Genomic DNA, 72,089 nt, shown 5'->3' on the forward strand with positions numbered 1-72,089 from the left:
TTTGCATATAAAAATATACAGAAAAAAATTGGGTATCAACAACCCCGATAAAATCAAGGCTATCAAAGACATCACCATTGCAGACAGAATTAAAGTCGTGTAAAGGCTGACGGGCGGATAGCTGCCTTAGGCCGATTCATATCGAGATCATCGGATCGGAGTAATAGATTCTTCTCTCTACTCAAAAAGAAGAACGAATTCGCCTGGACCCCGAAATAACAACAAGTGTTAGAAGAATTGAAGTGATACCTCTTGAGCCCACAATTGCTTCATACTCCAAAGACAAATGAAAAACTCTACTTATACTTGGCAGTCTCAGAGATCGCGGTAAGTGGTGTCCTGGTTCGAGAAGTATAAGGTACGCAATTTCCTGTTTATTATGTAAGTCTAACTCTAGGAGAAGTAGAAACTAGATATCCACACTTAGAGAAATTGGCACTTGCGTTGGTAAGCGCCTCTAGGAAGCAAAAACCGTATTTTCAATATCACCCCATATGCATACTAACCACTTACCCACTTCGTAATGTTTTGCATAAGCCCGAGTTATAGGGCCGATTGGCCAAATGGGCCAGCAAAATCAGTGGGTACGATATCGAATATCATCTCTGAATGGCCATCACGTCTCAAATTTTAGCAGACTTCGTGGCCGATTTTTTGCCAACCCTCGTACCCGAAGTCGAGAAGGAACTCTTGTTAAAATTAGGTACATCATCGGGGGTATGGACCCTTTTGACAAATGGCGCCTCGAATGTGAAGGGGTCCGGGCTAGGCATCATTTTGAAGCCACCCACAAGCAACACCATAAGACAATCTATCAAAACTTCTAAGCTGACTAACAATAAAGCCGAGTACGAGGCCATGATTGCATGTCTCAAACTAGCTAAAAGCTTGGGGCGGAAGTCATTGAAGCCAAATGTGACTCTATGCTGGTAGTAAACCAAGTAAACAAAACCTTCGAGGTTCGAGAGGATAGAATGCAAAGGTATTTGGACAAGCTATAGGTGACTTTGCACCGTTCTAAAGAGTGGACCTTGCAGCACGTACCTTGCGAGCAGAACAGTGAAGCCGATGCTCTTGCAAATTTGGGGTCATCAGTCGAGGAGGATGAAATCAGCTCGGGGACTGTCATTCAACTCTTAAGATCAGTGATCGAGGAAGGTCACACTGAGATAAACTCCACAAGCTTAACTTGGGATTGAAGGAATAAATACATCGAGTACTTGAAAAACGGAAAGCTCCCATCGGACCCTAAAGTAGAGGGCCCTACGAACAAAAGCTACTCGATTCACATTGACTAAAGATGGAACATTGTACATGAGGACATTCGATGGACCATTAGCAGTATGTTTGGGACCAGGGGACACCGATTATGTTCTACGAGAAGTCCATGAAGGTACTTATAGGAACCACTCAAGTGGCGAATCACTAGTTCACAAGGTCATCAGAGCAGGATACTATTGGAATAGTATGGGAAAATATGCTGAGGAGTTTGTTCGAAAATGTGAATGCTAAAGGTATGTACCAATGATCCATCAGCCCGGAGAACAACTTCATTCGGTCATATCCCCATGGCCATTCATGAAATGTGGGATGGATATCATTGGTCCTCTACCATTGGCTCTAGGAAAAGCAAAATTCATTTTTGTTTATGACTGACTACTTCTCTAAATGGGCGGAATCACAGGCCTTCGAGAAAGTCAGAGAAAAAGAAGTTATAGACTTCTTCTAGGATCACATCATATGTCGATTCAGGATACTTGCCAAAAATCGTATGCGACAACGGAAAGCAGTTCATCGGAAGCAAGGTAACGAAGTTTCTCGAAGAACATAAAATAAAAAGGATCTTATCAACACCATATCATCCAAGTGGAAATGGACAGGCCGAGTCAACGAACAATACCATCATTCTGAATCTAAAAAAAAGATTGAACGACGCTAAGGGAAATGGAGAGAAATTCTACCCGAGGTCCTTTAGGCATATTGAACAACATCGAAGTCCAGTACCGGGGCAACACCGTTCTCCTTAGTATATGGCCCCGAAGCTTTGATTCCGATCAAAGTCAGAGAACCTAGCACCAAATTTTGACATACAATGGAAGAATCAAATCACGAAGCTATGAATACTAACCTCGAACTATTGGATGAGAAATGAAAAGCCACACTCGTTTGGATGGCTGCGCAAAAACAACGAATCGAGAGATATTATAATCAAAGAGCCAATCTTCGGCACCTCAAAATAGGAGACTTAGTCCTGAGGAAAATCACCCTCAATACTCGAGACCCAAACGAAGGGAAGCTTGGCCCAAATTGGGAAGGACCATACCAGGTCCTCGGTGTCTTCGGAAAGGGATCTTATAAACTTGGCACAATGGACGGTGAACAATTGCTAAACAATTGGAACGTATCACTCCTCAAACGATATTATTTCTAAGGTATGACTTTCTCCCTTTTCATTTGTATCTGATGCTAACTCATTGCAGGTGTTCAATCGAAGAAGTCAAGAAACTCTTCAATAGAAGGACCTTAAGTTTTAAAGCACGTGTTGCACTCTTTTTCCCTTAGATTGGTTTTTATCCCAAATGGGTTTTTCCGGCGAGGCTTTTAATGAGACAACAATTATATGTGCTACCTGGGGACAATTCAACAATATTCGAGGCTTCTCTACACTCAACCTCGAATACCGGGGGCATCACCCATGGATGATTTATTTTAAGGGAAAATACTTCGTGTCAAAAGGGCCTCGATAGGGAAACTTTGTAATGGGCCAAACGGCCGAGCCCTAATTGAAAGAAATGTACGCATGTATAAATTATTCAAAGAAGTATTTTTCCTTATCAAATATCTTGTGCCTTAAAGAAAATTTTCTACTATACAAGCTCCATGCTTATGATTTTTGTGAAAATGGCTCAAGGGACAAGTGCAACTATACCTTGAACGGTAGATGGATCAAGGGCCAAGTATAAATACATTTCAAATGATCGACCCCACGACTCGGGGACTGCCATCGAAAAGCAACATGTCGAATAACCTAAAGACCTCAAAGAGGCACCCCTCGATTTATAGGCCAAGGATATCATTCTCGGGAACTAGTACTTCGAACAAATTCGAAGTATTATTGGAAAAGTAAGACCAAGAGTCACACCTAAAGGCTACGGCCAAACTAACACGGCTCGAAGACGTCTGAACCCCGCAATAAAAATAGGCCTTCAAATTCTCTAAAAACCGGTTAAAAAAGGCTACCCTCAGGAAAATAATCAAAGGGCTTCGATAAAATCAGTCCTCGAAAAACATTAAGAGGTATCGAATTATCCAAATACAAACTTGTGCTAAGGCACAAAAAATAAAGGGGATTGGGTACAACAAATACATGCTAAGGCATATGAAAATTTTACTAAGTCTTTGAGCCAAAAATGGGAAAAACAATAGCCATCCTTTAGAGGCCGTATTGGCCCAATTCAAAGAGCCTAAGGGCCAACAGACTTTGAGTTCGAGAACACATTCTCACTCAATTCAAACCTAAGGGTCTCACTCTCTCGAATTTGAATAAGGACCTACTCGACTACAGATCGATATTCGTTATCATTCAAAACAAACCTAAGGGTACTACTTTTATTCCAAATTCAGGTTTTACCCAACCCGACTGTAAAAGCAGTATTATTATGGCTTCGATCAAGTCATTTATAACCAAAGTCGCGAACGTATTATTTAAAGCATAAAAATGTGCTGAAATTTTACAAGGCACAAAACATGATCGAAGACAAAATTTGAGAAGGCATTCAAAAGAGAAATTTCTTTATATATATGGACAAAAATATGTACAAGAGAACAACGAGGCCTTACACAAAATTTCAAAAAAAAAAGAGAAGGAAAAAATTCTAAGTGCCTAATTTTCCCCGAGAGATTCATCTCCATCTTCTCCGCTCTTGGATCCTCTCACACTCCTGGAGTCATCACCATCAGAGAGCAAAGCTTCGGCCTCATCCTCCAGTGCTTTTGCATTCTCAATATTGGCGGTGAGGTCAACGCCACGAGCATGAACCTCCTCGAGAGTCTCCCTCCGAGACTGACATTTGGCATGCTCTAATCGAACCTGATCGGCATCAAAAATTACATTCGCGAGCGTTAGCAGCTTCAGCATCGGCTTGATAGACAGCCACGACTGCTGCCATATTGGCCTTTATTTTTTCCGCTACAGATGCGGACTTTGCAAGCTCAGCAGCCAACCGAGTCTCGAGCTCTTCAATTTACTTGGCTCGAGCCAAGCTCTCTTACCTTATGCTTTGGAGTTGACGCTTAACCAAAGATAGTTGGGCTCGAGCGGTATCTTTTTCCGAGGCAAGACGGTCCATGTTCTGCTTCCACCCCAAAGTCTCTACCTCTTTTGTCTCTACCTCCTCGCGAAGCTGCTCAATTTTCTCGGCCTTCTGCTGAACCTGCAGGATTTAGGTGTTAGTCAACAATATCAAATTGATATGTCAAGCTCCTGAAAATTTACATTACCTGCCCGATGAGGTCGGTCTGCCCCTTATGGGTTGTTGCCAATTCAGCTCGGAGGTCCCTGATCTCCTTTTCTTTCTGCACATAAAGGCATTTGAGGGAATCTCTCTCCTCCATAAGCATTTTGAGATTGGCCTCACATCGGTTCAGCTCAGTTTGGGATTTGGTTAACGCTTCCCGATAAAGCGTCACAGCCTATGGAGAAAGGAAAGAAATCAGACAAAAAGAAATAAAAGCAAACGTAATAATGGAGGATGAACTTTACCTAGTTCAGGAGTCGCTGAGCCTCGTCAAAAATGATCGTTGCATCTAGGTCAGAAACATCATCGACCCCTGCAAGGCAACCACGGAATATGTCTTCCCCAACGTAGGTTGTTCCTACATCGGGGGACTCCACAGACCGAGCCTCCCGAAATTGCCCTTCAGAAAAATGTGGGGTCGGGCAGCGAATCATCAATTTGATTGCCCCAAGAAAGTCACTTGGGGCACTCTCTCCCTTTTGAAGGGCCTCGGGACCGGACCCTTCGGGCAGACTCGCCAATTGTTCATCATGGCAGGAGATATCTTCAGCCCCTTATGATTCAGGGACTTTGTTTGAACTACCTTCCGAGATATCCTCGGTCCGAGGATGAACTTCCTCAACCATCACCGGCATAGCTGCTTTTGAAGCTTCGACGCTTCCCCTATTTCGAGCCACCAGCTTGCAACCATCATCTTCTCCCTCATCTTCTTCATCTCGTAGGTTTTCGGCTACGGCAGCAGATAGAGCATCGGAGTCATCCTTCGACTTGTGAGCCTTATTCTTCTTAGGCTTCGGGGTATTATAAGGCGAGGCCCTTCTCCTTTTATTATCCTTAGCCGGTTTGGGAGCCACCTCTTCCCCAAGCGGGGCCGGTCTCATTTCAGCAACATCCCTGAGGCCTGCATAAAAGGGAGTCTAGTATAAATAAAAAGAAACATTTTAGAAAAAGGCATCGAAAGCGTACAGGATGAGCTTACCATGATTCTTGGCCTCCCATCTGCCCCTTGCCAAGTCATGCCAGTAGCGCTCGGCATGAGAAGAAGTCGAGGCCAACTTCTAAACCCAGTCTTCGAGGTCGGGGACCGCATGAGGCATCCATGCAACTCCTGCATAACGGATGAAAGCATTACATAAAGCAAAAATGGAGTACGAAGTCTAATGGGTAATACGTTACCTACGATCGGGGTTCCACTTCTCGGGGAACGGCATTTTCTCCTCTGGTATGAGATCACAGGTCCTTACCTGCACGAACCGGCTCATCCAACCCCAATCCTTGTCCTCATCAATGCTCGTGAACCAGGCCTTCGCTGCTCGTCATTAAAGTCAAGTTCGATATAACCCCATGAGGTGGCTGAGAGTGAACTCCAACCCATCGGCCTTGCTAGAAAAGAAGCGGAGCATGATCACTATACACCAGAATGAGGGATGAACCTGGCTGAGGGTGACCTGGTACCTCTTGCAAAAATCGACGACAACCGGGTCAAGAGGACCCAATGTGAAGAGGTAAGTGTAGACACTTAGAAACCCCTCCACATGAGTGGTAATATTCTCTTCGGGAGCGAGGATTTGTACCACGACCTTGGCCCCCAATTATAGTCTCTCTTCACAGCCTCGAGATGGCCCGCCGTTATCGAGAAGATATATCTCGACACCTGTTCACCTCGGCCAGGGACCAATGGAGGGTTCTCGACTTCGAAGTCGGATTTTAAGACACAAGGGTCGGGAACATACTAGTGAGGCAGCGGTTCCACCAGCATTTTGTCACCGGCCGGACGGGAAGAAGAGGAAGAAGTTTTCTCCTTTTGTGGGACGGTCTTGGAGGTTTTTGCCATTAATTCAGGTAGAAGGAAGCGGAAAGAGGTGAAATTTGATATTTTTGGTACTAACAAAGTTTGACTCAACGGGTGGTGAAAGAGAAGAGATGGAGAGAGTAAGAGGTTTAGAAAACTTGGTGGAGGCGAAAGTAAAATTTAATTCAACCAAAGAGATTGTATTTATAGATTTACGGCGACGGTTCAGTGGTGCTAGTGGTCGACCGTCCACTGGAAAGCATTAATGGTTTGGGGAACTGTACCAACAGGATGCTTCGGTCACCTCAATCGTTTACATCACGGGGATGGCATCATTATCGGGGTCTCCAGAAAATCGAGGCTCAAGTCGTTTCTTATCGTTTTACTCTACGAAATTAGGGGACTACCTGTATAAGGTAGAAATTAGGGCTACTCGATTTCATTCTTTGGTCAAGGTAGGAATGTCACGTCAAAGAGCTGGGACGTCGAGTCCGGACCGAGGTCGACATCAGTTATGGCCAGAAAGAAACAGACTTCGAGTGACATCGGTATAGCTTGATAACGGAAAAAGCAAGATATTCGCGATTGGTCGAGGATCGTGGAGTGAATCTCGGAGCGGATCAATCTACAACGGTTAATCAGATGTTAATATGGTTTCCTACTATATTAGAAGTGTACTTTATTTAGGACTCCTCTATTATATAAAGACGGATCTCATTCATTTGTAAGGATGATTATTGTTCATTAACAAGAATATATACACTCATTACTTTCCTGCTATTTCACTTACTATTCATCAGAGTTGCTTTATTATTTACTATCCTTACTATCCCACCTCGAGACTACCGCAAGTCGAGGTCGAGACCTGGCTAGCATACTGGTTTGATTTATTTTATTCTCTAATTTATTCATTTATTTTCTTGCTTATCAATTGGTATTGGATGAAATCACATACCCTTAAAATCACAATATATGTTTAATTATTATCCGAATATGAGGGTAAACAGTTTGGCGCCCACCGTGGGAAAATGTGAGGAACCAAAAGTGCAACTATATATCCCAAAAAGCTACAAGAAGTACTAAAGAGAATAGCATCATTAACAAGAATAGCATTAACTATATATATTTAGGATAAAAGAGTCATGAATATAGATCAAATCACATACCGTGAGAAATTCTAACAGGCCTCATATCAAAAAGGAGGGCAGGGACCATTGTCATCTTATATGACCACCACAATGTTTAAAGATAAGGTAGAAATGATGGAAGTATTCATCCTGACATTGACAACAACATCGTAGTTTAGTGAAGAAGGGTAGAGGTAGGCCCATTATCCACCAAGTTATCAAACTATGTGCACCTGGCAATTTTAGGTATTTCTCGTTTGTCAACAAAATATGAAAATATTCATGAAAGTACTACAAGAAGATGAATACAGATACTATCTGACTTTAAGCTTACTTCAAAAGATAACACGCAGTAGTCAGAAGCTGGAGGGAAAAAAATTAATGCCAATAAATTACAATATGCACAGTTGCAGCAACTACAGAAAGTAACCTATAGTAGAAATCTTTCATTTCTTCCATATTCTAAGAGAAGAAAGCAGCTATTAAAGACCAAACTGTAATAAACTTTAACCAGAAAAATCGATAAATAATTTCTCATAGCTCTACAGATAAATAAAGTGAAGATATTTGATATATAATAAGGTGAAGATTAGATCTAGGGGTTAGGACATCATATATTATACATAGTTGATTTCTGGATCAAATGACCCACAAACGGTGTTGGCATTTTGAAGGAGACCCCAAGTTGTAGAGAATGAAGATTCTATTTAATTACATCCTAGCATTGTCTACAACGAACAATGTTTTCTTATAGTGTATGTATGCTAAAACAATTCACAATATTGCAGCATGATGATGAACATTAATTCAGCGAACTATTTGTTCGCGATGAGAAATTCTGGCTTAAAGACAACTTGAATAATAAGATAACAAATTTAAATCTCAGTAACTTCTTGATCATCATTGCTCATCAATTGAATGGACAAGCAATCATAGAATATGTGAATGGATCTTGTACTTTCGTTAATTGAATTATAATATATGGTCTTGTCCGTGCCCTTGTAATATTTTCCAACAGTAATGGCTGTCAAGTGATTCGGCTTTCCAGATAAGGATGTCCCTTTTTATTTATGGCAAGTATTTCATATGCTGTTTGGTCGGTCAATAAATGTTCAATTCTTCTAATTGGAAAGAACATGATCGAATGGAATATTAATCTACATAATAGTTACCTTTTACATTGCAACTTGTACATTTGCCAAACACTCACAATTCGGCCTATGTTTTAATTATTTTTTCTTAATTAAGTGGGATATGTTCAGAAATTGCCAGCTTTATAATTTGTAATTGAACAATAGACACAATTTCAAAAGTAATTGAAATTTAGTCAATTATTGATGTAAAGATAAAATCTGAATAAAAATACTTTTAAAAATCCGGAAAAATCCCAACATGATATATTAGATTACATATGAGATTCCAACATAATGTGGTGGAATTTCATAATGTGCTTGAGTTCCAACATAATATGATGAAAGTTTATAGAACTCCATAATCCTTTCCGTATTTTAGTAAAATAATGGTTATTTTTTAATGACTTTGCAAATGTGTTTCAATTATCAATCCGAAAACTAGCTAACCCTTGCTATTTTCATGATAACTTTTAATTAGTAAAAGTGAAGATCACTGAAATTGAAACGTAAAAATTACACGGGGCGCCTATTTGGTTGCCCCTATTTAACCTATACTCATATTTTTAAAAGTATTTAACTTATATCCTAATTTTAACAACTTCAGACGCCTCCTCTTCTTCCTCATGACATATGCGCTCCTTTCTTCCTCCTCTTGTTTTCCTCTTTTTCTTCTTTTCTCTCTCAAATGCATAAGACTTTTTCTTCCATGGTGAATGACGGAGGTAGTGATAAAGTAATTAGAGAAAATTAGAGAGCACCAACACTAGCAAAATAATTTGCAACGAATTGGTTCTTTGACTGCTTGGTAGTCTAATGAGGATTTCATAAAGGCTGCTTGGTAGAATCCTGAACTTTAATTAAATTTATTTTACAGTTTTACTTGTAACACAATAATTTATTCTTCCAATTTGTTCTCAATATCACTGATGAGGAAATTTGCACTACAAATTGACTGAAATTTGAACTATCTGAACTTCAAATATAACAAGTTGATTTTGTTCTGAAGTTTGCACTACAAATTGAAGAACTTCAGACAAATCTATGAAGTGATGTTTTTCCATTACCTTTGCAAGTTAGGCTAAGCTTCAGGTGAAATTATTTTGAAGTTTTGCTTTAATAACGCCACACTTCAGGCAAAAAAAATCTCAAGTTAAAACTTTAGACATACATAATTAAATTGAAGTTTGCCCTTGCTATGAACTGAAGTTTGCCTGATTGCCTTTGCAAGTCAGGCCAAACATCAGGCAAAAATATCTGAAGTTTTGCTTTGATAAGGCTACACTTCAGACAAAAAATTCTGAAGTTCAAACCTCACACAAACGCAATTGAACAGAAGTTTGCCCTAGCACTATGAACTGAAGTTTGTGTGATTTCCTTTGCAAGTCAGGCTAAACTTCAGGCAAAAATATCTGAAGTTTTGCTTTGATAAGGCTACACTTCAGGCAAAAAATTCTGAAGTTCAAACTTCAGACATAAATTTTTGCTACATTAGGCCCGTATGTCCGAAGTTATCCCAAAAAATGAGTACGCTTGCAATTGTTTGTGTAAAACGGGTATAAATTAAATGATGACCCAAAAACTTGGTATAGATGTAAATTCCCAATTGAACGCATGCAATGCTAGTATTCTTTTGAGCAAAGTTCATTTATAGTCATTCGGCCCAAACTTTTAACACTCAGTAGCCCAAAATTATAATATTTATTTTATAGCCCAAAAGTAATTCAAGTGGCTAGCCCAAAAACTTAACTAAGAGGTTCAGATCTGCAAAAGACAGATCGCGGAAAGAGAGGCGACCACGCCATAGCTGCAAAGACAGCCCTCACCGCTGATCCTCGTAGATGCTCCGCCGCTTCAATCACCGCCACCATCGACTGTTTCAAACCATCAATTATAGTTTCCAATTCCGAAGCTTCCCCAATTTGTGTCACCAATTTGATGTTGCTGCTTCTAATTTCTTCTGCTTCTTCACTGAAAACATCATATGAGGCAGAGACATCGGCATAAACATGAGTAAGAAGATGGAGACGCGTCATCGGATGGATGTTCTCCGACCGAACTCCGGCAAAGTTTTTTACTGTTTTTGGGACTGATGAGAAGGGTCGTTTTATGGAGGAGAGAGGCTATGGAGTAGAGAATAGAAAGAAACAAATTGTAGGATATGATGATATATATTCATACATCTTATATGATGATATATATTCAAGTCTTGGTTGAGATCCAAAAAAATGGAAGTCAAACCAATCTGGAATTTTCTAAAATGGACAGCAAGCTTATACCAAGAATGCAAGTTTCATATGTGGTCACACACTCAACTCTCTAGCTGGAAATCAGACATTTCATTTCAGCTGCAATAATTTTCATGTTTATGGTTTATATATTTGTAACTTTTACTACTTTAAGTCTTACCTCGGCAGCATGTATAGTTGTTTGTCGGTCTGAGACCTTAATGGCCTTTTAATTTCTACATGTTATGGTCACTGGTCATGGAAATCTTTTATATTGCGCGAGTTCAATTCTGCGCAATATAAAAGAGAACAATTGGTAGAGAGTTCAATACTTCAATATATTTCAGCATTTTGGGAAGTGAACAATTCTACGCGAGCTTGTTGTATGAGTTATTTTCATATCTGCATCTGTTTTAATGTAGAAATAACAGCAAATCTGTTAGCCATATTCACTTTGTATATACAAAATTTATACATCGTAGAACAGTCTATACACTTTGGATACACAAAGGCATTCGGGATACATTAATGATATATTATGGATACATTGCAAGATGCACGATGCACTCTATATACAAATTTTATGCAATGTATATACTAAATAGACTGTTACTATACAAAAAAATACTAAAATAGACTGTCACTATACAATTTATATACAATAGACTGTCACTATACAAAATATATACAAAATAGACTGTCACTATATAAAAATATATACTAAATAGACTGCCACTATACAATTAATAAATACTAGACTGTCATTATACAAAATATATACAAAATAGACTGTCAATATACAAAATATATACTAAATAGATTGTCATTATACAAAATATGTACAAAATAGACTATCACTATATAAAAGTATACTAAATAGACTGTCACTACACAAATAGATTGTTACTATACAAAAAATATACAAATAGACTATCACTATGCAAAACATATACAAAAATAGTCTGTTATTATACAAAAATACTTATAAGATCCAGAAGTACATTTAAAAGGGCAAAAAAGAGTTGCCCTATCGCACCATGTGAGGGTCGAACCTGCAACCTTCAACTTAGAAAATAAGCACTCTAACCACTGAGCTACAAGCACTTATGTTGTCATATTTATTCCTTTCGGCTACTATATGCAATAAGTTTGGGCTGAAGGGCCATTTTTTGTAAGTAGGACAAAACATGGGCTATTAAAATTTTGAGGGGTTATAGAGGTAGTTTTCTCTATTCTTTTTCATTCCTACTATTTGATAGTGAACAGAATATTTCTTTATATCGAATAAATCCCATTGACAATACAAGAAAAGTTTCTGAATTCATGAATTAGAACCACGAATTTGCATTGCAGCCTAGATTCCGAAACCAAAGAACATATTTAGTTCAACCTCAAGAATTCTAAACTACCGGTACTTCTTTTTATCCACTTTCCATTCAAATATCGTGCTAATTTGTGAATCCTCATCTTTTTCTATTGTAACTTTATTTAGAACTAATATTCTCCACGCATTATATTTAGGCCATTTTTGACTATTTGTGTATACATATGGTGAATGGTGTTGAATTTTACTTGCTTATGTGACTTTTATAATAGGTACACATAAAACGGGAAATGTTTATTTTACATATATATTTATATCAAATCAAAAAATTTAATAACAAAGGTATACTTTCTTTGTCGCAATTTATATGGCGGAACTCAAATATCGAAAGTCAAACTTTTTTTATATTGCTTGTAAATTCGGACATAAAATCTTTCAGTTTATGAAATTAAATTTATATATTTAAAAACTAAATAAAAGGCATTATAAATCATAATAATTAATAAATCAAACTATCTAAAAAGCACATAAAAATTTTGATAAATTGTTTTTATTTAATTCCCGAAATTCGAACTTCATCATATAAATTGGAATGGAAAGAATACTTATAATTTGACCATTAATTAAATGATAATTTATATACAAGACACATATCGTATTCATCTACTTTATTAAATGCAAGTTCGAGAAGGTATTAAATCATATTTCTTATTGATAGTAGCTTATATTATACGGTGTAGATGTTATTTATGCTCTAAGTTAATCATACTTTATTGATGTTTTAAGTGTTAAATGATAACAAAATGCTCTAATTAAGGTTTTTATGCTTTGCAGGAACTACTCCGAATTAGGAGGAGGATATAGAGTGTTTTGGGATCAATTATGTAGATACAAGGCCAACCGAGAAGAGCCTGGATGAAAACGAGCAAGAAAAGGCGAAGAAAAACTGGGCAACAGCCGTGGCTGGAACGCGGTGAGAGAAGGCGAAAAACAGAATGGTTGGGATTGACCGCAGTCGTGCCACGGCCGCGGTCGATCTGGAGGAAGTCAAGAAGTTTTAGGGCCAAAGTGTAAATCGTGGAAAACTTATCCTAACCCTATATTAACTCAACAAACTCGCCCAAGTGAAAGTTAAGCTTGTTCTTAGACTAAATTGGAGGCAAGAACAAGTGTGAGAAGATCAAGACACCATTAGGGTTTTCATTCTTCTTCTTGTTATCATTATTTTGTGAATTATGAATGATTTTATGGTTTATTCTTGTTTTGCTATGAGTAGCTAAACATTTAATCTAGGGTTGATGGAACCAATTGTTAGATGAAGTTTTGACTCAATATTATAATCGAGCCGGGTTTATTATATGATTGTTCAACTATGTTTTGTATGTTGATTAATTGAATGGGCTCTTGATTAATCGTGTCTAATTGTCTTGTGTTGCTTGAGAAAGAATACTAGGTTAGATCTCTGTTGAACAACACCATTTTTGGGTAATTGAAGAGATTCATTACTTGAACTTAAAAGTGGGGTTAGAGATAATGAAACTTTGGTAGGATAATTCAGAGATGCATAGATTATCAGCTAAAGTAGTTCGAGAGAATACTCTAGTAAATTATCGTAGTTGATCGAAAGATAAATGCAGTAACCCATAGCTCATAATCCTCATAGAGTATTATGGCGAGATTATAGCAAAAGAGTTAAGAAGTAAACTAACAATTGGGGAAATCAACATCCTAGATCTTTTTACCGTTGAATTATCTTTGATTTAGAATATTGTTAGTTTTAATATTATTTTACCTTAGTTAAATAAAACCCAATATTTATTTACAAAAATCATGAATTTGAAAATTATTTGAGCTTGTAATAGCATCACCAAGAGTAGTAGTAGATAGGTTAGTTCCCTGAAGATTCGACTCCGGACTTGAAAACCGGATTATATTTGCAACAACCGCTTTGTCTTTTATAAGGCATAGTTGGGCGTGATCAAATTTTGGCACCGTTGTTGGGGAACTAATGGTGTTATTTATTACAACTTAGAAGTAGTGCTAGAACTATTAGTTTAGATCAATTTTCTACGGTGTTAAATACTTTTTCATTAAAATTCTCACGTTTGAACTCTTGTGTGATTCAGATGTATGCCTAGAGATTCTTCGAGGACTGGTGAACTGCTTGAAGGACTCTCAGACCCCGAGAAAATATTTAGGGCATTAAATCGTGCCAACAAGAAGAACAAATAATCACAACAAACTCACCAACTTGAAATTGAAATGGGTGACGTAGATAACGTCAACGGGAACATCAGGGATGATCAAGTTGGCCCGAACGTCAGAGTGGTGGTACCTCTTGTGCCAGAAGCTGCACTTTATGATTGGGCACAGCCAATAGCTGACAACCTGGCCACCGCCATTGTTGTGCCCCCAATACAAGCGGAGACATTTCAGATCACCAACAACATGTTGCTTCTTCTGCAGAATAAGGGATTGTTCTCCGGGTCACACATTGAAGACCCTCAACAACACCTGAAAAATTTTCTGTCAATTTATGTGACCCAAAAGCATCCAAATGTGACCCCAGAAGCCATCAAGTTGCTATTGTTCCCGTTCTCTGTGACTGGGGAAGCATAGACTTGGCTGAATTCGCTCCCAATAAATTCCATTTCCACTTGGGAGGAATTAGTCAAGCAGTTCCTGAACAAGTTTTACCCGCCCAACAAGACTGCAAGACAGATTGATGAGATATTGTAGTACAAGCAGCAGCCTACTGAGACCTTGCAGGAAACTTGGGAAAGATTCAAAGGGGTGCTAGAGAAGTGTCCCCACCATAGTTATTACATCTCGCGTTTTCGTACGTTAAAATTTCATTTTTAGTTAACCGACGTGGACTCGGGGATGAGATCATCTTGACGTTAACGTACTTACGCTATTTATAACAAGCGATAAATAAGTGTTATAAAGGATAAAGGGGTACACGGATTAAAGAAAATGAGTTTCGTTGAAAGTGGCCAATTTGGAATAAAATACAGGTCAAACGATAATACCCGATAAATATGAACTAGTACCATGCAAGGTACCATATGATCACGGTAGTAAAATATATAAGGTATATATGAAGTATTTTAAAAATAAATAGAATTTTAAGTAATTTATGAATTTTTTTAAATTATGCGGGTAATTAATTAATTACTGGGTAACAGAACATTACCCAGTTTAACTAATAAACGGACAAAACATAACTAATTATGCCAAAAGAAACGTGGCAGAATGCCACTAATTAAGGAAGATGACTCATTAAATATAGGTGTAGGTGTCTAAAGTATCTTAAATAAGTCTTGACCAAGATAAGTCTTAAGTTTAAAGAATCTTGATATAACAATTTAAAATCCATTCTGGAAGTGAAAGTTGAAGAAACAGAAGCAAGACTTCAAACATTGGAACAAAGCTAACATTTAGATTACATCTCATTTTGTCTTTGGTCTTAAAGCCAAAAACGATAGAAGCAGAAGACAATTTCGTTCCAATTTCAAGGAAATTCAAGTGTAAATTTCATCCATATTTCGCAGAAGCAGATTCGTTCAACTAATTCAAGAAACAGGTATGTTAAAGCCATCCCTTATTTCTTTCGGCATGATCCGAATTATACTGAAGAAATGAGCAAATGCACAGTTTTCATAAATTACTCTATTCATAGAGATACTAGGGGTGTCTATATTCTTGATTCCCCGTGAAAAATATTATTATCTTCTGTTCATGGGTATTAGAATAATACACAGTTGAAAAAGTTTATCCGGAAGGAATATTGAGATTATTACGTATTTTTCATGCATTTCACTCATTTATACATGTGCATTGACCTATGACCAAATGGCGTTATATGCGCGTATATATGTAAATATATGTCTATGGGATATGGGAATAGGTTACGATGTTATATACACACCACCACCTGATAAGCTCGTATATGTTGATGATGTTGCCCACAGTGACCGAGATGATATGATGGGATGCCCTCAGTGGCTTGATGATATTATGTACACTCATACCTATGCATGACACGATATTTATGTGCATCTGCATGACGTTATAAACGTTTCAGAAATTACAAAGTTATTCAAATTTAAAGATTTGTTTCATTTTTCCATGTTTCATCTATGTCTTTTACGTACTAATTTTCACGTCTTACATACTCAGTACATTTTTCGTATTGATGCCCTATTTCACGGGGCCTGCGTTTCATGCCCGCAGGTGCAGGTAGGCAAGCTAACGGTCCCCTCCTTAGGATCCCTGATCAGCGAGAATTGGCGTGCTCCACTTGATCTGGAGCTGCTCTGATTTTGGTACGATACGTTTATATATATATATATATATATATATATATATATATATATATATATATATATATATATATATATGTAGATATGTGATTTTTGACTCTCCCCAAGATTTTTTCATATTTAGCACGTAAATATTTAATTTAGGCCTAATATAGCTATTTCATCTCATTTTTACTCTTTTACTTTATTTTATTACAAAAAAATTTAAAATTACAAAAAAATATATATTTTAGTATGCATCTTTCATAATTTAAAAAAAAAATACAAAAATAGTACCTTATTTTTATCTTTATATAATTTTGAAAATACAAAAAATATATAATAGTTTCATGTTAGCTTTTGCATTGTGTAGTATTTTTATCTTATTTTAAAATGAGTCAATTAAGGTGTTGGATCACAATTTTAAGAGTTTTAGAGCCCAATTCTCGGCCCGATTCGGATTAGTCCATTAAGCCTAGGGACCCTTCTAGATTCTTCTTTGGAACAAAAATAAATAAAAAAAACCCTAAAGACTTAACACAAAAAGACCTAGGGACTAATTGGCAAAATACATAAAATAATAACCTAGACCTAGACTCTACAAAAAAGAAGAGAGAGGAGTAACGCGGAAGGAATGAAAAAAGAAAGAAAAAGGCGTCTGAAGAGGCTGACAGCGGCAAAATCACACAGACCCCCCCTTCCCCGCCCGCGCCGCCTTCTTCAACCCCCCTCCCCCACCTTTCTTCATTTTCCGGCAAAAACCCACACGAATAACAGCCTAGCCATCATCGAAAGCTAGCAGCCAGATTCATCTATCTCTAACGTCCCTCACTCTCTTCTTTTGGTGCCGTTGCTGTGTCGCCGTCGTCTATGGCGGAGTGACCGGTGATGAAGCCCTCTCTCCTCCCTCAGTTGTTGCTATAAATGATTGCTGCGACCAGCCATGGTCGAAACGACCTCACTCCTCGTCTTTCTTGCCCTATGTCATCGCTAACAGTTTGGCGACAGATCTAGCCGGAAAAATGCCATAAATGGCGACCTCCACAGCACGTACCAAAACAAAAATAGAGACAGAAGTTTCGGATAGAAAGATTAGGAAAAGATTAACAAAACCCGCAAAGATTTCGTCCGTCTTCTTCCAATTTTGACCTGGAGTCAATGGAGTTTGTTCGAGTTCGTTCCGATGCTAGAGTTTTTCCGGTCCTGGTTTCGTTCGTCTCACTGTAACTGTGATTGGAAGGGTATCACATCTTGAGGATTTTCTTAATTCCAAAGTTGTAACTGCTGAAATTCAATTGAAAGCTCAATTCTCAGGCCCGTTTTGATTCATACTTCTTCTGATTTTACGGCTCTTATTTGTTTATACATGGCTTTAGTCGAATAAATCAATTTTGTCTAGTTTATTTAAGATTCATCTCTCGTTCTTTCTAGTTCACTTTCTGATTAGACAATGCGAATCTGAAGTTGCACGTTCTGAACACATTATGTGTAGTTGAGTATTTTGGGACAAAATCCTAGGCAGACGCTTGTAAACTTAATTTATTTTGATCTTAACTTTGTGAAATTCCTTTGTAATCGAAAGAATGTCCAGATAATTAGAAATTCCTAGTGATAGAGTACTGATTCTAACTTTGTGTAATTGAGCTTCTTGAGTTGTTGTTTTATGTGTATATAACGTGCTACATGGGGATCTTTCCAATGTGTACTTTCTGGAGAAGGAAAAAGCCAATAAAGACATGTAATTGACTCTGTTTGTTTGATAATTCCTCTTTGTAATTGACAACAAATTGAGTGTAAAAGCTTGATGACATAGGGATAATTTCTTAATAATCAGATTCGGCCTTTGTTGTATATTGTGCATTGGGATTAATGGCCATTACATTTGATTCTACTCGTTTTATTCTAGCTAAATGTTAATTGGTTACATGACGATTTGATACTATGATCTATTCGGTTATTATCTCCAGTTTTGAGTTTGTTCATATAGTTATCTACTTGCATGTCACTCGAATTGATTATAGCTGAACATGATTTTATTCACGGTATAGAAATTGGGTTGCTATTCTTCAACTGAACTACATCAAATTAGATTAAAAGGGCTCGGGTGTGCATTGCATGTGACCTGATTCTAATTTCTAACAAGGTTAAATAGAACGTATCGTGAACCACGGGTGCATTTCATGTAGCATGGCTTACGACATATTTTAAATAACCTTGAGTTTTTCTGAAATACTAAAAGCGGTTAGAAAATTAAAAAGGCACCTAGGTTTAAAGATGTATTAAAATCCTATAATAGGCCAATTATAACAGTTGAGTGATCGTGCTAGAACCACAGAACTCGGGAATGCCTAACACCTTCTCCTAGGTTAACAGAATTCCTTATCTGGATTTCTGTGTTCGCGGACTGTAAAACAGAGTCAATCTTTTCTTGATTCGGGATTTAAAATCGGTGACTTGGGACACCATAAAATTATCCCAAATGGCGACTCTGAATTTTTGATAAAATGATCCCATTTCGATTGTCACTTAAATTGAAAAAAACTCCCTTATACCCTTTCGGGGGTAGTAAAAAGGAGGTGTGACATATATATATATATATATATATGGGTATGACGTGACTCAGTCTCGTCTTTGTACAACTATGTTTCTATTAAAGGTCTGTAGATAGTATGTCTAGTTGGGTTGTATGTGGCCTTGTCGGCTTTCAAATTTGGATGTACAGTTGTCTATAGTAGCCTTGATGGCTCGCCCACTGTATTCTGTCTGTATACGTACATACGCCTTGAAGGTAGGTTTCCTTCTTGTATGTTATTTTCGTAATTCAATAGATATTACTCAGGTTCATATCTTAAACACATGCTTAGGGGTGTTTGACATGTGAGACTCAGGCACCCGTTGCGACCCATCAGTTTGGGTCATGACAAAAGTGGTATCAGAGCAGTTCTGTCCTAGGATTGTCTACAGACCGTGTCTAGTAGAGTCATATTTATGCGTGTGTTGTGCACCACACTTATAAACAGGAGGCTACAGGACATATAGGATGTTATCCTCTCTTTTTATCTCAGATCGTGCGATACAAGAATTCATGTTCCTAAAAATATGCTATATTTTCAGCGATGCCTCGAAAGAGTACGGTCCCCCAGAAGGGAAAGTCCGTGGCTGGTGAGACTACTAGTCGAGCTCCACGAGTTACCAGGGCTCGGGAAGAGTCTTATGGTGAGGTTCCATCTCAGACTTCACATATCCCGCCTTTTCTAGAAGAGCTCTGAGGGGCACTAGCTCCATCGCCCGCCCTTGTACGTTCAACACCTCAGCTAGATACACCGGGTCAGGAGATGAGAGATGCTATTCAGTTATTGACCTGATTAGTATCCGCACAGGCTCGACATCAAAAAGAAGGTATTGGTCATGCAGATAGGTCCGTAAGTGCGAGGTTCATGACTTTATTAATTTAGACCCTCCTGTATTCACTGGAGCAGATCCAAACGAGGACCCTCATGTATTTATTGATAGAGTGCAGAGGATGTTACGGGTAATGAAGGCCACTGCGACTGAGTCAGTTGAGCTAGCTTCCTATAGACTCCGAGATGTTGCAGTTAATTGGTATGAGTCTTGAGAATTGTCCAGAGGTGAGGATGCCCCTCCAGTAGTATGGCAGGAGTTTACAGAAGCTTTTCTTCGTCATTATCTGCCACCAGAGCTTAGACGAGCCAGATTTGATAGGTTCTTGACCCTTCGACAGGGTAAGATGAGTGTTCGGGAGTATAATCTTCAGTTTGATTCGTTGGCTAGGTATGCTCCCACTATTGTATCTAAGATTGAGGATCGGGTTCACTGGTTCGTGATGGGATTAGAGCCTCACTTGCTTAACGATTGTATATTGGTCTCACTTCAGCCAGACATGGATATTTCTCGTATTCAGGCATACGCTCAGTATGTAGAGGAGCGTAAACAGAAACAGAGGGCCGATCGTGAGCATGATAGGGCCCAAAATAAGAGAGTGAGGTATTCGGGTCCTTTTGGTGAGTTTCGAGGTAGTCAGAGGTAGCAGTGCTCGAGGTATCCATCCCAACCCTCGACTAGCGCGCCCCCTTAGTTTGGCAGTAAGAGATTCGATCGTTCCACATATTTAGGGTCTGGTTAGAATTTCAGGACCTCAGGTTCTCAGTATATGGGTGAGTCAAATCAGATGAGGCCACCCTTGCCATGATGCACTCAATGTGGTAATCAGCATACCGGGCAGTGCCGTATGGGGTTAGGTGTTTGTAATACTTATGGTTATCCGGGCCACGTTATGAGGGATTGTCCGATGAGAGGTGATGCAAGCATAGCTCAGCCATCGGGATCTGCAGTTGGTTCGTCATTATTAGTACGCCCCCTAGGCAAGGTCCCCAAGCACCAATGAGTCATGGTAGAGGTAGAGGCGGAACATCTAGCTCGAGCAACCCTTAGAACCACATTTATGTGTTGGCAGGACGATAGGACCAAGACTCATTGCCTGATGTTGTTATAGGTATATTATCAGTCTCCTCCTATGATATATATGCACTGATTGACCCAGGTTCCACCTTATCATACATTACTTCGTTGGTTGCTAGTAAGTTTAAAATAAAACCTGAATTGTTTAAACCTTTCGAGGTCTCTACATCTGTTGGGGACTCGGTGATAGCTAAGCAAGTATATAGGGGTTGTATAATAGTAGTTCATGGTCGAACTACCGTACCAGACTTAATCTAGTTAGATATGGTAGAATTTGATGTTATAATGGGTATGGATTGGTTGGCTTCTGGTCATGCCAACGTTGATTGTAGATCAAAGATAGCCCGATTTCAATTTTTGGGGGAGCCTATTTTGGAGTGGAAAGGTAACACGGCATCGCCGAGAGGTAGATTTATTTCCTATCTCAAGGAAAGGAAGATGATCAGAAAGGACAGTATTTATCACTTAGTTCGGGTTCAGGATGTGGAAGTAGATTCACCAACCATTCCGTCCATCCCTATGGTTAATGAGTTTCCTGATGAGCTTCCGGGTCTTCCGCCAGAGCGAGAAATTGAGTTTTCTATTGACTTACTACCAGATACTCACCCAATATCTATTCCTTCCTATAGAATGGACCCCGCAGAGCTGAAAGAGTTGAAAGAACAATTAAAGGACTTACTTGAAAAAGGCTTTATCAGACCTAGTACGTTACCGTGGGGAGCACCTGTTTTGTTTGTGATAAAGAAAGATGGTTCTTTACGAATGTGTATTGATTATAGGCAGCTGAATAAGGTGACAATCAAGAATAAATACCCGCTCCCGAGAATTGATGATTTATTTGATCAGTTGCAAGGTGCCAAGTGTTTTTTAAAGATAGACATGAGGTCCGGGTACCATCAGGTAAGGGTTAAGGATGAAGATATTCCGAAGACAGCATTCAGGACTAGATATGGGCACTTTGAGTTTCGGGTTATGTCGTTCGGTCTGACCAATGCTCCAGCAGTATTTATGAATTTGATGAACCGTGTGTTCAGGACTTTCTTAGATATGTTCGTTATTGTATTTATCGATGATATATTGGTATATTCTTGTTGAGAGGCTGAGCATGCAGATCATCTGCGTACTGTGCTCAGAGTTCTACAAGAAGGGAAGTTGTATGCAAAAATTTCTAAATATGAATTCTGGTTGAACTCTGTAGCTTTCCTTGGGCATGTTATTCCGGGTGAAGGTATCTGGGTGGATACACAGAAGATTGAGGCAGTAAAGACTTGGCCTAGACCCACAACACCGATGGAGGTTCGTAGCTTTCTCGGTTTGGAAGGTTATTATGGGAGATTTGTGGAAGGATTTTCTTCCCTTTCAGCACCTTTGACAAAGTTTACTCAGAAAGATTCAAAGTTTCAATGGACTAATGCTTGCGAATGGAGTTTCCAGGCATTAAAGGACAGATTAACGTCAGCACCGGTTCCAACGCTTCCATATGTGATCTATTGTGATGTTTTAGGCATTGGATTGGATTGTGTGCTAATGCAGCATGGTAAGGTTGTGGCTTATGCTTCTAGACAACTAAGAAAGCACGAGAAGAACTACCCGACCCATGATTTAGAGTTAGTCGCGGTGATTCATGCACTAAAGATGTAGAGGCAATACTTGTATGACATTCATGTTGACATCTATACGGATCATAAGAGCCTATAGTACATCTTCAAGTAAAAGGAATTGAATCTACGCCAAAGGAGATGGTTGGAGCTACTTAAAGACTGTGATGTTGATATTTTATACCATCCTGGGAAGCCGAACGTAGTAGCCCCCACCCTCAGCCGTAGATCTATGGGTAGCATGTTATATTTACAACCAAAAAAGGGGGAATAGACCATGAGGTTCATCTGCTAGCTAGTTTTGGATTTCGATTACTGGACTCAGGTGATATTAAAATTACTCTTCAGGATACGGCAACATCCTCTTTAGTAACTGAAGTAAAGGAACGTCAGTACGAGGATCCTGTGCTAGTTCATTATAGGGATACCACTCTTCAGAAGGAGAAGACACCATTTGAAATTATAGAAGATGGGGTCCTCAGATATCAAGGGCGATTATGTGTGCCTAATGTTGCACGGCTGCGTTGGCAGGTTATGGGAGAAACTCACTATTCTCGTTATTTTTTCCATCCAGGAGCGACAAAGATGTATCATGACATTAGGGAAGTATATTGGTGGGACGGAATGAAAAAGGATATAGCAGAATTTGTTGCTCAGTGTCCTAACTGTCAGCAAGTTAATATTGAGCATCAAAACCCCGGTGGATTATTGCAGGCCATGAAGATTTCGACTTGGAAATGGGAAGTAATCAATATGGACTTCATCGTAGGCTTACCTCGTACCCAGCGTAAGTTTGATTCGATATTGGTAATTGTTGATAGGCTTACAAAGTCAGCCCATTTTTTGCCCGTTAGAACTACATATTCCTCAGAGGATTATGCGAGGCTTTATATCAAGGAGATAGTACGACTGCATGGTGTCCCTGTATCTGTTATTTTGGATATAGGAGCTCAATTTACAGCTAACTTCTGAAGGTCCTTCCAAAAAGTATTGGAGACTCAAGTAAGCCTTAGTACATCATTTCATCCCTAGACAGACGGACAGGCTGAGCGTACTATTCAAACACTGTAGGATATGTTACGAGCTTGTGCAATAGACTTCAAAGGTAGCTGGGATGATCATCTGCCACTTATTGAGTTTGCATATAATAATAGTTACCATTCCAGTATTCACATGGCATCATACGAAGCTCTTTACGGACGGAAGTGTAGGTCACCTATAGGGTGGTTTGATGTTGGAGAATTTGGATTACACGGGCCAGACCTAGTTCAGTGAGCCATAGAAAAACTAAAGTTTATTCGGGATTAACTATTGATTGCTCAGAGTCGTCAGAAGTCATATTCTGACGTGTGACGATGAGATTTAGAGTCGGGGTTGATGACTGGGTATTCTTAAAGATGTCACTTATGAAGGGTGTGATGAGGTTTGGTAAGAAAGGCAAACTTAGCCCACTGTATATTGGGCCTTATAGGATAATTTGGAGAGTGGGCCAAGTAGCTTATGAGTTAGAATTGCCCAAAGAGTTGGAGTCTGTCCATCCGGTTTTTCACGTATCCATGTTACAGAAGTACATTGGCGATTCTACCCGAGTGGTGCCCACGAATGATGTATAGATTACAAAGGACTTATCATACGAGGAAGTTCCAGTTGCCATCCTAGACCGACAAATCCACAAGTTGCGGAATAAGGAGGTAGCCTCCGTGAAAGTACTTTGGAGAAACAACAATGTGGAAGAAATGACTTGGGAGGCCGAGGAAAATATGAAATCTAGATATCCCTACTTATTTCCTTCTCCAGAGAAGGGTCCGACTGAGACGTCATAATCATAAGGTACGAGTATAAAGTCTTGTGTTGGTTATTATCATTGGTCATGTGAGACCATTGTCGTTATTCATAATTATAGTCCTGTGTGTCGTTGGGTTATTAAGATTCTATGGGGAGAGTCGGTAGTGGTGTAGTTACAGAGGCGACCTTGCCAAAGTTATATAGATCACGGGGAGTTGAACATTCGAGGACGAATGTTTCTAAGGGGGAAGGATATTACATCTCACGTTTTTGTACGTTAAAATTTCATTTCCAGTTAACCGACGCGGAATCGGGGATGAGATCATCTTGACGTTAACGTACTTATGCTATTTATAACAAGCGATAAATAAGTGTTATGAAGGATAAAGGGGTACACGGATTAAAAAAACGAGTTTCGTTGAAGTGGCCAATTTGGAATAAAATACGGGTCGAGCGATAATACCCGATAAATATGAACTAGTACCATGCAAGGTACCATATGACCACGGTAGTATAATATATAAGGTAGATATGAAGTATTTTAAAAATAAATAGAATTTTAAGTAATTTATGAAAATGTTTAAATTATACAGGTAATTGATTAATTACCGGGTAACAGAATATTACCTAGTTTAACTAATAAGCGGACAAAACATAACTAATTATGCCTAAAGAAACATGGCAAAAGGCCACTAATTAAGGAAGATGACTCATTAAATATAGGTGTAGGTGTCTAAAGTATCTTAAATAAGTCTTGACCAAAATAAGTCTTAAGTTTAAAGAATCTTGATATAACAATTTAAAATCCATTCTGGTAGTGAAAGCTAGAAATAGAAGCAAGACTTCAAACGTTGGAACAAAGCTAACATTTAGATTACATCTCATTCTGTCTTTGGTCTTAAAGCCAAAAACGATAGAAGCAGGAGACAATTTCATTCCAATTTCAAGGAAATCCAAGTGTAAATTTCATCCATATTTTGTAGAAGCAAATTCGTTCAACTAATTCAAGAAACATGTATGTTAAGGCCATCCCTTCTTTCTTTTGGCATGATCCGAATTATACTGAAGAAACGAGCAAATGCATAGTTTTCATAAATTACTCTATTCATAGAGATACTAGGGGTGTCTATATTCTTGATTCCCCATGAAAAATATTATTATCTTCCATTCATGGGACTCAGAATAATAAACAGTTGAAAAAGTTTATCCGGAAGGAATATTGAGATTATTATGTATTTTTCATGCATTTCACTCATTTATACATGTGCATTGACCCATGACCAGATGGCGTTATATAGGCGTATATATGTAAATATATGTATATGGGATATGGAAAAAGGTTACGACGTTATATACGCACCACCACCTGATCAGCTGATATATGTTGATGATGTTGCCTACAATGGCTGAGATAATATGATGGGATGCCCTCAGTGGCTTGATGATATTATGTACACTCATACCTATGCATGACACGATATTTATGCGCACGTGCATGGCATTATAAATATTTTAGAATTTACAAAGTTATTCAAATTTAAAGATGTGTTTCCCTTTTCCATATTCCATCTATGTCTTTTACGTACTAATTTTCATGCATTACATACTCAGTACATTTTTGTACATACGCCCTATTTCACAGGTCTTGCGTTTCATGCTCGCAGGTACAGGTAGGCAAGCTGACGATCCCCATCCTTAGGATCCCTGATCCGCGAGAATTGGCGTGCTCCACTTGATTCGGAGCTGCTCTGATTTTGGTATGATACATTTATATATATACACTAATTAAGGAAGATGACTCATTAAATATAGGTGTAGGTGTCTAAAGTATCTTAAATAAGTTTTGACCAAGATAAGTCTTAAGTTTAAAGAAACTTGATATAACAATTTAAAATCCATTCTGGAAGTGAAAGCTAGAAACAGAAGCAAGACTTCAAACGTTGGAACAAAGCTAACATTTAGATTATATCTCATTCTGTCTTTGGTCTTAAAGCCAAAAATGATAGAAGCAGAAGACAATTTAATTCCAATTTCAAGGAAATCCAAGTGTAAATTTCATCCATATTTTGCAGAAGCAGATTCGTTCAACTAATTCAAGAAACATGTATGTTAAGGCCATCCCTTCTTTCTTTTGGCATGATCCGAATTATACTAAAGAAACGAGCAAATGCATAGTTTCCATAAATTACAATATTCATAGAGATACTAGGGGTGTCTATATTCTTGATTCCCCATGAAAAATATTATTATCTTCTGTTCATGGGTCTCAGAATAATACACAGTTGAAAAAGTTTATCCGTAAGGAATATTGAGATTATTACTTATTTTTCATGCATTTCACTCATTTATATATGTGCATTGACCCATGACGAGATGACATTATATACGCGGTAAATATATGTATATGGGATATGAGAAAACGTTACGACGTTATATACGCACCACCACCTGATCTGCTGGTATATGCTGATGATGTTGCCTACAGTGGCCGAGATAATATGATGAGATACCTTCACTGGCTTGTTGATATTATATACACTCATATCTATGCATGACACGATATTTATGTGCACGTGCATGGCATTATAAACATTTGAGAATTGACAAAGTTATTCAAATTTAAAGATGTATTTCCTTTTTTCCATGTTTCATCTATGTCTTTTACGTACTAATTTTCATGCCTTACATACTCAGTACATTTTTCGTACTGACGCCCTATTTCACGGGGCCTGCGTTTCATGTCCACAGGTACAAGTAGGCAAGCTAACGATTCCCATCCTTAGGATCCCTGATCAGTGAGAATTGGCGTGCTCCACTTGATCCGGAGCTACTTTGATTTTGGTATGATATATATATATATATATATATATATATATATATATATATATATATATATATATATATATATATATATATATATATATGTATATGTATATATATATGGGTATGACGTGGCTCAGTCTCGTCTTTGTACAACTATGTTTCTATTAGAGGTCTGTAGATAGTATGTCTAGTTGGGTTGTATGTGGCCTTGTCGGCTTTCAATTTTGGATGTATAGTTGTCTATAGTAGCCTTGCCGGCTCGCCCACTGTATTCTGCTTGTATACGTACATACGCCTTGAAGGTAGGTTTCCTTCTTGTATGTTATTTTCGTAATTCAGCAGATGTTACTCGGGTTCATATCTTAGACACATGCTTGGGGGTGTTTGATAGGTGGGACTCAGGCACCCGTCGCGGCCCATCAGTTTAGGTCGTGAAAATGGTATTCTAGACCAGATGCTCGGCCACAGATTCTACATAGGGTTAGCAGACAATTTAAAATCCAATGTAGATGCTTCAGCTGGGGGTGCATTTTTTAGCAAGACATTCACTTAGTGTAAAATCCTTCTTGACAAGATGTCCCAGAATTCGGGGTGGATGACGAGAGGTACGACCCTGACACCAATAGTGTATTCAGTTCCTCTTGACCCAAATAATTCACATGCAGAGAACATAGCCACACTCATGACTCAGATGAGTATATTGACAAAGAAGATTGATAAGATGGGTACAAAGCAAGTGCATATCATTGACACAACAAATGGAGGACTGTGTACACCTTGCATTAATCAGTCTTATGTGTGTTCATGGAGTGGAGAAGGTGACAACCAAGGTTTAAGAGAGGATATGAATTATGTCAAATTTTGGGGGTCAAAGACAAGGAGGACAACAATGGAGACCAGCACCCAATCAGCAGTACAGATCGAACATGCCACAACTTGGAGGTATGCAACCCTAAGGCCAAATGGTGTCATATCAGAGACAACAGGGCTATCCACGGTAGAACCAGCAACAGTTGGCATATCAGCCACCTCCTCAGCAGTAGGATGGCAACATGGTGGAAATCAGGGGTATGCTGCAATAACTCATTGGAACAAATGGTAAGATGCAGGAAAAGTTGGCAGTGCATGACTCAGCAATAAAGAATATTGAAACTCAACTGGGGCAGCTGTCCATGGCCTTAAATAACCGCCCCCAGGGAACATTGCCAGCCGACACGAACATTAACCCCAATGAGCAAAACCCAAATCAGTTAATGGCAGTAAGTCTCCTTAATGGGAGAGATTTAGACAGTGAGCAAGAAGTTGCTCAATCCAGAAGAGAGACTACGCCAGCCACTCCAGTTCCATTAGACATAGATGAATCAGCAGAACTTACTGAAGTGGTGGTTGAACAGGTTCAGGTTGATAAAGGTAAAGTTAAAGAGAGTGAACAAGCTGCAGAACAGGTGGTACCTCTTGTGCCACAAAACCCCAACAAAGAGAAGCCAGCAAGCAGTGAACAAATGGTGATACTTGCACTATTCCCTCAGAGACTGGCAAAATAAAAGAAAGAAGATCAATACAGGAAATTCATGGAGATGCTTCATCAAATTCAATTGAATATTCCTCTGATGGATGCTTTGAGGGAAATTCCAGGCTATACAAAGATGATGAAGGACCTGATGTCACAAAAATTTGACTTTCAGGACCTGTCCGCAGTAACTCTAACACAGACATGCAGTGCAGTAATGACAAAATCATGGCTCAAAGGATGTCTGATCCAGGTAGCTTCATTATTCCATGTACTATTGGGAGTTATGCTGTTGCAAAAGCATTGTATGACTTAGGGGCCAGCATAAACTTGATGTCTTTGGCAATATACATAAAATTGGGCATTGGCAGAGCTAGACCGACTTCGATGCTATTGCAGCTGGCTGACCGCACGGTTAAAAGGACGGCTTGAATTCTTGATGATGTGCTGGTACAAGTGGGAAAGTTTGTATTCCCTGCAGACTTTGTTATTCTAGTCTGCCAGGTAGATGAAGAGATACCTATCATTCTAAGGAGGCCATTCTTAGCCACTGGGAGAGCATTGATTTATTGTGAAACTGGGGAGTTAAACAATCCATGAGAATACCCAGTAAATATGCAAAGTGCTTAATATTGGAAGTTGTGGATGTGATCTTGCATGAAGATGATGAGATCCTGAATGCTAAAGATCCATTGGGAGCTTGCTTGACAAATTTAGAGGAGATGGATGGTGAAGGGTTGGCAGAGTGGGTCATGGCACTCGAAGGCCAAGGATTCTGGAAGAGGGAACCTCAGTTCGAGTACCTTGAGTTAGAAAAGAGAGCTACACCACCGGCAAAACCATCAATAGAGGAACCACCCCAATTGGAGTTCAAACCGCTTCCAACCCACCTCAAGTATGTTTTCTTGGGTCCCAATTCTACTTTTCCTGTTATTATATCATCTGGTTTGCTAGCTGTACAGGTAGAACAATTATTGCAGGTGTTGTAGGAATGCAAAATTGCCATTGGGTAGACCATGGCAGACATAAAGGGTATCAGCCCGACCTTTTGTATGCACAAGATTCGTCTGGAAGAAGGGAGCAAACCTTCCAGGGAACATAAACGAAGGTTGAACCCAAATATAAAAGAGGTAGTGAAGAAGGATGTAATCAAGTGGCTGGACACGTGCATCATCTTTCCCATCTTTGATAACAATTGGGTAAGCCCCGTCCAGTGTGTACCAAAAAAGGGTGGAATGACAGTTGTACAAAATGAGAAGAATGAGTTGATCTCAACTCGTACAGTCACAGGGTGGCGAATTTGCATGGATTATAGGAAATTAAATGCAGCCACTCGAAAGGACCATTTCCCCTTACCCTTCATTGACCAGATATTGGACAGTTAGCTAGGCGATCCCATTTTTGTTTCTTGGACGGATACTCGAGGTAAATAGATCTCAATAACCCCAGAAGATAGAGAGAAAACGTCCTTCACATATCTGTATGTCATTGTTGCCATTCGGAGGATGCCCTTTGGACTTTGCAGTGCACCGGCCACATTCTAGCGGTGTATGCTAGCCATCTTCACCGACATGGTCGAAGACATTATAGAGGTGTTTATGGATGATTTCTCCGTGATAGGGGATTCGTTCGAAGATTATCTTCACAATCTTAAGAGAGTGCTCAAACGATGTGTGGAGACAAATTTGGTGCTGAACTGGGAGAAGTGCCATTTTATGGTGCAAGAAGGCATAGTGTTGGAGCATAGAGTGTCCAAAAAGGGGATTGAAGTAGATAATGCAAAAGTTGACGTGATTGAGAAGCTCCCAACACCCACTTTAGTGAAAGCAGTGAGATGTTTCCTTGGGTACGTTAGATTCTACAGGCGGTGATTTTTCAAAAATTGCTAACCCCTTATGTAAGCTGCTTGAAAAAGACCAGCACTTTTTGTTTTCTGATGATTGCAGGTTAGCATTTGAGGAGCTGAAGAAATGATTGGTGACCGCACCCTTCATTTTTGCGCCCAGTTGGGAGCAACCATTCGAGTTGATGTGTGACGCCAGTGATTACACTATAGAAGCAGTTTTGGGGCAGTGCAAGGAGAAAATTATGCACCCAATTTACTATGAAAGCAAGACGCTTAGTGGTGCACAACTGAACTGCACGATCACGGAAAAGGAAATGCTCGTTGTAGTGTTTGCCTTCGACAAATTTAGGTCATACTTGATTGGTTCGAAAGTTATTATTTATATTGGCCATGCATCCATTAGGTATTTGATAGCAAAAAAGGACTCCAAGCCCCACTTGATTCGATGGGTTCTATTGCTACAAGAATTTGACCTGCAAATTCGTGACTGAAAGGGGACAGACAACCAAGTAGCAGATCACCTCTTGAGGTTGGAAGGGGCAGAAAAGAGAACGGAGGTTGAAGATATCCTTGAGATATTCCCTGATGAGCAATTACTTGCTGTGACAATGGAGGAGGCACCATGGTATGTTGATATTGCTAATTACTTAGCATGTGGTATTGTACCTCATGATCTCTCCTCAATTTAAAAGAAATTTGTTTTCCATGATTGTTGGGCGTATTATTGGGATGAACCTATATTGTTCAAAATATGTGCTGATAACATGATCCAGTGGGGTATCCCCGAGCAAGATCAACCCTCTATTTTGCAAGCTTGCCATGCTTCGCCATATGGTGGACACTTTGGAGGAGTTCGGATAGCAGCAAAGGTGCTGGAATCAAGCCTGTATTGGCCTACATTGTTCAAGGATGCCCATTTTTGGGTCAAAAGCTGTGATGAATGTCAAAGGACGGGCAACATATCCCGTCGTCATGAGATGCCAATGACCATAATCCAAAAGGTGGAAGTGTTTGACATGTGGGGGATCGACCTCATGGGGCCTTTCGTCAGCTCATACAGTGACAAGTATATACTGGTTGCTATTGACTAAGTCTCCAAGTGGGTTGAAGCAGTTTCTCTCCCAACTAATGATGCAAAACGGGTGATCAGCTTCCTAAGGAAAAACATCTTCACACGTTTTGGTACCCCCGAGCCATAATCACTGATGGTGGCTCTCATTTTTGCAATAGAGCGTTTGCACGCCTGTTGGAGAAGTATGGAGTTCTCCACAAGGTAGCCTTACCATACCACCCACAAACAAGCGGGCAGGTGGAAGTGTCCAATAGAGAAATCAAAAGTGTCCTCTGAAAAATAGTGAATGCAACAAGAATTGATTGGGCGAGGAAGCTGGATGATGCATTGTGGACATATCACACAGCCTTCAAAACTCCAATTGGTATGTCGCCATACAAGTTGGTATTTGGAAAGGCATGCCACCTTCCGGTTGAGCTCGAACACAAAGCACTGTGGGCATTGCATCAGCTGAACTTAAATATGGAGACAACGGGAACCAATAGAGTTAATGGGTTGCATGAGCTTGAGGAATTCCAGTTCCAGGCATTCGAGAGTGCTAGACTATATAAAGAAAGGATGAAACTGATGCATGACAAGCACATCTTGAATCAGAACTTTGAACCTGGAGAATTAGTGTTGCTATACAACTTAAGATTGAGGTTGTTCCCGGGTAAGTTGAAGTCCCGATGGTTATGACCGTTTAGAGTGGTGCAAATGTTCTCAAGTGGAGCTGTGGAGATCGAATCTGAAGATAGGACGAACAAATTTATAGTGAATGGGAAGAGGTTGAAACATTACCTCGGAATGACTGAAGAAAAAGAGGACAGTGTGGTGTTAACATTAGAGGAGCCCCAATACCCAAATGAGGAGTGATGATATGAGCCTGCATCATGCTGCGACGTTAAATCAGGCACTGTGTGGGAGGCAACCCATGTTTTCTTTTGTTTCTTTTATTTTGTTTGATGTTTTACCAGATGTGTAGGAAACTAACACTCTTATAAAAAAATATTCTTTTTTTAAGCCCGTGACTGCGACCGAGGTCAATGACGAGCATTCTGTTTTGGTTTGCTCTGTCCACCGCGGTCGTGATGCGACCGCGGTGAATGGAAAACATTCTGTTTTGCCCCCTCTCCTTCACCGTGGCTGCGGTGGGACCGCGGCACGACCGCGGTAAAACACGACATTCTATCGCCCAGGTAAGTTGTACTTAAATTTTTTTTTCGTTTTCTCTTATACCCCCCCCCCCCCAATAAAATTAAAAAAAAAACTACCCGCCCCCCTCTCCCCTCCCCCCCAAATTCCCCACTCTTCTCGTACTTCTCAAGCCCTAACCCACGCCCATTTTCTTCTTCTTCTTCACCTTTCTCACAAACCCACTTCTCTCCCACACACAAACTTCCAACTCTTTCTTCCCCAACTTCCATTACTCTCAACTTCTACTAGAACCAGGTATGTCATGCTTTCCATCTCTCTTATTGTACTTTTCTATTTTGCAATTTTAATGCTTGAATTGTTGTAGTATCTACAGTTAAATTTTGGGTTTTCTTTTCTTCTTTTTAGTGGGTAATGTGTAAAATGTTGTAGAGAAGGGAATGGTATTGTTGTGTGAAGTTAATTGTGGTGGGGTGGAGTTATGAAGTGATAATGGTTGATTTGGGGGGAGAGTTTATGTTTCCATGGGATAGGTGTGTTAAATTATAGTCCATGCTCACAAGGTACTTGTGATATTGACCCAATGGAGCTGTTATGGCTAATGTGACCATGGTGGTTGTGAAGTCTGAGTAACCACCCACGGTTCATATGCCTCAAACCCTCACTAATAGTAGCCTCTATTTCGTTAGGTACAATGCATCAGTCAAGGAAATGACATGCCACAACTTCCTCCGCTAGTGGACCAGGAGGTTCATCCAAAGCTCGAGCTCAGACTAGTGTGGACCAGTTTGACCGCACTCGGTTTGTTTCCAAAGCAGCTCATGATAGGTTTAATATAAAGGCATCCAAGAAGCTGTTACTGGAAGTACACATTGATAGGCAGGCCTTGCAAATTGAATGCCCAAGTACCTTTGAAGAATTGAGGAGGCGTCAGCTGGACATCTTCTTTAATGAATCGGAAGAGGGCAATGTACTGATGGTAAGGGAGTTTTATGCGAATTACCTGGAGCATGTTGATAGGGTTGTCATGGTTAGAAATACCTGGGTGGATGCGTCTCTTGAGGCCATCCGCCGAGTGTACAGGTTGCCGGTATTCACCAGAGAGGCGGATTATTACCTTGCTTATCATCGTCCAACTATCTGGTAGGCACCAATTCTTGAAACAATCCGTGTGGCTGGCCGGGATCCAATATGGATAAAGCAGAGAATTACGCTGAACTCCCAATCTCTCACTTGGGAAGCTAAGTGTTGGCTAACAATCATCACAGCCGTTTGCTGCCATCCAGCAACACTATAGATGTTAATGGGCCAAGAGTAGCGACGATTAATTGTTTTATGACCCACCACGATTTTGATGTGGCCTGGCTCATTCAGGATGAAATGTTCATTCGCTCTCTGGAAATACTCAAAGTGTTTTACTTCCCTTCCCTGGTCACCAAGTTGTGTCGTGCTTCACGAGTTCCTGAAAATCCCATAGTAGATGGGAAGTTGCCATTAAAAGCCCCATTCAGGGCTAGCAAAATCACAGTTAGGAAAGAACAGGTTGTGGTGGTTGATGATGATGATGATGCCGATGATGATGATGAGGGAACTATGCATGATGCTACCCCACTAGAGCAGCGTGCTGATGAGGCAGGCCCATCACAGGCTCGCCGGAGTACCCCCATGACAGTCCTGGAGCAGGAGATGGCTGGCCTATGCGCTTCGATCACTGACCTAAGTGCTAGAGTTGACAATTTGGCTACTCAAAATGCTAGGTCAGAGAAAAAAGGTCATGGGCTGGCTCTGGGCGCTAGGACGAACGTGTCACCTTGATCTTGGAACCATCACTGATTAGGACTGAGCACCAGGGAAGTCCTCTTACCTTACTCTGCTTTAAATTCTTTGACATGGGGACATGCCAAATCTTTAAGTGTGGGGTGGGGGATGGTTATTGTTGTGCAATTGTATAAATTTGTTTGGTGTTGTTGTTGTTTGGTGTTTTTGGTTGATGTTAATTAACTTCGACTGGGCCCGAAGATGGACACCTCTCGACGGGTCTCTTGAGGAACTTAAGTCGAACAAAAAAAAAATTTCGTTTGTTAGGTAGTGTATCAACTCCCCCTTGGTTTTTCTTTAAACCACGGTTCTTTTCCAAGGGTTTCCATTTGAACCAGTGTAGTTAGTTTTTTTATTCTTTTTTTAGTGTAGGAATTTTTTGGCAAAGAATAGAAATAGGATTTCCTAACTCCATGATACCTTGAATAGAGATTGCTTTAGTGTGACACTTAGGCTCATTAGTTGACTCTAGCAATAAAGCCTTAAATTGTGTGTTCTTGAGTTGGCTTAAGCATCTTGAGTAGAGTGTCTGATGATCCTAACTGAATTGAGTCATGTGCTATGTGCGAGTGAGGCTTTGTGTATTCTATGCTAACACTCAACGCCTAGAACTTGCCATGTGTGTGTACGAAGCGAAATGGTAGTCTTAATTGGTCTGGAAAGTGATATAGGTGTTTCCTTGTTGAACTTATCTATATATGTTTTCACCCACCTGATTGTGTGTATCTTAGTTAACCCCTTTGAGCCTGTAATCCTGTTTCTTTGGTAACCACATTACAAGTCTTACCCAAGTTGTAATTTGTCTATCTTTTTGAACCCTATCACCTCTTATAAGCACTTGAATTGTAATGAATATGGAAAAATTAAAGTGTGGGGTGGTCGGTTGGGCTTTTGAGTGGAGCTAATAAAATAAGAAGAAAGGTGCACTGCATTTAAAAAAAAAAGAATAAGAGTCACTTGAATTGAAAAAAATATATTTTTTTCCTTGCTAAGTGGTGACTCTTGATGTAAATGTGCTTAAGGAAGTAGGGGGTGCAACTCAATAATGTAAAGGTGGAATGAAGGTTTGACAAAGGTATGGGCTTAAAAGTGAAAAATGTATTGAAGTGCTTAGGGAGGTGGAGTCACTATACCCATATGTATCCTACCTCCAGCAGCCAACATTACAACCAAATAAAGTCCTACTTGATTCTAGACCAACTAGGCTCGATTAGTCGAGTATTATACTATGGGCAAGCCTATGGCGCGTTGTTTGTGGCATAAGAATTTATTTCTGAGGGTGAGTGAAATCTTACGTATTTGAATTCCTTAAGTGTGTGAATTATATATAACATGACACAAGTCTCTTTTGTGGTGAGTAGGCACATGATTCATGAAGGAAATGTAAGTCTAGACCTCTGACTGAGAGTATGAAAACCGGTTAGGGACATTACGTGGCTAGAGAGAGAGAGTCCACTTTTGAGGTTAAGAGGTTATACTAAGGTAGTCTACCTATGTGAATTATTCTTGGTATAAGGAGTAGGGAAGTGACCCAGTGATGATTAGGCCTATAGAGTGTGGTTTTGTTGCTAGAGGACTAGCAACGGTTTAAGTGTGGGGTGTTGATAGTAGCCTATATTATACGATGTAGATGCTATTTATGCTCTAAGTTAACCATACTTTATTGATGTTTTAAGTGCTAAATGATAACAAAATGCTCTAATTAAGGTTTTTATGCTTTGTAGGAACTACTCTGAATTAGGAGCAGGATATAGAGTGTTTTGGGATTAATTATGTAGATACAAGGCCAACCGAGAAGAGCCCGGATGAAAACGAGCAAGAAAAGGCGAAGAAAAACTGGGCAACAGCCCACCGTGATCGCGATGGGACTGCGGCTGGAACGCGGTGAGAGAAGGCGGAAAACAGAATGGTTGGGATTGACCGCGGTCGTGCCGCAGCCACGGTCGATCTGGAGGAAGTCAAGAAGTTTTAGGGCCAAAGTGTAAATCGTGTGAAACTTATCCTAACCCTATATTAACTCAACAAACTCGCCCAAGTGAAAGTTAAGCTTGTTTTTAGACTGAATTGGAGGCAAGAACAGGTGTGAGAAGATCAAGACACCATTAGAGTTTTCATTCTTCTTCTTGTTATCATTATTTTGTAAATTATGAATGATTTTATGGTTTATTCTTGTTTTGCTATGAGTAGCTAACCATTTAATCTAGGTTTGATGGAACCAATTGTTAGATGAAGTTTTGACTCAATTTTATTACAATCAAGCCGAGTTTATTATATGATTGTTCAACTATGTTTTGTATGGTGATTAATTGAATGAGTCCTTGATTAATCGTGTCTAATTGCCTTGTGTTGCTTGAGAAAGAATACTAGGTTAGATTGATGTTGAACAACACCACTTTTGGGTAATTGAAGAGATTCATTACTTGAACTTAAAAGTGGGATTAGAGATAACGAAACTTGGTGGGATAATTCAGAGTTGCATAAATTATCAGCTAGAGTAGTTCGAGAGAATGCTCTAGTAAATTATCGTAGTTGATCGAGAGATAAGTGCGGTAACCCATAGCTCATAATCCTCATAGAGTATTACGGCGAGATTATAGCAAAAGAGTTAATAAGTAAACTAGCAATTGGGGAAATCAATACCCTAGATCTTTTTACCATTGAATTATCTTTGATTTAGAATATTGTTAGTTTTAATATTATTTTACCTTAGTTAAATAAAATCCAATATTTGTTTACAAAAATCTTGCATGCGAAAATTGTTTAAGCTTGTAATAGCATCACTAAGAATTGTAGTAAATAGGTAAGTTCCCTGAGGATTCGACTCCGGACCCTAAAATCGAATTATATTTATAACGATCGCTTTATCTTTTATAAGGCATAGTTGGACGTGATTACTTATTGTATGTCAAATGCAAGAACTTGTACAAGATCGAAATAGTCATAAATTGAAAGAAACTTGAAAAAAAAATATTGAAAGAAACGGCCACACAGTCAAGCCTTCGAGCTCTTTTGGGGGCAACTGGAAGTGTTAGAAGACATAAATCCAAAGCTTCACGCACATGACGTCAGCACATTATAATACTTCTCCGTTTCAATTTAGATAAATTACTTTGATTTGACGCGGGGAGTTTAACAAAAAGACTTAAGATTTTTGAAATTTGTGGTATGAATAAAAGTTTTATGGGATCATGATATTTGTGTAGTTACAAAAGTTTCTGATTAAGGGTAAAATTACTAAATTAAAAGTTTAAAGTTAAATTATTTCAAAATTTAAAAATATGTTTTGTAAGAAAATAAAAAGGAAATTAACAGGTGTGCCCACAATCCCAAAGTCCCAACCAAACATCATAGGAACTATTCAATAAGCCACAGAATAATCCTCGGCGTCTCCTCCGATCCGGTAATACGCCAAGTTGCTAGGATTTTCCAGTTTTCCTTTTTCACCCTCTTCTAAATAAGTAAATCCTCAATCTCCGCATTTCCAATTCTCTGGTACATTTCTTTCTCTATTGTAACAACACTCTTCTCGGCTCGAATTACCTATTATGATTTATTCTTCTTTAGAAATATATGTGTATTTATATTAGGTTTGCAGATGGCTGTGGTGTTGGAGGCGAAGGATGCAGGAGAATGGACTTACAGAGGAGAAGGGGCTGTCAACCTGGTTCTTGCTTATAATGGAACCCGTTCTGATTTTGTATGTCTCAATTTCTTCTTTTCTTTCTGTTCACTGTGTAGGAACTTTTTTTTGCAGAAAAAAGGTGATGCTTTTTTGGCAGTATATTTGTTAAAAAGAAAAGATTTTACGATAGATTAATATTGATTCCATGCTTCTTCTTCTTCTTCTTCTTCTTTTTTTTTTCAAATAGTAGTTATTTAGGAAGATCCACCATGATATTCTTTGCTTTTCACTTAACCATTTTATGGTAATAGTTGGCACTTTTGCATGAATGAGTTCAATAAGTTCATGTATTTTACCCCCTCATCAGAAAACAACTGCAATAACTACTATGCTCTCACTTCAAGTTAATTGGGATTGGCTGTATGAATAATCATTATTCAATTTACTTTGTTTGGACCTGTTTCACCTTACTCAAGATATGTACTCTTAACTCATCATTCCGTTTTCAGTGTAGTCACAAAGGTAGTTCAAAAATTGCTTTAGTTCACAAGTTCAAAAATTTTGAATTCCCTTATTAAAATTCTTGGCTCCGCCACTGCCCTCTACCCCACAAATATTACTATTGGTTGAAGAAGTGATTCTTGTGCAAATAAACTAGGGAAGAGTAACTGGGTCTCCTTTCTTGCTTAGCAAATGGTTTGATAATGCTTGTTGATATTCTTGAAAAAAGGGAGATTTTTCTTTGATCCAGGAATGGTTTACTTTTTTTGCACTGAAGAATTGTACCAAATATAAAATGTAAAACTGATTAGTGGAAGTGTTCTGGAGTATCATTTTTTGTTAAGTCTGAAAAGGGTTTGATTTCTTAAGTGCATTTCCTATTCCTTTTTTTTAGGTTGGAAAAGTATTGCGGATACAGAAGGTACCAAGGAATGGGTCTGAAAATGGGAATGGTTATTTAGGTCTAACCAATCAGGAATGCATCTTGTGGAAAGAAGTTAATGAGATTGTATCAGCTCCTACAAGGGAAATAGCTCAGCACTATTTTGTGCAGCATGTGATGTGCCCGCTTTTGGGTCCTAGACACGTTGATGCAGGGGTGTGTTATGCTGCTAGATTCTTGTCATTTCGTATCTGATCTGGTTTTCTGTATATCATCTTTTCTTATATATGAATAGAAGAAAAAATTACTTTTTCCCTTTTCCAGATACTTCTTTTCTGCAGTTAATAATAAGGCATTCGGCACCTTTTCAATGAGTTTTTGATCCTTTAAGATGCTAGAGCATCTATCTATGCAGTTGCTCTTTTGTATGTGCATTCTTTATTTATTGTTTGGATTGAATAAATTTAGACCTTCAAATTATGATGATCTATGAGTTTGAAGATTAAGTTTTGCAAGGTTGTAAATTTGTTTTCCTTTTCTAGCTGATTTGATATATTCAGTTGCCTATATAGGAGCATGGTTAAATATCTACATCTTGTTTCTTCCCTTTTGTTTGACAGATTAGCATTCAGGTGACCCAAGAATTTCTGGAAACCGTTGAAAGCAATGTCCTCTCACAGCGTCCTGCTTGGCGTGTTGATGCTGCAAAGGTCAATCCCCTATGTGATTCTGTTATGCTCATGTCCGATCATTCAATGTTCCCTCTCGGTAATAATTTTCAAATCCTCTTTATCCCTTGATTCATCACTAAAATGTTAACATGCACATGTTTCATACCTGTAGTAAAGAACTGAACATTATATTACAGAAAGCTGTTAGCATAGACCTATCAAATAAAAAGAGAACAATAGTAATTGGCCTCCCATTTAGTAGACCAATAAAACATAAAACTCAGTACATACCTCTGTTTTCTGAGGTCATAATCCTTCCTATATTACTTTCAATTGTTTGAGTGCAAAAATGGTTTTAATTTTTGTGTCCTGATTTTGTAAATACTTTGTGGTTAAATCAATTTCATGCTACTACTAACAAAATAACTGCAATTTCTGTTTGTTTCTTGAAAGAGAACAACAAAAATTTGCAGTGGCCAGCTAGCTTTATTATCGTCTACATGCTAACTAAGCAGGCTTAGATATGCTAACTAAGCAGGCTTAGATATGGACATTTATTGTAGTTACATTGACTTCTTATGGTACTCACATTCTCCTGCTGTCAGGTATGTGTAAAGAGGCATGCAGCATTTCTGTAGAAATTAAGGTACTTGTTTCCTAAAAGCTTTAGTTAGTCTTCCTCTTTATGCTGCGTTTTCTTCTTCTTCTTTTAAAAAGAAACTGTTTTCTATACATTTCCATAGTATGTTTTTCTCACGGCTATCTCCATTTTCTTTTTGTTGAAGCCAGCCTAAGTGTGGATTCCTTCCACACTCAGAATTTATCACAGAAGATAATGCTGTTAAAAAGAGTGTAACTCGTTTTCAAATGCATCAGGCTCTAAAATTGAACCAAGGAAAGGTAATAATTGTTCCATCTGCAATTTATTCTTGAGATAAAGCTGTCTCTGGTGGATTTCTTAATTCCATTCCATCTCATTGTACTGGCAGAATTTTTAAAACTTTTTGTGGGTCACTTTTATACTATATTCACTTTCCACTTACATTAACACTCATTTCTGTTTCTTTTTGGTACTTGCCCTATATCAGATATCAGAGGTTAGTGCATATGATCCTCTGGATTTATTCTCTGGATCCAGAGACAGAGTACGCAAGGCAATAAACAACCTTTTTAAGACCCCACAGAATAATTTTCGGGTTTTCCTGGATGGTTCTCTCATAATTGGTGGTTTGGGTGGTGGTGCAGACACTACCAGTTGTGAAGTTGGTAAAGCATTTGAAAATTCGCTCAAGCATGTAATTCAGGCAGAAGAGGGCATGCGGACACAATATTTTCTAGAGCTCATCTCCAAGACTGTCTGTAGTTCAGAGTTGCTAAATCGGCTTCTTGAAGTCCAGAAGCTAGACACAACTGACATTGAAGGTGCAATTCACGCATATTATAATGTTATTTCTCAGCCTTGCATGGTCTGTGGACAATTAGATAAAGATCAATCATCAAAGAGATATAACTCTCTGCATTCAATGTCGATGGAGGAAAGCTTGAAGATTGTGAGGGATTACTTGATAGCTGCAACTGCAAAGGACCTTAGTATGATAATTAGTTTTAGACCTAGAGAAGCTGGTAATGTGGAAACCCCATATAGCATTGTCTCCTTAGAATCAACCAACCAAAGTTTTGACTACAAGGTATTACTCTTCCCTTCTTTTGCTTAGTCTCCTTTCGATCTAGAATAACATGTTATACCATGGAAAATGGATCTTCTTTCAACCTGCCTTGGGTTCTAGAGTAATATGGATAATTCATTCTTGAATTTATTTTATATGGTGATACTTCAGGTCTAATGTCAACTAAGTTGCTCTGATACGGCAATTTAGGTGTCGCACCTGTGTCGACACGACACTAGCATGGGTGGGGCGGTTGCACGCTTACCGAAGCGGTGTCACGTGACACCGCTTTGTCGGAAAATTTTACTAAATAATATGTATTAATACTGTTCGGAAACGGATAAGTAGGAAAAAAGACAATTAATTGACATAAATTGTGTCTTGGTGTGTTGGTTGTGTGCTTTATTTTGCTCTAAGAGGTCAAAGGTTCAAACCTCAACTAGCACATTTTACTTTTGCAGATATTTGAGAGAGCCTTTGTGGTTAAAAATTGTGATGAAATAGAATTGAACTCATGACCTTTTCTAAAGTAAGACTCAACAAAACCAATAGACTAAGGCTATTTCTTGTCTAAAAGTATGATAATCAAAGTTATATTCCAGTTCTTCTTTAAATTTCGACACCGCTTACAAAAGTTTCTGCATACGCCCCTGCTAGTGTGGATGTGGGTATGGGATCTGAACTGGACCTGATCCAACGATTTTGGGTACTTTGACCACGACAGACGGAAAAATTCGAGACGAGAGCTAGGGTAAATTTGAAGAAAATAGTATACCTTGTCTAGGAAATCAATCCTTTGTTTATCTACGTCTTGAGAGAAATTCATACTTTACGAGCTATACGTAAGTATTCGACAAAAAATTCTCATAATTTAGAAATATTTTTATATTTTTATTTTTTTGAATTATTTTTAGTTGGATCTCCGTACCTGTGTTCGTACTAGGATCCGTATCCTCAAATCTTATAATTCACATCTCAAAGGATCCGACCTCTAGGTATGCACACGTGTCGGACATCCGCACCCGTGTCCGAGCAACTTAGAATGTCAATATAACTTGAAATATTTTTAATTGTAAAGTCGCATAATTTTGATTTACTCTAGTGCAACTTATTGTGTCGACTAAATAGCATTAAGTCATACCTAAGCCCTCTCTTCTAGAAAGAAAAAGTCATACCTAACCCCTTCATCTGTTTTTTATCATTCCTTTTTTCCGGAATGGAACCAACTTCTTCGTTTAGTAGTTTTGAATCCGTATCAAGATAGGCTTTATACCACGATAGTTTCCATTATTATAATGGTGTGGCATAACTACTGGTCTACATGTTAAATACTACTGCAATCCACTTAATTCTGAAATGCAGTTTCTCTAGAACCAAGATTGATGACAGTGTGGCATTAATACTGGTTACCATGTAAATGCTAATGCAATCCACTTAATTCTGAAAAACACAGATTCTCTAGTTCCAAGACTGGCTTCATAGGTTTTACCAGTATTAATGGATTCTTTTGGCTTGCAAATTGCTAGGCATCTTTCATTGACCTGGACTTGAAACCTTTGGAAAGGATTGAATACTACTACAAGTTAGACCAACAGATTGTCAGCTGCTATGTTCAGATGGTGAAGTCCAATCATCAGCTCGACCACACTGGAAGCACTGTCAGAGCTTGACAATGAGGACAGTTTCTGGTAATCAATTCGGAGACCTTTTTGAGCTTTCTCTTTGATAGATTCCTGATGAAGGATCTTATTCTTGCCTTCTTTTTTGGTGACTGAAGTTTCAGTGAAGAAGTAACAACGACACAACCCACCTTTGATGAGATATTTAATTGAACCTAATACTGTCTATCTTATAATGGATGATTCAATTGAAATAGAAGCATGCTAAATGTAGTTTTCGCTGGTCCAATTTTCACACCATCCAGCAGCTTAGGCAATGTATGTTGTGCATCTGATATGAAGAAGAGTCTTAATAAGTAATAGAACAAGGAAAAGACCAGCTTGAGCTTCCTCTCGTCAGCACTATCACCTGCAAGTCTCTAAGGGGTCGTTTGGTAGGGTGCATAAGAATAATGCTGAATATGGTGTATTAGTAATGCTGGTATTAGTTATGCTTGCATTAGTTATGCTGGTATTAGTTGTGCTGAAATATTTCTTATCCATTGTTTGGTTTGATGTATTAAAGCATTGCACAATTTCTAAAAGAATTGTTTGTTTACAAAAATATCCTCAAAATCAGTCCATCACTCTAACTTTTTAAAAGAAACATATGTTGAGAAATGCTTTTATATGAAAAAGTTTTTAAAAAAATTATTTGTTTTGTCTACCTATATTGTAATATAGAACTAAATATTTATTTACAAAAAAAGAAATATGCTAAGTATTTATTTATTTACTAGAGATATAATTTTATTTCTCACTATTTGGATTATTTTAAACTTGCATTAATATAATAACTAGCACATTTTAATCAAGCATAAATTTTGAAGGACAATTTTGTCTTTAACTAAGCTAATGCATGCATTAAAAACCATTGCATTGCTAATACCATGGTTTTCTATGCATTAGTTATGCATAAGATAATACCAAATAGAATGTATAGCTAATGCTTGCATAACTAATGCATAGGTTCAAAATATCTACCAAACAAGGTATTATTAATGCACAAAGCTTATGCATGCATTATTTTATCTAATGGATCCTACCAAACGACCCCTAAGTGTCACTCACTCTCCCTTCCACTAGTCTAATCTTGGTTGTAAATTGCTGTTGATGTGCTGGGTTCTTCTGCAACCTTCGGCATCATTCAATGGTTACCAATCTGAATATTTTTTCTGATAGAACCTTGGGAAGAAACTCATGGTCTCCCCCTTTTACCTCTTCTTATTCGGAACAACGAATGAATTTCTTATTTATCCACTTAAATGAAATTAATCAGCTAATATAGACTCAGGTGCTATTTACTTAAGTTAAAACTCACGATGCAACACCAATTTCTATAATAGAGCTGAAAGGTACCCTAGTACTATTCATCAAAGGGGAAGCAGTTGTGAGTGCATGCGATTAACTGCATTTTGCCTGTGATTTTCTTAGAGTTATTACTTAAAAAACTATATGATTTAGTTTCTGCTTTTTACTGTGATTTGAATTCTTAATGAAAGTTGTAGCTATCTGTTTCACTCTGGAAGAAGAGGCCAGTTGAACCCAAGGAGAAAGAGACTTGTCAGGATTTCCCTCCCCCACAAGGATAGTGATATATCAACCACATAAGCACCTTCCCATCCCAAGACCACATGACCTATTTATTCGTACAGCTGGTTTCAGGATTAGTTTTGGTGCAAATCTTGAATTGGCACATTCTGCTGTTTGGTGAGCCAACAGGTGTAGGTTCTAGATTTGATACTACACCTCAGAAAAATGGATGATCTATTCTCTTTTTTTTTTTCAAAACAATCATCTTGGAGATTACACTGTGTAATGCTTACTCTCAAACTCTTCGTTTACACAGTAATGATTGTTTTTTGTTTCTCTTTTTATCTTTGGATTCCTATCTAATGACCCCCAAAATAGAATCAACCTGAATTCGGGACTGCTATTTGAAATCTTAGCGAAACACTGGATTTCTTATCTCATGTCTGCTTTTCGTGAAAAAATACCAATTGAAGTGGAGGGTTTCTTCAAACATCAAGGGGCTGGGTCAACTATTCAATCAAATGATATTTGTTGAATATAACTCTATTTGTATCATTTCACCTTGGAGGTCAACCTTAGAGGTTGCTAAACATTGCATTGTGCAACGTCACAATGCCTTTTATATAGTGGATGCGGCGTGATTCCCCATATTTATGTTCATTCTAAGGTCCATCCTACTTTTGGTTGAACCTCATTGAAGGACGACATAGAACATGAAGAGAACTTTGCAGAATGAAACATATAAATATTTTACAGTTGCATTAGCTTTCTGCTCTTCATAAGAATAGTTTGACAGTTTTGAGAATGACTCATGGTACCTGAGGTGACTTGTAGTGTTTAATGGCATCATATTTCACCTTGCATTGTAATGTTCACGGCACATCTGTAGACTATTTTGGTCAATATCCTATCAAAATGTGATATAGTCATTATAAGTGATGGATATGCTGTTGTAGAAGAATTCCGTCATACATCCCAATTATGTTGTGGTTGAATGGGAATTGTCTAGTTCCAACTCTCAAATAAGTGTTTCGGTCTTTCGGTTTTCCTATTTGTAAATGGATTTTACCTGCAACACTAATAGTTTTAAAAACTTTTACATTGTCAATGTTTATTACGTAATAGGTTAGTTACTTTATTTTTCAGGTGACTAAATTAGATTTACTATAAACAGTTAACTGGTGCACAAAAGTTAAAACTCTATCGATTATTAGACGAACATATTGCTCTGACTAAACAAGGAGCTTGAACTTGTATTCTGAAGTGATTATCGCTGTTGCCTAACTGGGTATAATCAGTTGACTCAACTGTTCTTGCACTCTTTTCAGATAATAGAATGTTTTCAAATTGGAAAATAAAAATTAACTACATGGGAGTCCACTGTTCAAAGGTTTAAGGAGAGTGTTGTTTGAATCAGCCTAGTAAATATTGCTGCTATCAATTTGTTGGAAAAGGTCAGCTAGTAAACATACTCCCGGTTCCATCTCTCTCTCTCTCTCTCTCTCTCTTACAGGAAACATTACCACTGACTTCAAAAATTGTCAGATTTGGATATAGTAGGTACTATTTTTGACCTTCTTATGTAAAGTATAAATTGAAGGTTTTGGTTTTATCTAAATTATACTTTCAAGCTATTAATGTGGAAATATGTCCTTTTAAACTTGTATTCGAAGTCTGATGAAGCTCAAATGTCTACCTTCTTTAGTTAACAGATACTACGTAAGTACATTACTTTTGAGCGGTAGTGAAAATTCAAAGATAAATCCTCACCATAGTATTCAGCATTGTACTGATATATAACAGTTTTTCAATAAGTCAGTGGAATGTGCTTGGTTGGTTTATGTCAAGTTTGTTTACCATGTGCAGTAAAGAAGTCTTTTTAATACAACTTTGCGCTGGAAACATTTAGTAGTAGCAAGTATTCTGTCCTTCCCCTTTGCATTGCTTGTGGCTTGTGGGTTGTGGCTGCGTTGAGTCCTTATTCGAGGCCACTTCAGGTGTAGGTGAATGATGGAGAAAAGAAAATTTTGAGGGAAAGAGGCGGTACCGTATAATAAATGTAAATGGGATGCAAGTTTCCTTGATTAGTCACATTATGTTGAGAATTTAAAAAAAAAAAAAAATTGTTGATTGGAAGCATGCTGTAACTCTTCTTGATTCAAGTGCTATTTTCTGTACAAAGTAATAATAATATGATGAATTAAAACGAATATGCTAGCTTAATTGGAAAGCTTGAGAATAAGTGATTGATTGCACTTGGCCAGATATTGTATATGCAGTATGAGTAATTAGCAGGTTTACAAGCAAGCGAGTTAATGTATATTTGCATGCCATAACAAGAGTTATGAGGTATTTACTTGGTACAAAAACCTAGGCTTATCTTATAAAAAATATCCTGTTGTACTTGAAAGCTATTCTGATGCAGATTGGAACATTTTTACTTTGGGAGATTTTGCTATTTGTTGGAAATCAAAAGAAAATAATAATTGATAACTCTACCATGGAGGCTGAACTAATTGTTTTAGGTTCAGCTAGTGAAAAGTGAATTAGTTGGGAGATTTATTATTTCAAATTTCTTATTTTGAAAAACCAATTCCTTTTATTTTAATTCATTGTGATAGTACTACTGGTATTGGTAGAGTACAAAACCGTTAGTAGAACGATAAATCCAGACCTATAAAGAGAAAAATATGATATTGTGAGATATTTGATAAGTGGTACTATTAAGGGGCATTTGCATCTATACCTGCTTTTTGGGTCATGTTTTAACTTGTGCCCGCTTTGCAAAAACAATTACAAGCGTACCCACTTTTTTGCGGTACTTCAGCATACGGGGCTGAAGTAGCAAAGGCAATCACGCAAAACTTCAGCATTCTAGTAGCCAGGCCTGAAGTAGACCAACTATGCTGAAGTTTTTGTTTGTAATTGCTGAACATAAGCATTTTAGTGCTGAAGTTTTGTTCTCTATTTGCTGAACTTAAGCATTCTAGTGCTGAAGTTTTGTTCTCTATTTGATTAACTTGTTTTTGTTTGTAATTGCTGAACTTAAGCATTCTAGTGCTGAAGTTTTGTTCTCTATTTGTTGAACTTAAACATTTAGTGCTGAAGTTTTTTGTCATGGATAAGCTTTTTCAAAAACATCAGCAGAAGATGCTGAAGTTATTTAGTTCATTTATAAAAACTTCAGCACTAAATAAGTTGAAGTTTTTTTGTCTTGGATAAGTTTTTTCAAAAACTTCAGCAGAGATGCTAAAGTTATTTAGTTCATTTGTAGAAACTTCAACTTATTTAGTGCTGAAGTTTTTATAAAAAAATGAAAGTTTTAAGACAATTCCAGAAAATTTAGCCTTTGATTTTGGCTTTCTGTATGACCATCTATTTGATCGTGAGGATGATGTGGATGGTCATGATGAGGAGAAAGAGAACGATGACGTTGCATTGAAGTATTTGGAAATAAGAACATATCATTCTCTTGCTAAAGAAGATGGAGTCGACCCCACAGTAGTTGCTGATGTAGAACCAAAAACCTGTGCTATTTGCCAATCTGAATATGAAGATGAAAAGAGTATAGGGAAACTTCCTAGTAGAACTGCTCCTGCAATTAATTCAGTCATGTTAATTCTATTAGGAGTTAATGCTTCACTTTTGTATAAATTAACTGGACATAAATGACTTTAATTTTTTGAGTACTATAAGAAAAATAAAATCTATGATTTCACATAAAAGAGAATTAAGACTTTACCAGACAAAAGGAGAAGAGCAAGAAAATCAAGTCGGTGAATAGCCAATTACTGTATCTATGAATATCTGTATTACTGTATATTCATAGCAACACCAACAACAACAGAAGAAAGAAGAAGAAGAAGAAGAAAACGAAGGAGGAGAAAGGGGACTGAAGTTATTTAAAAAGTAGGTACAAGTTAAAACTTTAAAAAAAATGGGTATAGATCTTGCAGTCCACTAACTAAGGCCTTGGCAACAAAGAGGGTCTGGAGTACATCGAGGGGATTGTCACACCTCCTTTTTCCGCACCCGAGGGGGGCGCAGGGGAGTTTTTTCCAATTAAAGGACAATCGAAACGGGATTTGCTTATTTATTTCAGAGTCGCCACTTGGGAGATTTAGGGTGTCCCAAGTCACCAATTTTAATCCCGAATCGAGGAAATGAATGACTCTATATTACAGTCTGCGTACCAGAAATCCGGATAAGGAATTCTATTAACCCGGGAGAAGGTGTTAGGCATTCCCGAGTTCCGTGGTTCTAGCACGGTCGCTCAACTGTTATATTCAGCTTGATTATCTGATTTTATACAAGTATGAACTTATGTGCAAATTTTAACTTTTAACCGCTTTACTATTATTGTTTTTAGGAGAATGTGAACATCGCTTAAAACACGTCTTTGGACTGCGTCACATGAAATGCACCCACAATCCGGAACGCATTTTATTTGATGTTTTGAGATTTGGATTTGGGTCGCATGAAATGCACACCCGAGCTTAAGAAAGTAAATTATTAAACACGCGCCTAAAGAGACTATCGCGTTATTATTTCGCGGAGGTCGTGAAATTCGCTACACGAACCTCCTGAATTCTAAGTAATTTTAAACAAGTATTTACTGAGGGCCCCGCAATTTGTGTTTTTATTCGGCGAGGCTCATCTCATTCTTATTTTTTAAAAGGAATTTGCAACGTCATGGAAATGCATCTCATACCACGTCACAGTCAATGTACCCGTGATTAGAGACACATTTCGATTTCGTTGAGATTTGGATTTGGGTCACATAAATGTGCACCCGAGTTTAGGGAGATAACATTATTAAAGGCGCGCCTACAGCAACTAGCGCATTATTATTTTGGGGTAGGGCCGTGAAATTTGCTAAACGGCCCGTCCCGGAATCTAAGTATTTAAGACATATATTTTGTGAGGGCTTCGCAATCCATACATATTTATTTGGCGAAGCTAGTCTCGTTTTTTTTATTTATTTATTTGAGGGCAAACTTAAAGCAACTACGATTTTCTACCAATGAAATCATCCGAGGTTAAACAAAAAAACAACGATTCTAACAGGTAATAATATCCAGGGTAAAAATGAAAAAAATAGAATAACTTCGTTCATATGCTCACATTTACTTTAAGCATGCAGTAACTAAACATAGAATAAACATTTTTAACATAACAACAAAAATTGCATTGTTGACATTCGTATATATCGAATATTCTCATTTATTGCCTTGAACCATAATATGCAAAATGAATGAAATGAGACAAAGGACGAAGAACACCAATCTTCGAACCTCGACAATCCTAGAACGACAAACAGTGCTTCCTACGGAACTCGAACCGGACCTCTCTGAACGAAGAACAACGACGGAACCTCAGACAGCGCCTCGACGTACCGGACCTCGACGAACCAAAGTCGACCTCGACGGAAAAACAGAAAAACTCGGCCAAGCAAGATCGCAGCAACCCACCGCTTGCTCGGAAACGCAGCTACGACTGCCTGGCATGCAGCGATAGCTGCTCGTCGGACTGAAAATGGCGGACTGGTTCGTTAGAGCTAGGAGGAGGAGGGGTGGTTGCCGGTGTTTGGTGGTCGAAGGCGAGGGACAGTGGCCACGTGGGCAGTGACGATGGCGGAGAGGGAGCTGGGGGAAGGTGACGGGCCTGTTGGGTGCGACAGTGGGTCGACGGAGGGGAGGTGGTTATGGTCGTTTGGTGGTGGCGATGCAGCTGGTTGTTTGACGGGTGGTTTTTTTGGAGGCGGAAACAGCTGCAGTGATGGCTACAAGAAAGTCGAGGAAGGAGGAAGCTGGAGCTTGCAACGGGCGGCAATGGCGGACGTGGACTGGCGGGTGGTTGACGGAGACAGTGCGTGATGTAGGGTCGTTTGGTTGTCGTCTGGAAATGACGACGAGGGGGGGCTGGTTACTCGGTGGTGAAGGTGGGAGGAGGGTGGTCGCTTGGGTAGTGGTTATGGAGGAATCCGTTCGGACAGTAGGGTGGTTGCTGTTGGTTTTTGGTGACTGGGGTACGACGGGTCTGGTTTTTCTGGTGGGAAGCTTAGGAGGAGGAGGGGTGGTTGCCGGTGATGGAGGGGGCTGTTTGGACGGGAGGAGGAGGGTGGTTTTTTTTCACCATGGTTTAGGGTTTTTGGCTTCTTCTTCTCAAAGAAGAAGATGAATAGTATCTTTTGCCAAAATTTTCAAAAAAGTCCCTCTGTCAAATGTGTTAGTCCGTGTATTTGTATAGTCTCTGCCCAGAAAAATGAGCTCGCGCGTTGTGGGGTTTAAGGCATATGTCCCCCACGCGTGGTGGGGTTCCCCACGTGTCCTGGACACGGTTTATTATGGGTTAGGTCCGAAATTAGGCCTAAAACCGGGTAGTTTGAACCCGAATATTATTCTTTTGCCCGGACCCGAGAAATAGGAAAACGTTGCTTAACTAGTCCTATGTAAGCAAAATAAAGCAAAATAACTACCAAAAATAAGACTAGTATTTAACAAAACTATATCTTTTTTTTAAGGATTTAAAATAGCTACAAAATATTGATAAAACTATTTTTGTAATTTTCGTAAATATTAAGATAAAATATGAAGTAATATTTTTGTACTTTTTCAAAGTTAAAATGACTATAAAATATTAATAAAACTATTTTTTTGTAATTTTCGTTTTTTGATAAAGACAAAAATATGAAGTAATATTTTTGCATTTTTCAAAATTATAATGACTGCAAACATTAATAGAACTATATTTTTTGTAATTTTTGAATTTATATAAAGCACCAAAATAAAGTACAATTTTTGTATTTTTCAAGTTTATGAGAAATACATAAACTAAAATTTATATTATATATTTTTGAAATTTTCTTTTTGCAACGAAATAAAGTAAAAATAGTTAAAATAGCTATACTAAACCCAATTTCACATATTCATGCTAAAAATGTGAAAATTCTCGGGGAGGGTCAAAAATCACGTGCTTACAGGGATGAGATTGAAGCCCATAAACTCATAAGCCATATATGAGGAAACTCAACCTGGGGACTAGAGATCATATAACCATGTTCAATGAGACGAACGAATCATATGATGGCTTGGTTTGAAATGTACTAATTTTATTATTGTTCCATCCCTATGGTGTGAGTGCATGTAATGATTTTCGAGGTTGAGTTTTATTAACTCTTAATGAAAATTTGTAGCTCGTATAAGTGGGGTGCTAGAGTTACAGGAGCGCCCTGACAGATTTCACTTATATGAGTGTGGAAGTAGGCCGCTTCCTATGAGAATTGGGCTTGTTCTCAAAAACACTCATGAAAATCGGGATAACACAAGGCCATAATGTGCTGCTAATAAAGCTCATGTCAACACTTTGATTATTATGTGCAAGCAATGATACTTTATTTCCCTAAAGCAGTCATACTTTAAGTTTGAAACCACTACTGACTCTGGAGTAGAGATTGTTGTTTTACTAAGTGGAGGTTCAATGCAGAGCACACCTTCATTATGCATAATAGTCTCCCTTCAACTGGTAAATTCTCTTATTTTAATATTAAAATGAGTGGGGGAATGCTGGTGTTAGTGCATTCTAATATTAAAGTGTGGTTATAAATTGGCAATAAAGTAGTCATTATTTTGGTGTAACTCTTGAAACCACTAATGTCATGATCTACCACTAATTACCCACTAAAGATTATATTGTGTAATCACCAACCATATTCTACTATTTTATTATCCCACTTTGCTTTGTAGATGAGAAAAATATGGTAGTGTATATGAAAAAAGTGAACTTGGTGTAGTGAAAAAGAGAGTTAAGAGAAGGAAAAAATCTAAGTCTCCAACTTATTCTCTACGAAAGAGAATATATTTTTTGTTGAAAGAAGGTGTTCATTTTGGTGGAGCTTTGGACTCAATAACTTGTCCAGAGTTTGTTCGAGTCATACGACATTGTCGTGCTGTTGTATCCTGGAGGGGACAGGACAAGAGTATTACTGCTGGACCGGTGAAGAAGCTACCGCAGTAGGCTTGAATCTCCTTAAAGATAGCGAGATATCCGCGCCTCAACCTGAAGAATATTTTTTTTTCTTCATCTTATTTTTCAACTGTAATTGCTTGTAATTTCACCAATACTATATTTTAGCAGCTACGAATTAAGATATGTAGAAAAAAGCAAAACATTCCAATAATTTTTCTTTGTCATTTCTTTTACTATTCCCTCCTTGTTATAGCGTTTTGTCTCTGATTCTTTGGAGTAATCAACTTGTGGTATCTTTTGGGAAAAAAGGACACTAAAGGTGTGTTTGGTAGGAATGAAAATATTTTCCATGGAAGATGAGTGGTTTTGTCACTTGTTTTTTCTTGTTTGGTTAGTGAGTGGAAAGTCTTTTCCGGAATTTTTTTTTATGCTACTCTCTTTACTCTCCTTCCCCAAGTCCCCATGTTTCCTTTCTCCCCCCCCCCCCCTCCACACCCCCAAATACCTAATATTTTCAGAACTTTATTTTCTTCAAAAATTTAATTATTCTTCTAAAAATTCACACAAACCCAAATGAACTAATGTACGGATTTAATTTATTTTACACAAAAAAATGTTGAAATGCGTGTTCCATAATTAAAAAGAAAATACTCATTTTTTTGGTTAAAAAAGAAAGTCCGCTTTTGTTCGGGCTCACTCAGCAGAAAGCTAACTCTCTTCTCCTGCTTTAGCTTGAGCCTACCCAGACAGACTCTGGCATGATACCCGTCACCATATATAGGTAATATCATGTCCCAATGTTATCTTCCTCGAAGTTGCTGCTCAATATGATCTTGTTTTTTAGGGGAGGATCCACTAAATGGACCAAAGGAGCACTGTCGGGTTGATAGCCCTTGATCTGCGATCTCTTTTTAAGAATAAAAAAAGAATAGGGAAAAACCGGCTATCGGAATCAAATCAATGACCATCGCATTACAAATGCGGTGCTCTAGCCTCTGAGCTAAGGGGGGCCATATAACAAAAATCTTATATGCATAGTAATTGACTAAACTATTGGAATTGGAATCTTAGTTATTAACTATTCAATATTATATTGAATATTCTAGAACATAAGAATTAATATAGCGATATACAATTTCGATTTATTACAATTCTAATACTAATATTATTAAATAGTGATTGTAAATATTGTTAATATTCTTTTATTTTCATTTTCAATTTGAATGGTAAATATTCTTTTTCATTTCTTTGTTTGTCATTTGAAATCCTTTTGATTTTTTAATACAGTTCTATATTTGATTCTATATCATATATATCTCTCATTCTATATTTATTTTAAAGTTCAATTGTTTAATGAAATGATTAATTATAACTAATGAGACATTCCTTCGCTTTCAGACGAAAGTGAAGATAAAAAAAAAAGAATCGACCGTTCAAGTATTCCAAATTAAATGGCAAATGGCAGGAAGAGAGATATATAGATGGGGTATATATCCATCTATATTGAATTGCGGATTCCGAAATGATAAAATCATTTTTGATTGGACAAAAAAAGGCCTCTACTAAGAATCTATATTTCTTTTTCAGGCTACAAAGAATAGTGGATTTGAATGTATCTGAAATAAAAGTAGCACTCGAAATATCATAAGAGAAGAAAATCAAGTTCAGTAGTACGCCTAGTTCACGAGGTTCTACCACCGTAGGGTCGTACTCTTTTCTACAACATGAAAATAAAATTGTTATTTTGTTAAAATAAAAGAAAATATTTTTTCTATATTATGAAAAGAAAATACTCATTTTATTGAAATGAAAAAAATATTTTTTCTACATCACGAAAAAAAATACCTTTTTTGTTGAAATAAAAGAAAATATTTTTTCTACATCATGAAAAGAAAATACTCATTTTGTTAAAATGAAAGAAAATACTTTTTCTACATTATGAAAAAGAAAATACTTTTTTTGTTGAAATGAAAGATAATACTTTTTACTACGTCATTTTGTTAAAATGAAAGAAAATATTTTTTCTACATCATAAAAAAAATTCTTTTTTGTTAAAATAAAAAATTACCTTTTTATATTATTAAAAAAAATGCTCATTTGCTGAAATGGAAAAAAATTCTATCTATAACGTGAAAAGGAAGTACTATTAATAATATTTTTATTTAGAGTGGGAGCGAGGTACTTAGGGTGGGGGTGAGGGTGGGTTGGCGGGGATGGAGAATAGATTGGGGTAGGGGAATAGGGGGAAAAAGTTGAAAAAGAATTTTAGAAAATATTTTATCTTCTCTTGGTAGGGAAAACTTTTTCCTCCAATTAGAGGAAACTGAGTTAGTGAGGAAAATATTTTCCAAAATATTTAAGCCAACCAAACATGAAAAAATTAAAAAATATTTTTCGAAAAATATTTTCCTGTTATAAAATAAAGACTATAAAGTAAAGACAAGTATAGAGAGAAACTGATATATTATTCGAATTCAAACTGATGTACATAATGAACTGAAATCTCTTCTATTTATAGAAGAAAGGAAGCTGTTGTGTAAGCTGCTACTATACCAGATATGAATAATCTTCTACTGAGAGCAATGTTTATCCATAACGGAGTACTGAAAGGATAAGCTTATTATACCCGATATGGATAATCTTCTACCGGGGGTAATGTTTATCCATAACTGGGTACTGAAAGGATAAGCTTATTATACCCGGTATGGATAATCTTCTACCGGGGATAATATTTATCCATAACTGGGTATTGAAAAGATAAGCTTATTATACCCGGTATGGATAATCTTCTACCGGGGGTAATGTTTATCCATAACTAGGTACTGAAAGGATAAGCTTATTATACCCGGTATGGATAATCTTCTACATGGGATAATATTTATCCATAACTGGGTACTGAAAGGATAAGCTTATTATACCCGGTATGGATAATCTTCTACCGGGGGTAATGTTTATCCATAACCGGGTATCGAAGTGATAAGCTTCTTCAGGAAGCTTATTTCCAATAGAGTACTTAAATAGATAAACATATTTACGGTGGAGTCCCATATGGATAAGCTTCTTCAGGAAGCTTATTTACAATGGAGTACTAAATGAACATCCATAATATAATATATTTATAACACTCTCCCTTGGATGTTCATTAAAAAATGATGTGCCTCATTAAAACCTTACTAGAAAAAACTACGTGGGAAAAAATCCTAGTGAAGGAAAAAGAGTACACATATTTAGTAATACGCATTGCTGGCTGCCTCATTAAAAACCTTATAAGGAAAACCCTGTGGGAAAAACCTTAGTAAGGGAAAAAGAGTACAGCGCGCATTTTACTCCCCCTGAAGAAAATCTTATTTCAAATATTTGAGTCTCCGCATTCCAATCTTGTATACCATATTCTCAAAAATTAATGTTGGTAAAGACAATCTGTTGGATTGTCACTTGAACTAATTTGATGCACATCAATGTCACAATTTTCCTGAAGATCATGTATGTAGAATAATTCTGGTGAAATGTTCTTCGTTCTATCTCCTTTTATAAATCCTCCCTTTAATAGTGCTATGCATGAAACATTGTCTCCGTATAATATTGTGGGTCTTTTATCACATTCCAACCCATATGTTTCTCGAATGAATCACTGATCTCAATCATATGCACTCCCTGCTTGCCGGTTTGAAATCGAGCTTTATGGGTATCGGATAAATAACCTGCATCTGCATTACCAATACGATCTGCACCACTTTTGTTAGCATTAGCAAGATAAATAAGTGCACCATCTACACCGAGATAGAGTATTTCAGGACCAAGGAGCTCCTCATCCTCTTCTAGAGGTTGGAACGGATCCTTATTCACTTCAAGTGATTGAATATTCATTGGTGTACTTAATGGGTACACTTTGTCCATGTAAAAGTATTTTTAAGACCCTCTTGGAGCTCTTCCGGAGTTCCAATAAGATTTATGTCACCAACATAAACAACAAGTGTAACAAATTTTGATGACATTTTCTTTATAAAAATACATGGACAAATAACATAATTTATGTAACTTTCTTTCAGCAAATATTTACTGAGGCGATTATACCACACGCGCACAGATTGCTTTAAACCGTACAAAGATCTTTATAATTTGATCGAGTACATTTCTCAAGACTTTGAATTATATGCCTCGGGCATTTTCAATCCTTCAAGGATCTTCATATAGATTTAGCCAAATAAGTCATATATAGGTTAAGACTTGTATCTAAATGGTATGACATCTTCAAGTGTCTGGACTGCTAGTCCGATCCTCACAATCTTTTACAATATTGTATTAAATATATCGTCGATGATCATTTTGTGTCACTTCCGAAGCGACATAACTTGTGGAGATCTCATCACTTTCTTTATTTTCAGGTACCTGAACTCTTTCGGGAGTTTCATGAAATGTTATGTCGTGGGCTCTTCTAGAGCTTATTTCCTCCTCATTATGATCATTAGCTCCTACTATTTTTCAAGGATTGTTACCTTTGGAACCGATTGTTCTACCACACTTCATGCGTACAGTAAACTCTATCCTTCAGGGACTTTAATTTTAATAGGAGCATTTGCAGCTGAAATATGATATTTAATTTTGGATTAGCAAATGCTTCTGGCATTCGACTTGAATTATCTTCTAAGTGAGGATCATGATAATTCGATTCATATAGCATATTTTTCAACTGTTTATTCCATCCCCCAAATGTTAGAAAAACTAACATATATCCCCAATCATCTTTGGGAAACATATCTTTGTGTATTATGGTAGAGAAATTAATCATATACCACACAACAAAAGATAGTAAAAATATTTGGTTTTTGATCCTAAACCAATTGTGAAGGGAGGACTTATCATATATTGTTGATCTGATGCATACAAGTGCTGCTATATGCAATTTAGAAAATTTTAGACCAACACATGAAGCTTTTTTCTCATAAGCAATGGTTTAGCCATTAATAGGAGGTATTCAATGCTAAACCAGCTTGGATATAAACCAGCATTATCAAGATGAACTGTCTTGATTTCATAAGCTGAAAATTATGCTCTTAATCGAGAAAAGCAATTCCAAATGCCAAACTGCAGGTTGACAATAATTACACATATAACCATCTCATATATGAACCTATAAGTGGTTCACATGATAGGTGAACGGGCCCATATTCACCTTTTATATATTTCAGAATCAGGGGTCTTAGTCCCAACTTTAGCTGGTATAATCAATTCATTATGAGAACAAGCAACACATGAGAATTCCTGAAGAATCTTCTAGTTCTTTAGTATATGCTTATCTGAATTCTCAAATAGCTCATTTAAAAATGGCAAATGAAAACTTCAAGTTTATCATGTCATGTGCTATCTCTTAGTAAACTTCTGGTTTACTATGACATAAACTTTTGCTTTAGTAAACTTCTGGTTTACTGTGATACATGACATAGTACAAACTAAAGAATAAGGCGGGTAACTTCTCACATACATATTATTTTACCCTCTATGAATGTGGAAACATGAAGATTATCAATCTTCCAATCATTTGTAGTCTCAATATGATAACCATTTGTATTAGTAAACTTCAGGTTTACTACAACATATGTTTTGACCATAATCATATAATATGAATGACATATTTGTATATAAGCTCTTCGAGAGCCTTCATTTATTATTCACAATCTAATATTTATCTGGCACTACTGGTGTCATGTATTCTTTAGGCAAACATTTAGCTCTTCAGGAGTTGTTGATACATTTTGTACTATCAAATATTGCTCAAGACACTGCTGGTGTCATGAGAGAAAATCACAATCAAATAAACAATGTAAAACAATTGTTTAAGCACACGAAAACTGCTCTTCATAATATTTTTCCACTTCAGGAGGCAATTTCAATTGTGTTACTTCTTCAGGAGCAAATTTAAAATACGAAATATTGAGTATATATTCTCTCAATTATATTAACTCTTCTGGAGGTGAATTGTAATGTATTCACATCAAGAGCGCATTCATATTTACCCGACTTATTAGTATTGTCACATTCACTTCAGGGAATGGATTAATACAAAAGTTCTCATCCTTCAGGAAATCAAACATAATTATCTGAATGCGCATTAATCACATCAAATTGTGATGCCTCAAACTTATTTTAAAATATTTACTACTTCAGGAGCAAATCGAGGCGTGCATTTAATATAGAGAATATTTATGTAGCTTATCTTCAATTGTAACCATAGAAAGCCTAAATTATCACTTCTGGTGATCATAGGCATATACCACTTATGGTAGTTAACAAAATATAATTACAATGAGATATACAAAATATAACCACTTCTTGTGGTTGTATATTTCTTGCAAACTCTGCTAGAGTTTAAGTTGATCTAATAATGTTATCCATATTCTTCAAAATGACATAAACAAGATATATTATAGTAAACATCATTATCAAATCATAATTTTTCTTTATGTACAACAATTACATAACCATACTATCTATTACAAATAACAAAAATTAAAATATTTACATTTCTACAGATTCATCACCGATTACATGACTTGTTTCTCCTTCTGGGAGTGCAAGGTAATCAGTTACATCCAAATGCATGAAGTCTAAATTATCTTCAGAAATAAAATTTGCTTCAGCATTTTTCTCTATCTTCTTTAGGGAGGCTTGATAAAGCTCAACCAGGTGCTTTGGCGTACGACAGGTACGTGACCAGTGCCCTTTTTCTCCACATCTATAGCATGCATTTTCTGCATTTGGTGCTTGCACCGCTTCATGCTTTTGTTCCTTCCTTTTCCACTGCTGGTGGTGAGGAGTGTTCTTTGGTGTATTATTATTACCATGATTAGAGTTTCTTTCCCGACCACGACCATGACCACGACTAGGGCCATGACCTTTTCCACGTTTAGCCTGGTGAAAGTTCGTCTCATTCACTTCAGGGAATGGACAAGAACCAGTAGGTCGGCTTTCATGATTTTTCATTAATAGCCCATTATGTTGCTCGGCTATAAAAAGATGTGAGATAAGTTCAGAATACTTTTTAAATCCCATCTCTCGATATTGTTGCTGTAGGAGCATATTCGAGGCATGAAAGGTGGTGAAAGTTTTCTCCAACATATCATGATCAGTAATATTATCACCACATAACTTCAATTCAAAAATAATTCTGAACATAGCAGAATTATACTCACTGATAGATTTAAAATCTTGTAGCCTTAGATGAGTCCAATCATATCGTGCCTGTGGAAGAATGACCATCTTCAGGTGGTCATATCTATCTTTCAAATTATTCCACAGTATGACTGGATCTTTAACAGTAAGATATTCCATTTTCAGGCCCTCATCAAGGTGATGACATAGGAATATCATTGTTTTGGCACGGTCTTGGTTTGATGCCTAATTTTTGTCTTTGCTGGTGTCTGCCAGACCCATCGCATCAAGATGAATTTCAGCATCAAGCACCCAAGACATGTAGCTTTTGCCCGATATATCCATGGCTACAAATTCAAGTTTAGAAAGATTTGACATTATTTAGGAAAAGAAAGTTCTTACCTCAGATACTCTCAAAATATTTGCTCGAGATGGCAGAGTCTCGTGCTGATAACGTGTTATAAAATAAAGACTATAAAGTAAAGACAAATATAGAGAGAAACTGATATATTATTCGAATTCAAACTGATGTACATAATGAACTGAAATCTCTTCTATTTATAGAAGAAAGGAAGCTGTTGTGTAAGCTGCTACTATACCAGATATGAATAATCTTCTACTGAGAGCAATGTTTATCCATAACGGAGTACTGAAAGGATAAACTTATTATACCCGATATGGATAATCTTCTACCGGGGGTAATGTTTATCCATAACTGGGTACTGAAAGGATAAGCTTATTATACCCGATATGGATAATCTTCTACCGGAGATAATATTTATCCATAACTGGGTACTGAAAGGATAAGCTTATTATACCCGGTATTGATAATCTTCTATCGGGGGTAATGTTTATCCATAGCTGGGTACTGAAAGGATAAGCTTATTATACCCGGTAAGGATAATCTTCTACCGAGGATAATATTTATCCATAACTGGGTACTGAAAAGATAAGCTTATTATACCCGGTATGGATAATATTCTACCGGGGGTAATATTTATCCATAACCGGGTATCGAAGTGATAAGCTTCTTCAGGAAGTTTATTTCCAATAGAGTACTTAAATAGATAAACATATTTATGATGGAGTCCCATATGGATAAGCTTCTTCATGAAGCTTATTTATAACGGAGTACTAAATGAACATCCATAATATAATATATTTATAATATTTCCGTCATACCAAATTCACCCTAAAAATAAAAAATGAAAATTAAATAAGAAATTTTCACGACCCAATTCCTGAACCTGGTCGTGATGGCGCCTCTCATGAAGACAAGGCCGGTCATTCAACCCAATTCATCCTTTTAAGATAATTAATTAACACAATTATAGTATAAACATGGTTTAATAATATCCAATAGCGAAAAGTATAGATAAAATACGGAAATCCAACCCAACTCAGCCCTAACCGGGGTGTCACAAGTCATGAACTACTACAGAGTTTACTAAAATTCTACAAAGTATGGAATTAGTAACAAAGTCTGAAGATATCATAAATAATAGAAGATAAGGGAGAAAACGGGTCTGCGAACGCCATGCAGCTACCTCGATAACTCCGATGAAAATGAACAGCAGAAAACTCGCTCTATGCCTCAGGAATACCTGTACCTGCACACATGGTGCAGGGAGTAATGTGAGTACTCCGACCCAGTAAGTAATAAATATAAATAATGACTGAAGGTAAGAAAACACGTTAAGGCACACAATATTCTATACAGAAGCAGTGAAATCATTTAAAATAACAATTCAGTGAAACATCATGTGAAATTTCTTTAAAACCAGTAAAACAGGTAATTTACAGTAAAATGACGAGTAGAAATCTGCCCCTCGGGCTCGATATCAAAACAACAAGTAGAAATCCGCCCCTCGGGCTCAGTATCAAAATAATAACTAGAAATCTGCCCCTCGAGCTCAGTATCAAAATAATAAGTAGAAATCTGCCCCTCGGGCTCAGTATCAAAATAATAATTAGAAATTTGCCCCTCGGGCTCAGTATCAAAAATAATAAGTAGAAATCTGCCCCTCGGGCTCAGTATCTCAGAATAGTATCAGCCCCTCAGGCTCAGAACAGTATAAAACAACCAGTCAATGAAATAAGAGTACATAATTATTATGGCAGCTAATGCAGACAAAGAATAAATGCATGAGTGCAATGCAATGCATATGACGGTACCCTCTAGTACCCACTGCGGTGTGTAGCCCGAGCCATCCATATTTATTTATCGTCGACGGCGCTCACTGGGGGTGTGTACAGACTCCGGAGGGGCTCCTACAGCCCAAGCGCAATATCAAACCATCTTGTGGCATCAAATCTAGGCCCTCGGCCTCATATCAATCTCAGTATAATCACCCAGGCTCTCAGCCTCAATATCAATGTAATCAACCAGGCTCTAGGCCTCAATATCAATGTAATCAACCAGGCTCTCGGCCTCAATATCAATATAACACTGCTGCGGCGCGCAGCCCGATCCATGCTCAGTCCAGAAATCATCATAAGCCCCTTGGGCATTTGTAAAACAGTAGTTCTCAGCCCAAAATATCATTTAGAAATATCATTTAAGTTTTCAAATCTTAGAAAGATGGTTGAGTTTGCAAAACAGTATTTAAAACCTTGGACTGAGGTCAAATGATATGCAAAATATGCGAAAGCAGTGATATCAATCCCCGAAGGATTCAAATAATTGGCAAGAAGCCTACAATTGGAAACATGACTGAGGATATAAATTCTTTAACAAAATAAGTGAGGAAAACCAATCAAAAATCCCCTAAGGGTTCTACAGGTCGGCACAAGGCCCCAAGCATGGCAAAAAGCCCAATTCACAATAATAAAGTATACGTCTCAACCAAAAATGTAGTAAAATATCTCTCGGGATGGACCAAGTCACAATCCCCAGCGGTGCTCTACCCCACGCCCGTTATCCGGCGTGCAAGTCACCTCAATATAGCATTACGATGTGAAATTCCGGGGTTTCAAACCCTCAGGACATCATTTACATCTATTACTCACCTCTAGCCGGCCAAATACTACTCCGCGATGCCCTTTCCTTTCGTATCGACCTCCTCGCGTGTCAAATCTGGCCAAAACCACAACAAATACATCACAATAGGCTAAGGGAATATAACCCAATCGAAAAGACTCGAAAAATATCAAAAATCACGAAATTTGCAAAACCCGAGCCCCAGGCCCACGTCTTGAAATCCAGAAATTTTTACATCAAAATGTTCCTTATCTCGCCACGAGTCTATACATACCAAATTCACAAGAATCGGAGTCCATTTGACCCCTCAAATCCCAAATTTAGAATTTCAATCTCAAGCCCTAATTTCTTATAATTTGGCTATGTTTTCATGGATTTCTAGGATGATTCTTCAATAAAATATGTATTTAACTCATAAAACTCACCTCCAATCGATCTTAGATGAAACTCCCTTCAATCCCCGTCCAAAAGCTCTCAAAATGACTATTCACGGATACTGTTACGGGGCACTGTTCAGGGGCACTGTTCATAACTACTGTTCACAATGCTGTAAAAAAATGCAGCAGCTTTATTTTTTTCGTGCCTAAATCGATCCGTTAACCTTCCGAAATACACCCGAGGCCCCCGAGACCTCAACTAAAAGCACCAACATGTCTTAAAACATTATCCAAACTTGCTCCAATCGTCAAAACACCTCAACTAACGCCAAAATCATCAAATTATATCGAATTCAAGCCTAAGTTCTTTTAAAACTTCTAAAACACACATTCGATCAAAAACCCGACCAAACGATGTCCGAATAACCTGAAATTTTGCACACATATCCCAAATGACACAATGAAGCTACAGCAGCTCTCGGAATTTCATTCCGACACCCGGATCAAAATCTCACCTATCAACCGGAATTCGCCAAAATACTAACTTCGCCAATTCAAGCCTAATTCAACATCGGACCTCCAAAATTACTTCCGGTCCTGCTCCTAAGTCACAAATCACCTCCCGGAACTAACCGAACCGTCGAAATTCACATCCGAGCCCTCTAACTCATAAGTCAATGTTCAGTTGACTTTTCCAACTTAAACCTTCTTAAAAGAGACTAAATGTCTCATTTCTTATCAAAATCGCTCCAAATAAATTCTAATGCACCCAATACCGATAATGAAACATGAGGAAGCAGAAAATGGGACGAACGAGATAGTAACTCATGAGACAACGGGTCGGGTCATCACATTCTCCCCAACTTAAACAAACGCTCGTCCTCGAGCGTACCCAGAGTTGTCCTAGAAGCCAACCAAAAGCTGAATGACCTTATCAAGCATAAACCCGGGGATGATCCCACGTCACCCTATCTCACATGGGTTCGATAACGCATTGTAACTAAGATCACACAATCTAGTCTAGCCCATAAATTATAGAGCCACATATCACCTTTTCGGAATTATACAATAGATCAGAACCTCACACTTATATTCAGAATAAGTTTGAACCAGCTGTAATAGACCATGCCTGCAACCTTAGGTGCAATTGTATGATATACTAATAACTCAAACAAATGCAGCAATAACTTCCATTCACAGCAGCTGCCTACAACAACCAAATACTGATAGAAATCTCTTATTAGCCAATGTCTCATTCCAACACTCTCATATACTGCCAGTGATAATTGAAACACGCAATAAATCATAACCATTGCTCAGTTCAATCATTCATGAGGCCATTTCTCCTCTAGCAATTATAGTAACAATTTTTTTTTAAAACCGAACCTCGATATTTACCCATCAAACATGCTGAAATCAAATTCGTTCGTATTCATCAATGACCCCAATGATCACCTCGAATCCAACACACCACTCTGGTGATATGACACCTCAATACAGGCCTAAGCCACAACTTTCATAATACGCGCACCAATAAGAAACGGCCTGAACATACTCAAGTCATGAAAAATGACTCAAAAGAAAGAGCCGTACCTCAAGCTCATCAGTACCATCAGCGGACCCAACAAGAACATGCCGTAATACTACCAAAATATCATTAGTTTAATAATATTACCTTTTTATGAGACATATACTCTCGTCAAGTCACTTTCAATTAGCAATACTATTTCCCCAATCATCCGAAGATCATTCGCCCTAATCATCTGAAGCTTTTTTTCTCTAATCACCTAGAAGAAAATCGCTACACATCTCATGTTCTGCATGATGTACATAGGTATTGTTCTAACTCTTACAATATTGACATGACAGATGAGGTATGCATAAATTCATGACCACTGTCGAGACAACGATTCGTTGGTTCTATACTCCTGGCAAGAACTATCACCTCACTTTGAGCAAAATCATGGTCTTAGCTCCTTAATTTACTTCATCTACTCAGATTGCACTAATCTCAAATTCAATGATCTCGTCTCACCCAGTACAAACTGCTCAGGCAATAAGCCACCCCAGACATAATCAAAAGTCGCATATGATGCCTCAATATGCCAATAAGCTACCAATTCGAACACGGTACAAAAGGAAAACAAATTGTGGAAGGAATTACCAATCTCACACACTAATACAGACTTTCCTTAGAAAATAGGAAGCAAGGCATACAAAATAGCATATAGAAAACTATACTCAACATCACACTGTTGCGGCGTGCAACCCGATCTAGATAACATACCCATGGTGGCGTGCCACCCGATCCACACATAGATCTCACATAAGGAGATGAACATCGAGCCAAATTTGCTCATTACAACAAAATACTGAGTATTAGTCGTAAGCATGCTAAGTGCATAATAATATCTCTGAGGGACATATAGTGTTATAAGCTACAAAACTCAAGCACAACTGAGGTGCGATGTACAATCTGAATTTCAAGAGCCAAGATGCTCATATGACGTCATTCCTCTGCGGATTCTCAACACATAGCAATTTCTTAAGTCGTCTCACAACTCACACGGCGCAATGTATCACTACGCGAAATATCTGACAATGAAACATCAACCTAACTACTCCTCCATGAGGATCGCGTTACTAAAATGCACATATCTGGCCTGATATAGAGCCATTATTCACATTAAATCTATCCATCGACTTCAAGCCGATTCTGTTCACACTGAACTAGTCTGATAACCTTTCAAAGGTCCATAATAACTCCCATTTTTCTCATAACACACAAGAACAACCATCACAATCGGGGTAATCCTCCCCAGTTCACAACCCAATATGCCAAGTGCCCTCCAGGCATGAATCTTTAATTTAACGACACCATCACAAACTTCATACTTGGTTTACATCTTTAATCAATCAAGTGATCACATGTCACTTATATAATCTTCCCGTGGGACACACTCCCACAACCTACCACAACAATATCTGGAGCGTACCTCCAAACCATTGATCGCACTAACGCTGAAGAGCGATCAAGAGTTATTAACCGGGATGCAAAACCCTTTTTACAAAACACCGATCTTAGGTGATGCTGAAGAAAATTCCAACTTACCGTAAACATCGAAACTTATCTCCTGCTCATCCGAGCTCATGACATCTTGTCAAAAAATTTCCTTCACTCGTGCCATTCTCGGCCTAATTTCCACAACCAGAACTGATTCACCAGCATGCATCAAATCGGAACTAACATAGTACATAATCGTACAATCCGCTAACCAATAGCAAGCTCCCCAACTTGGATCGAAGCCATAGATCACAACATATATACTCTATTGCTGCCGTAATACCATGGTGAGATTAAACTCACTCCTTCATAAGCTTGTGGAAACACGAATCATCGGAAATTTTAACTCTTCTGTAATTTTTGCATTCACTCACACAACAGTTAAGCCTACTCTTTAGGCGCAATTTTTTTTACTAAGTCCCAAATTTTTCAAAAATTTCGGCAGAGTTTCCTTTGTAATTGGGCCTATCCACCTGCCAGAGAATCACCAAAACCATCCTAACAACACGTCCACAACTTGACAAAGCATCACAATGTATATCAACAACATTAATCTCAATATTACATGTATTATATTATCAAAATTGATACATGGACATGCGTTGCACCTATTTGAATCATAACACATAGAAAATACCTTTCAATCCTCCATTATTGGGCTATTCAACCGAGTAAGAACATATTCTTTCTTTAATGTTTTCGACCCTCAAGGTGGTCTCCTTGACTCAACGATTTTGTCATAATACATTTACAGAAGCGATCTCAGCTCCCAGACTTATCTAACTAGTATGACAAATAGATTCCCCTCATAAGCCAATTACCCACTAGCTTTACCTTTAGTTAATATTTTTTGTATACCTTCCACTGCCATACACATTACACAATCACTTAATTTTCCTGAGTCTAAACTCATACTGTAACATGAAATTTACTTCACTCCAAATAGGAGACATAAAAAGATTCTTCACGCACCCATAACTTGGGACTACACATCCTATCACAATGGAAATCATACACTCAATAGTTCATCTATCATCCAGTAGACCTTTCTCGTCACTTCCAAGTCATATAGATACATCTCGCAGTACTATCATACTCCTCATGTAGCTATCCAGCCATGATTCCCACTAATAGGGACAATACCGAACATAAAGGTTCAAAACACTTGCTCGCACAATCAGTACCTCAGTGCTCAAGCCATAGGCAAGATCCGGCCTCAAGTCCTCCAGACTGGCCTAACATCAAACTCACCGAGATCACGTCTCGCCCTTCTATCGAGGAATTACAAGCCATCAAGGTAAATCGAATACTGAGTGCTCGTTCGTGCATACGAACATGTGGAAGGAATCGTAAGAGTTACTTTTCAAGCTGAATCAAGGACGCACGATAAGAATTCAAGAATGTAAAGTTTTCCTAAAGGTTCTGCAACCTCTCGAGGATAAATACAGATGTCTCCGTACCGATCCGCGAGACTCTACTAAACCTGCTCATGACTAGTGAGACCTAGTAACCTAGACTCTGATACCAACTGTCACGACCCAATTCCCGAACCTGGTCGTGATGACGCCTCTTATGAAGACAAGGCCAGCCATTCAACCCAATTCATCCTTTTAAGACAATTAATTAACACAATTATAGTATAAACATGGTTTAATAATATCCAATAGCGGAAAGTATAGATAAAATACGGAAATCCAACCCAACTCAGCCCTAACCGGAGTGTCACAAGTCATGAGCTACTACAGAGTTTACTAAAATTCTACAAAGTATGGAATTAGGAACAAAGTCTGAAGATATCATAAATAACAGAAGATAAAGGAGAAAACGGGTCTGCGAACGCCATGCAGCTACCTTGATAACTCCGATGAAAACTGAACAGCAGAAAACTCGCTCTATGCCTCAGGAATACCTGTACCTGCACACATGGTGCAGGGAGTAATGTGAGTACTCCGACCCAGTGAGTAATAAATATAAATAATGACTGAAGGTAAGAAAACACGTTAAGGCACACAACATTCTATACAGAAGCAGTGAAATCATTTAAAATAACAATTCAGTGAAACATCATATGAAATTTCTTTTAAACCAGTAAAACAGGTAGTTTGGCAGTAAAATGACGAGTAGAAATCTGCCCCGCGGGCTCGATATCAAAACAACAAGTAGAAATCTTCCCCTCGGACTCAGTATCAAAATAATAACTAGAAATATGCCTCTCGAGCTTAGTATCAAAATAATAAGTAGAAATCTGCCCCTCGGGCTCAGTATCAAAATAATAATTAGAAATCTGCCCCTCGGGCTCAGTATCAAAATAATAAGTAGAAATCTGCCCCTCGGGCTTAGTATCTCAGAACAGTATCAGCCCCTCAGGCTCAGAACAATATAAAGCAACCAGTCAATGAAATAAGAGCACATAATTATTATGGGAGATAATGAAGATAAAGAATAAATGCATGAGTGCAATGCAATGCATATGACGGTACCCTCTGGTACCCACTGCGACATGCAGCCCGAGCCATCCATATTTATTTATCATCGACGACGCTCACTGGGGGTGTGTACAAACTCCGGAGGAGCTCCTGCAGCCCAAGCGCAATATCAAGCCATCCCGTGGCATCAAATCTAGGCCCTCGGCCTCATATCAATCTCAGTATAATCACCCAGGCTCTCAGCCTCAATATCAATGTAATCAACCAGGCTCTAGGCCTCAATATCAATGTAATTAACCAGGCTCTCGGCCTCAATATCAATATAACACTGCTGCGGCGCGCAGCCTGATCCATGCTCAGTCCAGAAATCATTATAAGCCCCTTGGGCATTTGTAAAACAGTAGTTCTCAGCCCGAAATATCATTTAGAAATATCATTTAAGTTTTCAAATCTTAGAAAGATGACTGAGTTTGCAAAACAGTATTTAAAACCTTGGACTGAGGCCAAATGATATGCAAAATATGCGAAAGCGGTGATATCAATCCCTGAAGGATTCAAATAATTGGCAAGAAGCCTACAATTGAAAACATGACTGTGGATATAAATTCTTTAACAAAATAAGTGAGGAAAACCAGTCAAAAATCTCCTAAGGGTTCTACAGGTCGGCACAAGGCCCCAAGCATGGCAACAAGCCCAATTCACAATAATAAAGTATACGTCTCAACCAAAAATGTAGTAAAATATCTCTCGGGACGGACCAAGTCACAATCCTCAACGGTGCTCTACCCCACGCCCGTTATCCGGCGTGCAAGTCACCTCAATATAGAGTTACGATGTGAAATTCCGAGGTTTCAAACCCTCAGGACATCATTTACAACTATTACTCACCTCTAGCCGACCAAATACTACTCCGTGATGCCCTTTTCTTTCGTATCAACCTCCTCGTGCGTCGAATCTGGCCAAAACCACAATGAATACATCACAATAGGTTAAGGGAATATAACCCAATCGAAAAGACTCGAAAAATATCAAAAATCACGAAATTTGCAAAACCCGAGCCCCGGGCCCACGTCTTGAAATCCAGAAATTTTTACATCAAAATGTTCCTTATCTTGCCACTAGTCTATACATACCAAATTCATAAGAATCGGAGTCCATTTGACCCCTCAAATTCCAAATTTAGAATTTCAATCTCAAGCCCTAATTTCTTATAATTTGGCTATGTTTTCATATATTTCTAGGATGATTCTTCAATAAAATCATGTATTTAACTCATAAAACTTACCTCCAATCGATCTTAGTTGAAACTCCCTTCAATCCCCGTCCAAAAGCTCTCAAAATGACTAAAAATGGTGGAGAAATGGGGTGTTTTTCGCGAATGAAATGTAAATATTCTGCCCAGAAATTTTCGGAATACTGTTCACCTCGTGTTACTGTTCACGGCACTGTTCAGGTACTATTCACGGATACTGTTACGGGGTACTGTTCACGACACTATTCACGGATACTGTTACGGGGGTACTGTTCATGACACTATTCACGGATACTGTTCACAGTGCTGTAAAATAATGCAGCAGCTTTATTTTTTTCGTGCCTAAATCGATCCGTTAACCTTCCGAAATACACCCGAGGCCCCCGAGACCTCAACTAAAAGCACCAACATGTCTTAAAACATTATCCAAACTTGCTCCAATCGTCAAAACACCTCAACTAATGCCAAAATCATCAAATTATATCGAATTCAAGCCTAAGTTCTTTTAAAACTTCTAAAACACACATTCGATAAAAAACCCGACCAAACGATGTCCGAATGACCTGAAATTTTGTACACATATCCCAAATGACACAATGAAGCTATAGCAACTCTCGGAATTTCATTCCGTCACCCGGATCAAAATCTCACCTATCAACCGGAATTCGCCAAAATACTAACTTCGCCAATTCAAGCCTAATTCAACACCGGACCTCCAAAATTACTTCCGGTCCTGCTCCTAAGTCACAAATCACCTCCCGGAACTAATCGAACTGTCGAAATTTACATCCGAGCCCTTTAACTCATAAGTCAACGTCCGGTTGACTTTTCCAACTTAAACCTTCTTAAAAGAGACTAAATGTCTCATTTCTTATCAAAATCGCTCCAAATAAATTCTAATGCACCCAGTACCGATAATGAAACATGAGGAAGAAGAAAATGGGATGAACGAGACAGTAACTCATGAGACGACGGGTCGGGTCGTCACAGAAATTCATTGAATAATTGATTCTTTTGTTTTGGCACCGATTGACTAGTTTTTTTTTCCTTAAACCTTTTTGGTCGTTGTTGTTTTTCTTAACATATTCTTTTAGATTTTAACAAGAAGAAAATTATGAAAGCACAAACATTTTAAACCTTTTGATGAATCTACATGAAATACGATACTCATATACATATATTCAATGTTGCAAAGGAAAACCCCTTGCTTTTAAAATATACACGCACATACAGAGATTATTTTTTCTTGAAATTCTTTTTCATTCTGTACTTTCTTAAATAGTTTTTCCTATATGGATTATATGATACTCAAATACTTCTAGAGACCAAAAACCAATAAGTGAACAATATAAAACAAGAAGATAAGTAGAAGAAGAGAAGAAGAGATAACTTTCTTATTTCATCAAGTGTTCAAGTGTGTTCCATCTCACATTTCATGCCTCTATTTATACTTTTACATATGAATGTTACAAAATGATTGTCTTAAACATGACATTAACAATTGAGATCATGGGGGAAGATTATGGGGAGGGGTTATGGAGGTGTGGGAGTTACAATCATAATGGTGATGAGTAGTGGGGGGTTATTTACATCATGAGTGAAAGTAGTGGGAGTAGTGGACATCCATATTTACTAAAGATTTTATAACACTCCCCGTTAGATGTCCAAAAAATAGATAATATGCCTCGTTAAAACCTTACTAAGAAAAAACACTGTGGGAAAAAATCTTAGTGATAGAAAAAGAGTACACATATCTGTAATACGCTTTATTTGTTGTCTCGTTAAAAACCTTACCAGAAAAACCCAGTGGGACAAAACCTAGGTTAAGGGAAAAAGAGTACAGCGTGTATCTTACTCCCCTTCATGAAAATATCACTTTATTTCTTGAAGACGCCGCATTCCAATCTTCTGTCTCAACTTCTCAAATGTTGAGGTTGGTAAAGCCTTAGTGAACAGATCAGCCAAATTTTCACATGAACGAATCTGTTGAACATTAATTTCACCATTTTGTTGAAGATCATGCGTGAAAAAGAACTTTGGTGAAATGTGCTTTGTTCTGTCTCCTTTGATGTATCCTCCTTTCAGTTGAGCAATGCAAGCAGCATTGTCTTCATATAGTGTAGTTGGATTATCGTTTTTCATAAGAAAACCACACATTTTCTTAATATGTTGAGTCATTGATCTCAACCAAACACATTCCCGACTAGCTTCATGAATGGCTATTATCTCAGCATGATTTGAAGATGTGGCAGCTATTGTTTGTTTCATTGAACGCTTTGAGATCAAGCTTTATGTGGATCAGACAAATAACCTGCATCAGCATAGCCAATCATTTCTGACTTGAATTCATTA

General features: G+C 37.9%; 2 protein-coding genes and 1 long non-coding RNA gene across 11 annotated transcripts; all 3 read left to right on the forward strand.

The window, feature by feature from the left end:
* The first annotated feature begins 15,477 nt into the window (after window positions 1-15,477).
* On the forward strand, window positions 15,478-27,128 carry LOC142172912 (uncharacterized). Its single transcript, XR_012702090.1, has 4 exons — window positions 15,478-15,704; window positions 16,355-16,446; window positions 25,949-26,041; window positions 27,033-27,128. It is a non-coding gene; the product is annotated as an uncharacterized LOC142172912 (long non-coding RNA).
* Window positions 27,129-30,645: 3,517 nt separating this feature from the next.
* On the forward strand, window positions 30,646-31,554 carry LOC142172526 (uncharacterized). The gene is made up of 3 exons (XM_075236166.1): window positions 30,646-30,912; window positions 30,958-31,125; window positions 31,237-31,554. Exons 1-3 carry the CDS (start codon window positions 30,646-30,648, stop codon window positions 31,552-31,554), a joined length of 753 nt encoding a protein of 250 aa, XP_075092267.1.
* Window positions 31,555-37,809: 6,255 nt separating this feature from the next.
* LOC107764130 (inositol-pentakisphosphate 2-kinase) lies at window positions 37,810-46,406 on the forward strand. Of its 9 annotated transcripts, none has more exons than XM_016582661.2 (9): window positions 37,810-37,979; window positions 38,083-38,184; window positions 39,005-39,208; window positions 39,613-39,760; window positions 40,269-40,309; window positions 40,453-40,563; window positions 40,752-41,351; window positions 42,857-43,018; window positions 44,491-44,865. In XM_016582661.2, exons 2-8 carry the CDS (start codon window positions 38,083-38,085, stop codon window positions 42,998-43,000), a joined length of 1,350 nt encoding a protein of 449 aa, XP_016438147.1. In that variant the 5' UTR covers window positions 37,810-37,979; the 3' UTR covers window positions 43,001-43,018; window positions 44,491-44,865. The 9 variants fall into 9 exon arrangements, with proteins under 9 accessions (XP_016438147.1, XP_075093049.1, XP_016438149.1 ...); XM_075236948.1 differs by having other exon boundaries at window positions 44,497-44,865; XM_016582663.2 differs by having other exon boundaries at window positions 37,811-37,979; window positions 38,075-38,184; window positions 44,497-44,865.
* Window positions 46,407-72,089: the final 25,683 nt, after the last annotated feature.

This window comes from Nicotiana tabacum, chromosome 18, assembly GCF_000715075.1.
Source record: "Nicotiana tabacum cultivar K326 chromosome 18, ASM71507v2, whole genome shotgun sequence".
Lineage (NCBI taxonomy): Eukaryota > Viridiplantae > Streptophyta > Magnoliopsida > Solanales > Solanaceae > Nicotiana > Nicotiana tabacum.

Bases quoted from the DNA above. Each gene is read 5' to 3' on its own strand.
- LOC142172526 (XM_075236166.1), top strand. From the start codon at position 30,646: ATGTGTGACGCCAGTGATTACACTATAGAAGCAGTTTTGGGGCAGTGC. The intron at 30,913-30,957 runs GTTCTATTGCTA...CGTGACTGAAAG, and splicing joins AGCCCCACTTGATTCGATGG to GGGACAGACAACCAAGTAGC. The intron at 31,126-31,236 runs GTACCTCATGAT...AACATGATCCAG, and splicing joins ATTACTTAGCATGTGGTATT to TGGGGTATCCCCGAGCAAGA.
- LOC107764130 (XM_016582661.2), top strand. From the start codon at position 38,083: ATGGCTGTGGTGTTGGAGGCGAAGGATGCAGGAGAATGGACTTACAGA. The intron at 38,185-39,004 runs GTATGTCTCAAT...CCTTTTTTTTAG, and splicing joins ATGGAACCCGTTCTGATTTT to GTTGGAAAAGTATTGCGGAT. The intron at 40,310-40,452 runs GTACTTGTTTCC...TGTTGAAGCCAG, and splicing joins GCATTTCTGTAGAAATTAAG to CCTAAGTGTGGATTCCTTCC.